General features: G+C 35.0%; 2 protein-coding genes across 2 annotated transcripts; one reads left to right on the top strand and one right to left on the bottom strand.

Moving 5' to 3' along the window:
- Positions 1 to 33201: 33201 nt before the first annotated feature.
- LOC145130576 (NADH-ubiquinone oxidoreductase B8 subunit) lies at positions 33202 to 34870 on the top strand. Its single transcript, XM_079065371.1, has 3 exons — positions 33202 to 33410; positions 33531 to 33637; positions 34573 to 34870. Exons 1-3 carry the CDS (start codon positions 33325 to 33327, stop codon positions 34674 to 34676), a joined length of 297 nt encoding a protein of 98 aa, XP_078921497.1. The 5' UTR covers positions 33202 to 33324; the 3' UTR covers positions 34677 to 34870.
- A 10036-nt stretch (positions 34871 to 44906) lies between these two features.
- Positions 44907 to 53284, bottom strand: LOC145104774 (11-beta-hydroxysteroid dehydrogenase-like 4A). The gene is made up of 6 exons (XM_079041965.1): positions 52974 to 53284; positions 52692 to 52884; positions 49154 to 49239; positions 48550 to 48681; positions 48337 to 48465; positions 44907 to 45305 (listed from the first exon to the last, which is right to left on the bottom strand). Exons 1-6 carry the CDS (start codon positions 53154 to 53156, stop codon positions 45075 to 45077), a joined length of 954 nt encoding a protein of 317 aa, XP_078898091.1. The 5' UTR covers positions 53157 to 53284; the 3' UTR covers positions 44907 to 45074.
- Positions 53285 to 72089: the final 18805 nt, after the last annotated feature.

The following is a 72089-nucleotide window of genomic DNA, read 5'->3' as shown; positions in this document are numbered from 1 at the left end:
TGGAACACCCTGGGGAAGACTCTAAGCCCCAATGAGCCTCTACAATTGACATGGGCAAAGTTTTTGGTGCAGTTCAAACGTAAGTACTGCTCAGCCCAAAACCTGCTCGAGCTAGAGAACCAATTCCTAACTTTGAAGAAAGGAAGCATGTCCATCGATGAATACACCAACAACTTCACAGACAAAATGGAGTTTGCTTTGCGCCTTGTCCCAGACGAGCTGACAAAAGTCGACAAGTACGCAAAGGGACTTCCCTGGGAGTATGTGTTGGATTAGTGTCTAAGTCCATAACTATAATTGGTATGTACTTGACCCGACTCGGCATGGTCCATTTGGGTTGCATGGCATCGGAACATTTGGATAGACCGTTTATGAGGAAAAGACATTTTGTGACATATTAATATATTATAAGTTCTAATATATTAATACGAAATCATGTTATTTAATTAGTATTGATCAAGAATTAATTTGGACTTAATTTAGTGATCAAAAAGAGACTAATTAAATATATGGGGATTGATTGTGTAAATCATTCATTCTTATATATGTGGGCTTATGATCCAAGATTCCTTTATGTTGGGTTTAACCCATGTGGTGATCCATGGATACTCCATGGAGGTTAAAACCCATGGAGCATAAGGAATGGGAAAAGTCATGAGTTACATGGTGTAACCCTAATAGCCACACTATATAAGAACCCCTTTAGTTCAAGAAATTGGCACGAGTGATACATATTTTGAGGGCTAGCCGATTTGAACATGTATGTCTTCTTCTCATGGTTATTCCAAGAGTTCATGATGTTGTGTGAACCATTTGAGGTGTCACACTTGGGGCACTAGGCTCTCAAGCTTCATGGAGTCAAGCAACAACAACAAGGTATGTATTTTATCTATTTTATTATCCTAGTATCAATGTTTTGGTATGCTAGTTAGGATAATACCTTGGATAATCATATTTGTATGTATAATAGAGAAAACATAGATCCAAGGTATTTAGGGTTGCATGTACACTTAGGAGTGTTAGAATGCTCAAAACCCATCAGTGGTATCAGAGCCTAGGCTTGTTTTCAATTAAACTTGATGCAAATTGCTGAAAAATGCTGAAAAAGTCGAATTTCGGGCATTCTGGGCACTGGACTCGCCGAGTCCACTGATGAACTCGCCGAGTCCTTGAAGAAAATCATCCTACTCGACGAGTAGGTTGATACACTCGACGAGTAGGAGCCCCTGACAGCATATCTTCGAGTTTTTTTGGCTAGAAATGGACTAGGAACATTACCATAAGCTGTTTTTGAACCTATAATCCTATTTTTGATGTGGTAATGTTCATACTAATCCAATTTCAAAGATAATTGTCAATAGATTCATGTTTTGTATTAGTTTAGTGATTAGGCTAATTACATGAAAAAGTTTGATTAAATTATCTTGTTCTTATGAGTTGCTTAGATTAATAGAAAAGTTAATTGATTATGTGTTTTCAATCCATTTTAATCTAAGAGTTGATTCTAAAATGTGTTTTTGTAACTTGTCCTCAAGTTATATGAAAAGTCACATTTAAGTTTCATAAAACTCATAAAAGTTGGTAATGGTTACAAAAATGAAGAGTCTTGTCCTCAAGTTATGGAGGTTCAAGAGTCACTTCATTAAGTAATAAAATGTGTAATCTGAATTAATTCCATAAGTTACAAAATAAAGAAAAGTTACATTCTTTTATTAGTTTAAAGTCTTCCATAACTTGTCCTCAAGTTATGGAACTTGAAGAGTTTTTTAATTAAAACTAATTTAAACACATAAGTTTTGGAATTAATTAGTTTTGAATAGTTTCAAAACTTGCCCTCAAGTTTTGGAATTTGAAAAGTTTTCTCTTATGAATACTTTAATTCCAAGTTAGCCCTTAGAATTTTAAAAGTTAAAATTCAAACCCTTATACTATTATTATAATTTTAATTATATAGATATGTATAAGATAAAGTCAATCTTACCGTTAGTAGGCCTCATTCATGAAGCCGGTCTATAAGGGGGGTATAAGGTTACTTCCTATAAAATGGCAGTTTAATGGGTGTCCACTCTCACCCACCGCTTCCTTGACTGGTGGAGGGTCGTTAGCCGAACGGGTAGGAAAGGACTATAATTCTCCCTTCATTAAAAGTATTAATGATAAATACTAAGTAACTAAACACTTGTACATTCCCAATCTTAGTTACTTAGGAAAATGTGAAAAGGTGCTAACCCATGAAATTACACTTTGTACCTTACCAAGTCATTAGTGGAGCGTGTGTGGTTAACCGGCACACTAATAAGGACTAGTAAGAGTGGCAAAGGGTAACTTGACTCTATTATAGATCGGTGGAGCGTGTGTGGTTAACCGGCACATCGATTAGGTGATAAAGTTAAGGGTACCAAGTCAATTTGCATGGTTATTCACACCTTGTTTGTGATCCTCGGCATCCCAGTCACAAACTTGAGAGGGCACAATCGAGATTCAAACATGCCATTGAAAGTTCAATGTATCTCAAAAGATCTACGAGTTTCAAATCCAATTAAAACTTAATTATATTTCGTTTTTCATGGTGGAAATTGGTAAATCGTCATTTACGTACCTTCAACTATTTTATAACTTGGATTACGGCATCCGTCTTCCAGTTATAAATAGGTTGTTGGGTCCTAGCCTTAATATTTCATATTGGGTGTTATATTAAGGACTTTAAATCAACTCTCTTGAATATCTCCCAAAAGATGATCTTCCCAAATCTCTTGAAACAAGCTTTCCTAAATGAAGATGATGTCCCATGGAAATCATACTTCTTTCACCTCCTCCAATTATTCTCCCTAACCCACAAGTTCCTGAAAAGTTTAAGGTCACTCAAGCAAAGGTCTATATGTGATCACATCTTGGAGATGTAGTCAGATATTGACAAGCCGGGAGAGTTGGGTGTCAAAGTCTTGAGAAAGTTGGTGACTCAACTATTTTCTAAGTCACATAGTGAGTTCCTTTGGGACTCCTATGAAACAGACTATGACAAGACCCTTAATGATCTTATCTATTTGCTAAGATCAACTTCCTAAAACTTTATGGACATTGGCAATGATGACATTGGATATCCAGTAAAGCTCTCTCTTCCCAATGGAAAGGGATCGGCCATAGTCAACTCGGTTGACCAAATGGTAAAGAGAACGGCTAAGTCTGAGATAGTCCCATTATCAAGGGTCTATTGCCAAAGAAAGGGGCATTGGTTGCGAAGCTGCCAAATTTACCTAAGGATATTAAAGTCAATAAGTTTGACTCTACTTCGGGTAAAGTCCACTATCTAACTCTGCTAAGTTTCTATTCTGAGATTCTTGATACATGATGTGACTGGGTCACATGTTGATGTTTTAAGAATCAAAGAAAAAGTGAAGAAACTTAAAGAAAGAATATGCTGAATCTGATGGCATAGATGGATTTCTATCGCATAGTTTGAAGATCGGATTCTTGAGCTACTTCTTAAGAGTTATGATATATTGCTTAGTAATAAATAACAACAAAGTTTTCATGTGCTTTTGCATTGTAAGGATAGTTTTCCGCAAAGTTTTAAAATAAAAGAAATTTTTTTTTTGATTTTATTTATTTTAAAATATCCTTACGATGGCATTTGTGAAAACTTTTGTTGCTTATAAGATTCCATTAAGAGCAAGAGTGGAAATATGAATTTGATTCTTTTATTTGTGGTAGTGTCTAAATTTACCAAATAAGGAAAGATTCTCATCACCTAAGTTTCAGTTGGATAGAAACTTGGAATCATGCAAGTTGTATAGCATGATGAATAAGAACTTTCAAGCATTGGAAAAATTAAGACTAACTACTTGTTCACATGGATGTGTGAGTCAAGTAAATGATCGAGTACACATTCTTGTGCACTGATCAAGCCCACCACAAATAATCGTTAAGACTATTCGTCATTATTTACTAAAATTCAGTAAATATGGTTATACTTACAAGCTTAAGTGTAATTCTGAGACATTGGAAAAGGTTTCAATGTATGACAGAGCGAATAAGAAGAATCAACTTAGGCAGAAAGATAAAAGTTTCTCAAATCTGAAAAGATGGGAGAGTACTTTAGTATCATGTTATATAATCATCTTAATGATTAAGAGACCTTATCACAATTCATCCTCTAAGTGCATTCTGGTAGCTAAGAAGAGGAGCTATGAATTGTTGAAGTGGTTAAATCAAGAAGATGATTTATACTTCGTTCCAAAAACAATTCTTAGAGTTATACTCTAAGATTGTAACTTGAGTGACATGTCTTAAAGAAGGTTTAAAACACTTGTCAAATGTAAGAGTAAAAGTTTTCTACTCTTGTACATTTGAAATTGGTAAGTTGTGATGTTTTGGATAAAACAAAGACCAACTAAGGCCAATTGTGTGAAGTGTTTGTCTTGATTAGAATCCACACTATCTATTGAATATCTGACAAGAAAGTCTTATATGTCAAGAGGACAGTGGGAGTCTTAAAGGTCTTGAAAGTCTCAAGAACTAATCAAGAATAAAACCTGAAGTTCTTCACTAGCACACGACTTGAGGTTTATAACCTATCGTGTCGACATGTCTGTGCCTATTCAAGTTGGCTTTGCATAGGAGTTCTGAGAGTTCTCAATTGGTTGCACAGCTACTTGGAAGCAATGACAGGCCCTTGAGCTGCCAAATGGCAAGAATTTAAGATTGCACAAGTTTAATCTATATAAGTGTGGATTTGTCAGTAACCTTGTCTTGTGATTATGGTTTTGACAAAATTCATATGGATAGGAACTCATACACCATAAAATCTAAGTGTCATAAGGTTTCTCTCTGATTCATGAAAATGATGGTGAGGATACACTTTCACTAAGTAGATGTTAGCTAGATAGCAATTGTGATATTTGCATTCTCAAAGTCGTTAGTGGAGCGTGTGTGGTTAACCAGCACACTAACATGGACTTGTGAGAAGTGGTAAAGGTCTAAACAATCGAGACTATGATTACGGAATCCCTTTTCATAGTTCTTAAAATTGTTTAGACACACCTGTGAGCTATCTAAGATAAGGTGTATGATATTGATAAAGTTTTATCAAAGCAATCTAGTATCAGAAATCTGAACTTTGGTAAGAAAGTCAATAAAGTATTGATTTCTAGAAGTCCAGCTGATTTCTGATTACATGTCAAAGCTAGTGGGAGCATGAGTGTTATGCTAATAATCATCATGTTAGTAGGAGCATGATAATTATGATAAAGATTGCAAGTTAGCAATGTTAATTATAGAAAACAAAAGTTTCAATTCGTGAGGCTGCAGGGGTTGAAAAAGTTGTTTTGCTATAATTAAGGGAGAGGAAATTATACTTCATTTCAATTCTAAAAGCTTAGATTGAGGTTTTAAGTCGTATTTAGTCAAGGATATATATATATATATATATATGAATTTCATGTTGGAATGACTCAACATAAGGAAATTCTATATATGGGTCCATTATTTGCATTCTAAAATTCGATTATGATTACGGCATCCCTTTTCATAATCTGAATTATGAGAACTTGGCAAATAGAAATGGAAATGTTATAGCAAAAGACTGGTTTAGTCTTTATGTGAGACATCATGACTCGTGTCCCATATGCTTCGGATATAGGATCGATTACATGTGCTATATTTATCCTTTCTAAAATTTTCCAAATGCCTGGGGCATTAAGAAGGGAAAAGGTCTAGAACTGGATATGACTAAAAGGATTAAGCAATTGTCGAGGACAATCTAAGGTTTACCAAAGATTGGTTGCTCAAGGACAGTTGGAAGTTTAGTGTTAATTCTGGAAGGACCATATTGACATAATCTGTAAGGAGGCAACTCTTGTTCAGAAGTGATAGTCAAAATGGAATATGGAAATGTTTCAAAGTTGGAAATTATTCAATCTGTGTAAGATTAGAAAACTTAATGCAAGAAGGATGTTTCCAAGGAGTTGATCTCCTTGGAATGCTCTGTAATGGTTGTTGTCAAGTCTTTCTGACTCTGTGCATAATCATTACAGGGGGATCAATGCATATAAGTTTAGAATCTAACAGATTTCAGTAAATGGCATGAATTTGGAATTCTTGCATTTGCAGTAAGGATTTGGGACTGTGAAAGAGGATCATTGGAGTTATGTTCAATTGATCTAATTCACAAAGTGAAGATCATAGACAAACATAGTATGCATACTTGGTGTATGGCATGACTAGTGTTTAGAAAACATAGTGTACATGCTTGGAGCATGGGACAACTATTGTTTTAAATTCAAGAATAAAGTTGATAGCTGAAACAATATACAATGAATAATGTGTAATCATATGGTGATAAATAAAAGGTGTTTTATTTATGTTCATAGGTTTTGATACCATATTAGATTCTATTATTATTGTGTTTCATTTTGCATGTTTTGACTTCCAAAATAACTAGGTCGTTCTTCCTGATTGAGTAAGTTATTCAAACTATCCACAGTCGGTCATATGTTGGAAGTAGATATGAATCAAGACTGTCATGGGTTGGCTTGTAGAGGTCTAAGATGTTGGACAAGGGGCTACAACACTCATGAGTGCTCATAAGTTCTGAGTATTGGATTCAACCCGCGCTCATTGGAATCACTTCATGGATTTTATCACGAGTGATCATGAGACGATAATATCTTATATTCTTCAAACCTAGAGATATGAGTTGTTACTATGAGTTGGTTGTACATTGATTGCACGAAAACGCATTCGGTAACTCGGTGTTATAAAACGTGCCTTTGTGTATGATTCAACAAGTAGTAGAACAAGCCATATGAGTCGAAGTTTATCCATTCCTTTTACCTTCGGGATAAAAGCGATATTTGTGGGCCCCTCGATGATTTGATAATGACAAATGGAAGTGCTCGGCCGAGCCAGGACTGATTTGATTTGTTCAATTAGTCAGTCGTCATAAATCGGAAATCGGGAAACAACAAATGGACAGAGAGAATGATTATAATCCATGTCTCAGTCCATATGATATCTAGAATGGAGGAATATATGATCCCTTATCTAATGGACAAGTCATTGACAAAGGTCAGAGTTCATCTACAAGGTCAGAGTTCGACAGCGGCTTTTGAGAGTTACGATTGCCAGTTGGTTCCTGAAGTCATACGCAATAATAGTTTTAGACTTATCCAAGTGGGAGACTGTTGGATTAGTGTCTAAGTCCATAACTATAATTGGTATGTACTTGACCCGACTCGGCATGGTCCATTTGGGTTGCATGGCATCGGAACATTTGGATAGACCGTTTATGAGGAAAAGACATTTTGTGACATATTAATATATTATAAGTTCTAATATATTAATATGAAATCATGTTATTTAATTAGTATTGATCAAGAATTAATTTGGACTTAATTTAGTGATCAAAAAGAGACTAATTAAATATATGGGGATTGATTGTGTAAATCATTCATTCTTATATATGTGGGCTTATGATCCAAGATTCCTTTATGTTGGGTTTAACCCATGTGGTGATCCATGGATACTCCATGGAGGTTAAAACCCATGGAGCATAAGGAATGGGAAAAGTCATGAGTTACATGGTGTAACCCTAATAGCCACACTATATAAGAACCCCTTTAGTTCAAGAAATTGGCACGAGTGATACATATTTTGAGGGCTAGCCGATTTGAACATGTATGTCTTCTTCTCATGGTTATTCCAAGAGTTCATGATGTTGTGTGAACCATTTGAGGTGTCACACTTGGGGCACTAGGCTCTCAAGCTTCATGGAGTCAAGCAACAACAACAAGGTATGTATTTTATCTATTTTATTATCCTAGTATCAATGTTTTGGTATGCTAGTTAGGATAATACCTTGGATAATCATATTTGTATGTATAATAGAGAAAACATAGATCCAAGGTATTTAGGGTTGCATGTACACTTAGGAGTGTTAGAATGCTCAAAACCCATCAGTATGTGGTGCCGGTACGTCAGGCACCTACTCTAGAGGCAGTTATCTGGGCTGCCAAGTCTGTTGAGGAGATGATCAAGGGAAGAGCCGCCAAAAAGACTGAGGTTGGCGAAAAGAGGAAATTCGAAGGATCGGCAAGGCCCGATGAGAAGAAAAAGTCCAATACAAGGAAGTTTAGAGGAGGAGGAAGTGAAGAAAGATGGTGCGAGAAGTGCAAAAAGAAACACTCTGGAAAATGCGGTGAGGAGGTGACTTGTTTCAAGTGCGGGAAGCATGGGCATTATGCCAATGAGTGTACATTCAACAAAAGGGTGTGTTATGGATGTAACAAGGAAGGTCACTTCAAGCAAGACTGCCCGGAGAGAGAAGGGGCTACAAAGCCAAATGTGTCGCCAAAGCCAAAGGCGAGAGCATTTCAAATGATCCTTGACGAAGCAGATGACAATGCAAGGATTCAGGAGTGAAGGCTTGATATCCAAAGATCGAGTTATGAAGTAGCCAAGGGGATAGTATCGTATGACGTAGCCTATTAGAGATATAGTGTAGGGTGAACCTGAACACCTATGTAATCGTTTCAAGGAATAATATAAAACCTTCGTTTTGCTATCTGATGTATTAAGTTGTTGTGTGATTTTATTTTATGGTGACTTGGAAAACTGCGAGACAATACTTGGGACGAGTATGAGTAGGTGTGAATGGTAGTAGAGGCCTATACTACCGGAAGCACAGGACTCGCACTTGGATCAGGGAAAGTCACAAGGTTACCAAGGCGCTAGTAATTGATTATGTTTTATTCATGTATGTCGTTACCATCGTTTCGGTAATGACTAAGAAGATGATTATTATTCCTACCCTAGTGGTCATATCATGTTGAGTCCGACTAAAGATAAGTATGTTACCTAGTTCAGAGAACCAAGTTCGATGTAGCATCTGACCTAAGCCAGAAGATTGAAGTGAAAGATAATCAAAGCGATTGTAATCGTTGTTAAAGTAAGAAACTTGTAGCTAGAAATGCTACATGCTAAAAGGTCATTATATCACATTAGGACATGAAGGAAGGTATATTCCATTCTGGAATTTGACTCTAAGAGACCTGAGTCTAAACGTTGTATCACACGATGGTAGGTCGTTAGAATATGACACATCGGTCCATTGTAGTAATTAGAGAACTTATCTTAAGTTCATTAAGAAGAAGGAGTCTCTAATAAGTATTTAGTTTGTAACTCGAAGGTTACAACATAGTATGAAGAGCGGGTGCAAGATCGAGGACTGTATGTAGTAAGAAGTCCAAGAGATAGATATTCATTCGAAGGAACATAGAAGTTACGATTATTACATAGGATAAAGAGACAACGTACGGAGTCATTATACAGCCCTGTTTCGTTGATGATTCCGGGACGTAATCATCCTAAGGGGGAGATAATTGTAACGCCCGCAGATCCGGGCTAGTCAATTTAGAGACGATGAGCATCAAAAGTGAGTTTTTGATGGAAGATTATTTAGAAGGATTAATCTTAACCAAGTTTTATTATATGCTACAAGGGTTCCGTACATATAAAGAACGCCGAAATCCGAGTTATAACGAAGAAGTTATGGCCCGTCGAAGTTTTACGGCAAAACCGACACGACACCGGGAGACGTAAATAGTGAATTTACGGTAGAGGACTTTTTAGCCTTAGTGATCTAAACAAAATTTTTAGTATATGTTAAACCGAGAACATACAAAAAAAGAACGCCCAAATCTGACTTCGTATGAGGAAGTTATGAATTTTCTAAGATTTGGCATAGTAATGCACGACCCGAAACTCGAATTTTAGTGCGAGCAGTTTTTGGCCTACGCGACCTAAATGAGAGTTGAAGATCTCATTAATAGGAACTCAATGGTAAAAAGACAGACGAAAACGGAGTCTGTATGTAGAAGTTATGAATTTTACGCGGAAATTTAACAGTATAATCTCCTCCTACTGTTAAAATTAAGATTGATTGAGAATTAGCCGACGGAGTCTAAATGAAAGTTTTAGATATTATTTTTACCTACGCGTGGATATAAAGAATGTCGAGAGTAGAGCTCGTATGTTAAAGATATGGACGAAACTTGGTCCCTACTCTTCGAGCGCGATAAATTCGATACAGTTTTGTAAATCTGAGATAGAATGAGAAATAGCTGACGGCGTCTAAATTAAAGTTGTAGTACTCGTAAATACCAACGAGTGGATATAAAGAACGTCAAAAATGGAGTTTGTATGAACGAGTTAAAAATTATAATAGCATATTTACGTATTAAAATAAAGTATAAATCATATATACGTACACACATATATATACAAATGTATATATCATTAGAAAGGTATCGACGATGCGGTTATTATAAGACTAGTGTTGAGTACTTTCGACATTAGTTTAGTACAAATATCGTTAAATCTATTTAAAATAGTATTATGAAGGGGTGTTTAGTCGTTTATATAACTATAAGGTCATAAAGTAATTATGGAGGGTAGTTTTTGTAAATTCAATTACTATAAATAAGAGGCTTGGGCTCTCATATTTCTTGCACCATTCTCTTGATTCAAGAGTCTTTCTCTTCTTATCCCCCGAGAATTTCGGTCCCTCGTGATTCGACTTCTCTTTCTGTAGTTTTAGTATAGTAAGGTGAGCGCTGAAGAGCTGCACGAATCTTTCTTAGAAAGATTCAGCGACGAAGTTCTGCCCCAACGAAGTTCTGCCCCTGCAGAGCCCGACTCCTAGCTAAAACCCCATTGTAAGTTCCGTCGAAGGAAATTATTTTAAAGTAAACGAAGCGTTGTCCGAGTACCGAGTCACCACCTTATCAAGTGAGTGCATAGTTACTTTCATCTTACACATATATATGAATTATTTTATATAAATTACGTGCTATGTGTGCATATTATCTGTATACTTGTTATCTATATTGGATGAACGATTTTATACATGTTTTAAATGATTTAAACTGTATATGTATTTTATATCTATAAAATATGTTGGGTAACATGGGTAGATGAATGATGAGGGATGAAAGCTGATATAGAGGAACATTGGCAGTATGGACATAGTGCCCTATAGGTGAACATTGGCAGCAATGGACCTAGTACCCTATAGATGAGCATTGGCAACGGCGCCACAACCTGTAGATGTTGTTGATCTACGGTAAACATCCTAGCAGCTGCGCTCTAAGGATAGTATCGGCAGCTGCGCCTAATCGAGAACATTATAACCATGACAGTAGCGTTTAAAGGACAATACCGGCAGAAGCGCCTCATAGAGAATGTCACAATTCTGGCAGCTGCGCCTAAGTGATAATATTAGCAGCTGTGCTTGACAACTGTGTCATTGGCAACGATGCACTTCGTGTCGTTTCCTTAGGAATGAATGAACGAGGAGTAGCTGATTCTTAGGGTAAATCCTTAAGAAGATAATGGGGATGAGTAATTGGGTTGATTGTTTGATGTTTAAACATAATAATTATATTATCGTGGGTTGAAAACCCTATGTACTCACCAGGTTTCCCAACCTGACCCACTCAAGCTTATTTGAATCACAGGCGCCGATACGAAGTTACATTACACTGAGAGATTAAAGAGGTGTAGATCACTAGTGTAAATGAATGTAAGTTCTGTTTATGCTTATGTTTCTGTATTGACAATGACATCCCAAATGTTTTAAAATGAATAAAAATACATTTCTTCGGAAATGCTTTGATAACGTATTTATCATGTTTTACTGGGAACAAATTCCGCAACATTTTTATTAAAAGAAGTACTCTGATTTTTGTAAAGCATAAACAAAATCGGTCTTTTCTGGCCGTGAAAAATGGGGATGTTACAACCAACTAACCACAAGGAAGCAATGATAGGCCCTAAGTCAGCCAAGTGGAAAGAGGCAATGGACATCGAGATTAAGTCCATGTATGACAATCAAGTTTGGAATTTGGTTGACAATGTACCATGTCGTAAGACAGTCGGGTGTAAATGGATCTTCAAGAAGAAGACCAACATGGATGGAAAGGTACACACCTTCAAGGCTCGACTGGTTGCAAAGGTCTTCACTCAAACCCCAGGGGTTGACTATGATGAGACCTTCTCACCAGTGGCCAAGATAAAATATATTAGGGTAATGCTAGCCATAGGTGCCTTTCATGACTATGAGATCTGGCAAATCGATGTCAAAACCGCTTTCCTTAATGGGAAACTGGTTGAAAATGTTTACATGAGTCAGCCATAAGGTTTTTCAGATGCAAAGTATCCAAATAAAGTGTGTAAGCTTGAGAAATCCATCTATGGATTGAAACAAGCTTCTTGCATATGGAATATTTGTTTTGACGAGAAGGTCAAAGAGTTTGGCTTCTCTAGAAGTGAAGATGAGTCATGTGTATATGTCAAAGCTAGTGGGAGCATAGTCACATTCCTGGTGTTGTATGTTGATGACATACTTCTTATAGGAAACGACATTCCAACTTTGCAAGAGGTTAAATCTTGGCTGGGAAATTGTTTCGCTATGAAGGATCTAGGAGAGACTGCTTATATTCTAGGGGTAAGGATTTTGAGATACAAGAGTAAAAGGCTAATTGGACTTAGTCAAAGTACATACTTGGAAAAGGTACTAAAACGTTTTAGTATGGAAAATTCCAAGAAAGGAGAACTGCCTATACAGAATAATACCAAACCGAGTAAGACTCAGAGTCTGAGTACCGATGCAGAGATAGCAAAAATGAGTAGAGTTCCATATGCTTCCGCCGTTGGATCTATCATGTATGCTATGACATGTACTCTCCCTGATAGGACTTTTTCTTTGAGCATGGTCAATCATTATTTGGGAAATCTAGGTAGAGCTCATTGGATAGCAGTTAAGAATATTCTCAAGTATCTGTGGAGAACTAAGACTGGGTCCTAGTGCTTGGTAGTAGTGATATGTTGAGAGTAACTGTAACATACACGTTTTGAAATCGTGTTTTAAATAAATAATATTATGAAATATTATGTGATATTGAGTATTGAGTTCTAACAGATAGTTTTTTTTACTAGAAATAAGGTGAAACTATGTTTAGAATCACTCGGAAAATATTGGAAGTCTTATGAGATTCCAATTAAAAGTTAAAATATCGAAATTTAACGAAAATATAAAATTTGAAATAAGTAAAATTTTATTATTGAAAGTTGTAGATAATCTCGTTAGAAACATTTAGGCGAAAACCTCATCGAAATCCGAGTTATAACGAAGAAGTTATGATCAATCGAAGATCCGCGACAAAACCGGCACGATGCCGAATGACGTAAAAAGTGAGTTTTTGATAAACTACTTTTTAGCCTTAGTGGTCTAAATGAAAGTCGTAGTATTCATTAAACCGAGAATTTTGATAAAAAGAACGCCAAAATCTGACTTCGTATGAGGAAGTTATGATTTTTCTAAGTTTCAGCTTAGCAGTAGACAGCTAAAAACTCGAATTTTAGATCGAGTGATTTTTAGCCGACACAACCTAAACGAGAATCGAAGGTCTCGTCATTAGCAGTACAACGGTAAAAATTCTGACGAAAACGGACGTCGGATGAAGAAGTTATGAATTTTTAACGGATTACCAGTCCTGGTCAGTTAAAAATAATAATATAAAAATAAATTCAAAATTTTCCGACGAAGTCTAAACGAAAGTTGTAGAGCATAATTTTCCCTACGCGTGCATATAAAGAACGTCAAAAACGGAGCCCGTATGAGAAAGTTATGGATTTTACAAGATTGGGCACAATTTTCGAGAATTTTCGCATGAATAGTGCCAGCCACGTCACCCTCGCTCTGAGTTGGCCACGTATCCGAAGCAGCTGCGTGGCACGTCCGAGAAGCGACGCGTGTCGCACAGGTGTCCGAAATCGATCACGTGATCCTCGCATGCGTCCCTCGTGCCCGACCCACGTGTCGTTTCCTGATTCGATCGAGGATGCTGGCCCGATCCGAAGCGAGTAGCTGCGTCATCCGACCAATCCGAAGCGCACACCTGTTCCGACCCTCGCATCCGAGCCTCGCCCTTCTGCCGCGTGTCCGAGCTTCGCTGCAACCTGGCCCTTACCTCTTGCTTCGGATCCGAGGCTCGCACCTATATAAGGGGTGCGCGACCTCCCGGGTAAATGTTAGAAATTTGGCAAATTTCACCGCTAAACTTATATTTCTTCTACTTCCACTTCCCCCAATGCCCCGGGATCAATTCCAATGCCCGAAACACGCCCCGAAGTTCCCGAGAAGCCCGAAAAATTTATCTTTTTGGTTTTGAAGCTCTACCTTCGCAGAGCCCGGTTTTCAACGAAGAAAGCTAATTATAGTAACGAAGTGCTGCCCAAATTACTATTTTAACCCCCGGTTATTTCACGGTGAGTTTAATATATAGGAAGAATTGTATGTTATGTGTTATATGTGCTACGTGCTTTTCAGTGTTATTATTCCGGTTTATTTTCCCGTGTTATTTTTATTCGTTATTTTTAATAGCAAAAGAAATACCTTTGACCATGTGATCAGTGAAAGGACTTAGATTCATATTGGTACTGGTATGTAGCCTCTGGCCATGTAGAACATGTCTTCGTAAGAGAATGATTTCTATTCTATGGTATTGGCAGAAGGTTAGACAGGGCTATAAGTCTGAAATCTACCAAAAGGTTAATCTGAAGTTGTATGTCTTCTGTGCCATTTGGGCCAAAGCTTTATTGATGTATATCAAGTATGGAAATTGTTATGTCTCATTGATTGTATATCTTTGAATCAAATCAATGATTGATATGGAAAGTTTGTCACATGATTCACATATGCCTTTGTTGTTCCTTGATCCTCTTTGACTCTGCCATATTGAAGTATATATATGGCATAACGTTATATTGTATCTATTATTGAACTCACTAAGCGTCACCGCTTACCCCTCTCAATGTTTAACTAATTTGCAGGAGATAAGCATCCAATATAGTTATATACTGATAGAAGATTTTTGAATAGTTTGAAACTATTGTATTGATAGAAGATTTTCGAATAGTTTGAAACTATTGTATTTTGCACTCCCATATGTATAAAACTATAGAATCCTGGGAAGTTATGTAATATATATATATATATAACATTTTGAAATAGTTGGTTTGTATCCAGTAGTTTGTAATCACTTTATCAATATAAAATATTGTTTTTATGAATATGCATGTAGCATGTTTCGGAGTAACAATTGTCAAGTATGAAAGTGTGGGTCTTTCAATCATGGTATCAGAGCAGTGGTTTTAGTGAACTAAATTCCACGGATTGGTATTTAGACTTAAACTATTGGAAGTTCAATATATGAACTTAATCATTGTAATTATAGGGATACAAACCATAGGAAATATTTAAGTAAAAGTATTAGGTAAGGATAAACCCTAATATATTCTAAAATACAATGTTACTCCATATTGCAGAGCAATGGCTGAACATGTTAGTAGCCATAACCCCTGAGGTTGGTGGAGGTCCTCAACCTGAGGAAGTGAATACTCCAGTATCTCCTCGTGAGGAGTGACTCTTGGGTAAACTTACCGGTGTTATTCGACAGACTCTCGAAGAACACAAAAAGCATGGTGATAAAGGAAAAGAGAAAGCCACTGGAGAATCTTCAAAAGGGGAGGTGAAGCGTCCCTCGTTCAAAGATTTCAAGAGTAGTGGTGCTACAGAGTTTTCTGGTGTTCTTAATCCCATTGTTCTTCTTACCTGGATCCAGAACACAGAGAAAGTGTTTCGTATTTCTCATGTGGATAATGAAGACAAGGCTAATTATGCGTCCGCAATGCTCATCGGAGAAGCCTTGGTCTGGTGGGAAGCAACATATGAAGCTCTAAACGGGTTTGACCAGGAGAATCTAGCCTGGGAAATGTTCAAAACTCGTTTGCTAGAGAAGTATTATCCTCTAGACATGAGGAGGAGATTGGAGAAGGAATTCCTCGAACTTAAACAGGGAGGAATGACTGTAAATGAGTATGAAACTCAATTTAATCAAAGAGCAAGGTTTGCTACAAAGTATATTCCAACTGAAGACGAGAAGATTCAGTTATTCATGGAGGGACTACAGCATGAAATTCACGATTTCGTTGCCAATCGGGAAGTACTTTCATTCGATAAAGCCGTTGAGTATGCTCGAAGACGTGAGCATGACTTAGAACTACGTGGTGCCACTCTTAATGTTCCGAAGCATCCACGTACTGAAAGAACTGTTCCTGTTCCTTCTTTTCTACAAGCTTAATCCGTTCGAACTGAGCCTGGTAATCAAGTGCAAACTCAAAATGCCTCTTGTGGACGCGGTAGATCACAATCTTTTTCTATTCAATCGCCTTCATGTTGTGTTTGTGGAAGGAATCATCCGGGCCAATGCAAAATAGACAAGGAATCCATTGTCTGTTATGGATGTGGAGAAAAGGGTCATATAAAGCCAGCTTGCCCAAGAAAGGATTTACTTGTTTTGCATGTGGTATTACTGGCCACAAGAAGCGTTTTTGCCCTACTCTTACTAGTCAGATGACGGGAAGTCAAGCTTCTGTTCAACAATCGGCGAGAAGTCAAGCCCCTGTTCAACAATCAAAGGGTACTCCAACTAAAAAGGAGGAGGTGCCAAAAGCTAAGGGCCGTGCATTCTAGATTACCTCAGAGGAGGCACGCGAGGACCCGAATGTTGTGACGGGTACATTTCTTGTCAACTCTAGACCTGCTCACATCATATTTTATTCTGGTGCCTCAGATTCTTTTGTGTCTTATGAATTTGCGCATTCCTTTCAAATTGCTTGCTATGTACTCGCGCAACCATTTCACGTAGATACTGCGGGAAGTATATCATTACTTGCTGATAAAGTCTATAGGGATTGTATTATAGAAATTGAAGGCTATAACTTTCTTGCTAACCTGATCCCTATCTCCTTGCCCAACTTTGATATTATTCTCGGCATGGATTGGTTGTCAAAGAACCACGTCGAACTCTTGTGCTATGAAAAGACAGTACGTATTCCCATTGAAGGGGAGAATCCTATTTATGTCTATGGTGAACAAGGAACCTTAAAAATAATATCTTTCCTCAAAGCTCGTAAATTCATATCGAAAGGGTGTTCTATCTATCTGGCCTACACAGTCGATATCTCAAAAGAGGAGAAGTAAACGGTGAATGATGTTCCCATTGCTAAAGAATATCCAGATGTTTTTCCCGAAGAATTGCCTGGACTCCCTCCGGACAGGCAAGTAGAATTCTGAATTGACCTTGTGCCTGGTGCTGCTCCGATTACAAAGACTCCTTATCGTCTTGCGCCAGCTGAGATGAAAGAAATGATGATCCAACTGCAGGAACTACTTGACAAAGGTTTCATTCGACCGAGTACCTCTCCATGGGGTGCTCCGGTACTGTTTGTCAAGAAGAAAGATGGATCGATGCGGATGTGCATTGATTATCGTGAGCTGAATAAGGTGACTATCAAGAACAAGTACCCACTACCTCGCATCGACGATTTGTTCGATCAACTTCAGGGTGTTAGCTATTTCTCAAAGATTGATCTAAGATCTGGCTATCATCAGTTGAAAGTTCACGAGCAAGATGTACCGAAGACTGCTTTTCGTACTCGATATGGGCATTATGAATTCCTTGTCATGCCGTTTGGTTTAACAAATGCTCCTGCTGTATTCATGGATATGATGAATCGGGTATGCCGCCCAATGCTCGATAAATCTGTCATCATATTCATTGATGATATTCTAATATATTCCAAGTCTGAAGCTGATCATGCCATTCATATTCGTGCGGTATTAGAACTTCTTCGAAAGGAGAAACTATATGCTAAATTTTCGAAATGTGAATTTTGGCTTCGTCAAGTTCAATTTATCGGCCATGTTATTTCTAGTGACGGTGTATCCGTAGATCCTACCAAAATCGAAGCCATTCAAAATTGGGAAGTGCCCCGTAATGCTTCCGAAATTCGTAGTTTCTTGGGTCTCGCAGGATATTACCGGAGATTCATTAAAGACTTTTCTCGTATAGCCGTACCTCTCACGAGTCTTACACGGAAGGAAGTGAAGTTCGAATGGGGTGAAGATCAAGAAAAAGCTTTCTCAACCCTAAAATATCTTTTGACTCATGCTCTAATCTTATCACTCCCAGAAGGTGATGACGATTTCTCCGTATATAGCGATGCTTCAAGATTGGGACTCGGTTGTGTGTTGATGCAACGTGGTAAATGTTGGGTTATGAGCATTCTAACACTCCTAAGTGTACATGCAACCCTAAATACCTTGGATCTATGTTTTCTCTATTATACATACAATTATGAACATCCAAGGTATTATCCTAATCTAGCATACAAAATAATAAATATAACAAGATAGAATACATACCTCTTTGATGTAGAATTTCTTCATGAAGCTTGAGTGCCTAGTGCCCCAAGTGTGACACCTCAAATGGTTCACACAACACCAAATACACTTGGAATAACTTGAGAGAAACTTGAACACTCCTTGAAATCGTCTAGCCCTCACACTCACACATTAGTGCACAATTTCTTGAGCCATGGGATTCTTTTATATGGTGGCTATTAGGGTTACACCATGTAACTCATAGCTTTACCCATTACTTATGCTCCATGGATTTTAACCTCCATGGAGTATCCATGGGTCACCCCATGGACTTAGTCCAACATAAGGAATCTTGGATCACAAGCCCACATATATAAGAATGAATGATTTACACAATCAACCCATATATTTAATTAGTCTCCTTTTGATCACTTAATTAATTCCAAATTAATTCTTGATCAATACTAATTAAATAACCTTATTAATATATTAGAACTTATAATATATTAACCAACCTTAAGTGTTATTTCTCTCATTATAGTCTATCCAAATGCATGATGCCATGCAACCCAAATGGACCATGCCGGGTCGGGTCAAGTCTTACCAATTATAGTTATGGACTTAGACATTAATCCAACAGTAAAGTGATAGCCTATGCCTCAAGACAACTGAAAGATTATGAGAAGAATTATCCCACCCATGATCTCGAACTCGCTGCGGTGGTATTCGCCCTAAAACTCTTGAGACATTATCTTTTTGGTACAAAATGCCAATTGTTTACCGACCACAAAAGTCTCAAGTGTATATTCATTTAGCAAACTATGAATATGAGACAACAACGAGCCATGGAGCTGATCAAAGACTATGACTGTGAAATCCTGTATCATCCTGGAAAGGCTAATGTAGTTGCCGATGCACTTAGCAGAAAGGTTTATCGTAATAGTATGTGTTATGCTATTACTCACACTACAGTAAAGTTCACTATTCTAGATGAACTAGAGAAATGGCAAGTAGAGGCCCTAAAGCCAGAAAATGTGAAGAAAGAAGGGATGGTACATTATACTGATGTTTTTCTTGATGATCCAAGAGGATTGAAGGTATTCAAGAATCGGCTATGGATTCCAAAGATTGGTGGATTAAGAAAGAAGATTTTAGATGAAGCCCATAAATCTAAATTGTCAATACATCCTGGTACAAGTAAAATGTACTATGATGTAAGAGCTGATTATTGGTGGCCTGGATTAACGAGAGACATTGGAAGATATGTACAGGAATGCTTAGTATGCTTACAAGTCAAAGCAGAACACCAAAAGCCTTACGGAACCCCAAAAGTCTTAGTGTTCCTGTATGGAAATGGGAAGAACTGTCCATGGATTTTATTACCAAATTGCCAAAGTCTTATAATATATTAACCAACCTTAAGTGTTATTTCTCTCATTATAGTCTATCCAAATGCATGATGCCATGCAACCCAAATGGACCATGCCGGGTTGGGTCAAGTCTTACCAATTATAGTTATGGACTTAGACATTAATCCAACAGTCTCCCACTTGGATAAGTATAAAACTATTATTGCGTATGACTTCAGGAACTGATCAGCAATCGTAGCTCTCAAAAGCTTCTGTCGAACTCTGACCTTGTCGATGAACTCTGACCTTTGTCAATGACTTGTCCATTAGATAAGGGATCATATATTCCTCCATTCTAGATATCATATGGACTGAGACATGGATTATCAATCATTCTCTCTGTCCATTTGTTGTTTCCCGATTTCCGATTCATGATGACTGACTGATTGAACAAATCAAATCAGTCCTGGCTTGGCCAAGCACTCACATGTATCATCTTTAAATCATCGAGGGGCCCACAGATATCGCTTTTATCCCGAAGGTAAAAGGAATGGATAAACTTCGACTCATATGGCTTGTTCTACTACTTGTTGAATCATACACAAAGGCACGTTTTATAACATCGAGTTACCAATGCGTTTTCGTGCAATCAATGTATAACCAACTCATAGTAACAACTCATATCTCTAGGTTTGAAGAATATAAGATATTATCGTCTCATGATCACTCGTGATAAAATCCATGAAGTGATTCAAATGAGCGCGAGTTTAATCCAATACTCAGAACTTATGAGCACTCATGAGTGTTGTAGCACCACTTTGTCCACCAACTTGGACCTCTACAAACCAACTCATGACAATCTTGATTCATATCTACTTCCAACATATGACCGACTGTGGATGGTTTGAATAACTTAATCATTCAAGAAGAGCGACGTAGTTATTCTGGAAGTCAAAACATGCAAAGTGAAACACAAGAATAAATGAATCAAATATGGTATCAAACCCTATGAATATAAATAAACACTTTTATTTATCACCATACTGATTACTCATTATTCATTGTTTCGGTTTTATCAACTTCATACTTGAATTTAAAACAATAGTTGTCCCAGGCTCCAAGCATGTACACTATGTTTTCTAAACACTAGTCATGCCATACACCATGTATGCATACTATGTTTGTCTATGATCTTTACTTTGTAAAATAGATCAATTGAACATCACTCCAATGATCCTCTTTTCACAGTCCCAAATCCTTACTGCAAATGCAAGAATTCCAAATTCATGCCATTTACTGAAATCTGTTAGATTCTAAACTTATATGCATTGATCCTCTTAATGATTATGCACGAAGTCAGAAAAGACTTGACAACAATCATTACAGAGCATTCCAAAGGAGATCAGCTCCTTGGAAACATCCTTCTTTCATTAAGTTTCCTAATCTTACATAGATTGACTAATTTCTAACTTTGAAACATTTCCATATTCCATTTTGACTATCACTTCTGAACAAGAGTTGCCTCCTTACAGATTATGTCAATATGGCCCTTCTAGAATTAACATTATACTTCCAACTGTCCTTGAGCAACCAATCTTTGGTAAACCTTAGATTGTCCTCGACAATTGCTTAATCATTTTAGTCATATCCAATTCTAGATCTTTTCCCTTCATAATGCCCCAGGCATTTGGAAAATTTTAGAAAGGATGAATATAGCACATGTAATCGATCCTATATCCGAAGCATATGGGACACAATTCATGATGTCTCACATAAAGACTAAACCAGTCTTTTGCTATAATATTTCCATTTCAATTTGCCAAGTTCTCAAAATTCAGATTATGAAAAGGGATGTCGTAATCATAATTAAATTTTAGAACGCAAATAATGGACCCATATATAGAATTTCCTTATGTTGAGCCATTCCAACATGAAATTCATATATATATATATCCTTGATTAAATACGATTAAAATCTCAATCTAAGCTTTTAGAATTGAAATGAATTATAATTTCCTCTCCCTTAATTATAGCAAAACAACTTTTTCAACCCCTGCAACCTCATGAATTGAAACTTTTGTTTTCTATAATTAACATTGCTAACTTGCAACCTTTGTCATAATTATCATGCTCCCACTAACATGATGATTATTAGCATAACACTTATGCTCCCACTAGCTTTGACATGTACTCAGAAATCAGCTGACTTTCTTACCAAAGTTCAGATTTCTGATACTAGATTGTTTTGATAAAACTTTATCAAAATCATACACCTCTCTTAGATAGCTCACATGTGTGTCTAAACAATTTTAGAACTATGAAAAGGGATGCCGTAATCATAGTCTCAATTGTTTAGACCTTTGCCACTTCTCACAAGTCCATGTTAGTGTGCCGGTAAACCACACACGCTCCACTAACGACTTTGAGAATGCAAATATCACAATTGCTATCTAGCTAAAATCTACTTAGTGAAAGTGTTTCCTCACCATCATTTTCATGAATCAGAGAGAAACCTTATGACACTTAGATTTAATAGTGTATGTGTTCTTATCCATGTGAATTTGTCAAAACCATAATCACAAGACAAGGTTAGTGACAAATCCAAACTCATATTGATTAAACTTGTGCAATCTTAAATTCTTGCCATTTGGCAGCTCAGGTGCCTGCCATTGCTTCCAAGTAGTTGTGCAACCAATTGAGAACTCTCAGAACTCCTATGCAAAGCCAACTTGAATAGGCACAAAAATTTCAACACGATAGGTTATAAACCTCAAGTCGTGTGCTAGTGAAGGACTTTAGGTTTTATTCTTGATCAAGTCTTGAAACTTTCAAGAGCTTTAAGACTCCCACTGTCCTCTTGACATATAAGACTCCCTTGTCAAATATACAAGAGATAGTGCGGATTCTTTATCAAGACTAACACTTTACACAATTGGCCTAAGTTGGTCTCTGTTTTATCCAAAACATCACAACTTACCAATTTCAAATGTACAAGAGTAGATAACCTTTTACTCTTACATTTGACTAGTGTTAACAAACCCTCTTTAAGATATGTCACTCAAGTTATAATCTTGGAGTATGACTCTAAGAATTGTTTTGGAATGAAGTATGACTCATCTTTTTGATTTAACCATTTCAACAATTCATGACTCATTTTCTTAGTCATAAGAATGCACTAAGATGACTTTAGAGGACCAATTGTGATATGGTATCTTAATCATTAAGATGATCATAAACATGATACTAAAGTACTCTCCCATCTTTTCAGATTTGAGAAACTTTTATCTTTCTGCCATACTTTGATTCTTCTTATTCGTTCTGTCTCACATTGAAACTTCTCCAATGCTACAGACTTATACTTAAACTTATAAGTATAACCATATTTACTGAACTTAAGTAAATCATGACGAATAGTCTTCTTGATCTTTTGTGGTGGACTTGACCAGTGCACAAGAATGTGTACTCGATCCCTTAGTCCTTTCCTTATTCACATAAGGAATTAGTCTTAATTTTCTAAGCTGAAAGTTCTCATTCATCATACTATACAACTTGCATGATTCCAAGTTTCGGTCCAATTGAACCTTGGGTGATGAGAATCTTTCCTTATTTGGTAATATTAGACACTACCACAACCGAAAGAATCAAATCCATTTTTCCAATATTGCTATCAATGGAATCTTATAAGCAACAACTTTTCACAAATGCCATTGTAAGGATACTTAAAATAAATAAAATCAAAACCTTTTTCTTTTATTTTAAAACTTTGCGGAAAAACTTATCCTTACAATCCATATGAAAACCTTGTTGTTATCTATTCCTAAGCAATATAAATATCATAACTCTTAAGTAATAGCTCAAAATTCTGATCACCGAACCATGCAATTGAAATCCATCTTCGCGATCAGAATCAGCATGTACTTAATAGAGTTAGACAATGGACTTTACCTGAAGTAGAGCCAAACTTATTGACTTTAACATCCTTAGGTAAATTTGGCAGCTTCGTAACCGATGCCCCTTCCTTTGGCAATAGTTACCTATGGACCCTTGATAATGGGACTATCTCAGACTTCGCCTCTCTCTTTACCATTGGGTCAACCGAGTTGACTATGGCCGATCCCTTTCCATTGGGAAGAGAGAGCTTTACTGGATATCCAATGTCATCATTGTCAATGTCCATAGCGTTTTAGGAAGTTGATCTTAGCAAATAGATAAGATCATTAAGGGTATTGTCTTAGTCTGTTTCATAGGATTCCCAAAATAACTCACTATGTGACTTAGAAAGTAGTTGAGCCACCAACTTTCTCAAGACTTTGACACCCAACTCTCCCGGCTTGTCAATATGTGACTACATCTCCAAGATGTGATCACACCTAGACCTTGCCTTGCCAATAGGGCTTGAGTGACCTTAAACTTTTTAGGAACTTGTGGGTTAGGGAGAATAATTGGAGGAGGTGAAAGAAGTATGATATCCATGGGACATCATCTTCATTTAGGAAAGCTTGTTTCAAGAGATTTGGGAAGATCATAAATGTCTAGACCAGACATCTTTTTGGGAGATATTCAAGATAGTTGATTTAAAGTCCTTAATATGACACCCAATATGAAATATTAAGGCTAGGACCCAACAAACTATTTTATAACTTAGAAGAGGGATGTCGTAATCCAAGCTATAAAATATTTGAAGGTAGGTGAATGACGATTCACCAATTTCCACCATGAAAAACGAAATAATTTATTAGGTTTTAATTGGATTTGAAAGTCCTAGATCTTTGAGATTCATTGAACTATTCAAAGGCATGTTTCAATCTCGAGTGTGCCCTTCAGGTTTTGTGACTGGGATGCCGAGGATCACAAAACAAGGTGTGAATAACCATGCAAATATACTTGGTACCCTTAATATTTACCCCTTAATCAGTGTGCCGGTTAACCACACACGCTCCACCGATACTATGATAAATATTAAGTTACCCTTTGCCTACCTTGTTAAGTCCAGGTTAGTGTGCCGGTTAACCACACACGCTCCACTAACGACTTCAGCAAAGTGCAAAGTGTAATTTCATAGGTTAACACCAAATTCACATTTTCCTAAGTAACTAAGATTGGGTATTAATAAGAGTTTAGTTACTTAGTATTTATCATTAATACTTTTAATGAAAGGAGAATTATAGTCCTTGTCCTACCCGTTCGGCTAACGACCCTCCACCAGTCAAGGAAGCGGTGGGTGAGAGTGGACACCCATTAAACTGCCATTTTATAGGCAGTAACCTTATACCCCCCTTATAGACCGGCTTCGTGAATGAGGCCTACTAACGGTAAGACTGACTTTACTCTTATACATATATATAAATATTATTAACTTATAATATTATAAAGTACAAGGGTTGAATTTTAACTTTTAAAATTCTAAGGGCTAACTTGGAATTAAAGTATTCATAAGTGAAAACTTTTCAAATTCCAAAACTTGAGGGCAAGTTTTGAAACTATTCAAAACTAATTAATTCCATAACTTATGAGTTTAAAATAGTTTTAATTAAAAAAAAAAAAAAAAAAAAAAAAAAAAAACTCTTCAAGTTCCATAACTTGAGGACAAGTTATGGAAGACTTTAAACTAATTAATAAAAAAAATAACTTTTTTTTATTGTAACTTATGGAACTAATTAAGGTTACACTTTTTTTTTAATTTAATGAAGAGACTCTTGAACCTCCATAACTTGAGGACAAGTTATGGAGTCATAAAACCATTTAATTAGAACTAGACTCTTCATTTTGTAACCTTTGCCAACTTTTATGAGTTTTATGATTCTTAAATGTGACTTTTCATATAACTTGAGGACAAGTTACAAAAACACACTTTGGAATCAACTCTTAGATTAAAATGGATTGAAAACAACTATTTCACACAACTTTTCTATTAATCTAAGAACCTCATAAGAACAAGATAATTCAAATAATCAATCTTCAAGAAATTAGCATGAACATACAAACTAATACAAATCTTGAAATTATGACAATTATCTTAGAAATTGGATTAGCATGAACATTACCACATCAAAAACAAGTTTATAAGTCCAAAAACATCTTAGGGTAATGTTCCTAGTCCAATTCCAGCCAAAACAATCGAATATATGCATCCAACTCGATTTTTCAGCTATTTTTGCAAGTATAACAAGAAAACAAGCCTAGGCTCTGATACCACTGTTGGGTTATGAGCATTCTAACACTCCTAAGTGTACATGCAACCCTAAATACCTTGGATCTATGTTTTCTCTATTATACATACAATTATGAACATCCAAGGTATTATCCTAATCTAGCATACAAAATAATAAATATAACAAGATAGAATACATACCTCTTTGATGTAGAATTTCTTCATGAAGCTTGAGTGCCTAGTGCCCCAAGTGTGACACCTCAAATGGTTCACACAACACCAAATACACTTGGAATAACTTGAGAGAAACTTGAACACTCCTTGAAATCGTCTAGCCCTCACACTCACACATTAGTGCACAATTTCTTGAGCCATGGGATTCTTTTATATGGTGGCTATTAGGGTTACACCATGTAACTCATAGCTTTACCCATTACTTATGCTCCATGGATTTTAACCTCCATGGAGTATCCATGGGTCACCCCATGGACTTAGTCCAACATAAGGAATCTTGGATCACAAGCCCACATATATAAGAATGAATGATTTACACAATCAACCCATATATTTAATTAGTCTCCTTTTGATCACTTAATTAATTCCAAATTAATTCTTGATCAATACTAATTAAATAACCTTATTAATATATTAGAACTTATAATATATTAACCAACCTTAAGTGTTATTTCTCTCATTATAGTCTATCCAAATGCATGATGCCATGCAACCCAAATGGACCATGCCGGGTCGGGTCAAGTCTTACCAATTATAGTTATGGACTTAGACATTAATCCAACAGTAAAGTGATAGCCTATGCCTCAAGACAACTGAAAGATTATGAGAAGAATTATCCCACCCATGATCTCGAACTCGCTGCGGTGGTATTCGCCCTAAAACTCTTGAGACATTATCTTTTTGGTACAAAATGCCAATTGTTTACCGACCACAAAAGTCTCAAGTGTATATTCATTTAGCAAACTATGAATATGAGACAACAACGAGCCATGGAGCTGATCAAAGACTATGACTGTGAAATCCTGTATCATCCTGGAAAGGCTAATGTAGTTGCCGATGCACTTAGCAGAAAGGTTTATCGTAATAGTATGTGTTATGCTATTACTCACACTACAGTAAAGTTCACTATTCTAGATGAACTAGAGAAATGGCAAGTAGAGGCCCTAAAGCCAGAAAATGTGAAGAAAGAAGGGATGGTACATTATACTGATGTTTTTCTTGATGATCCAAGAGGATTGAAGGTATTCAAGAATCGGCTATGGATTCCAAAGATTGGTGGATTAAGAAAGAAGATTTTAGATGAAGCCCATAAATCTAAATTGTCAATACATCCTGGTACAAGTAAAATGTACTATGATGTAAGAGCTGATTATTGGTGGCCTGGATTAACGAGAGACATTGGAAGATATGTACAGGAATGCTTAGTATGCTTACAAGTCAAAGCAGAACACCAAAAGCCTTACGGAACCCCAAAAGTCTTAGTGTTCCTGTATGGAAATGGGAAGAACTGTCCATGGATTTTATTACCAAATTGCCAAAGACTGCTAGACAGCATGATAGCATTTGGGTAATCGTCGACCGCCTGACTAAAAGCGCTCATTTTCTTGCCATGCTTGAAACGGATCCAATGGAGAAATACGCACAAGTATACTTGGATGAAATTGTTGCAAGACATGGTGTGCCACTAAAGATCATTTCCGATCGTGATACTCGCTTCACTTCTCACTTTTGGGCGAGTATGCAACGTGAATTGGGATCTCAAGTTGCTCTCAGCACATCTTATCATCCCCAGACAGATGGCCAGACGGAGACAACAATCCAAACAATAGAAGATATGCTTCGTGCATGTGTCTTGGAGTTCGGTGGTAACTGGGATAAATACATACCTGTTGTCGAATTCTCGTATAATAACAGTTACCACGCTTCAATCAAAATGCCACCATATGAGGCATTATATGGTCGCAAGTGTCGTACTCCGTTATGTTGGCGTGAAATAGGACAGAAAATCCTTGGAGGCCCTGAAATGATTCAAGACACCACCGACAAGATTCAAATTGTACGAGAAAGAATGAAAGCCGCCCAGGATCGACAAAAGTCCTATACGGAAAAGAGGAGGCGACCAATAGAATTCCAGGTGGGTGATTTCATAATGTTGAAGGTATCCCCATGGAAATGTCTTATGCGATTTGGAAAGAAAGGAAAACTAAGTCCTAGATTTGTTGGTCCTTTCAAAATCCTCCAGAGGATCGGTAAACAAGCATACCGCTTGGAATTGCCTGAAGATTTGACAGGTATTCATGATGTCTTTCATGTGAGTTATCTGCGCAAATGCTTAAGCATGTATGATGAAGCAGTTCCATTATCCGAGGTGAAACTGGATAATAAGTTAACTTATGTAGAAGAGCCGGAAGAAATCGTAAACGAAAGAACGACTAAGCTACGTAATAAAGAAGTAGAGTTGGTGCTTGTCAAGTGGAAACACCATCGAGGCCTGAACTATACTTGGGAGAATAAGAATGAGATAAGAACGAAATATCCCCATTTATTTTAATCGATGTAATTTCGAGGACGAAATTCTCAAAAGGATGAGGTATTTGGAACATACACGTTTTGAAATCGTGTTTTAAGTAAATAATATTATGAAATATTATGTGATATTGAGTATTGAGTTCTAACAGATAGTTTTTTTTACTAGAAATAAGGTGAAACTATGTTTAGAATCACTCGAAAAATATTGGAAGTCTTATGAGATTCCAATTAAAAGTTAAAATATCGAAATTTAACGAAAATATAAAATTTGAAATAAGTAAAACTTTATTATTGAAAGTTGTAGATAATCTCGTTAGAAACATTTAGGCAAAAACCTCATCGAAATCCGAGTTATAACAAAGAAGTTATGACCAATCGAAGATCCGCGACAAAACCGGCACGGTGCCGAATGACGTAAAAAGTGAGTTTTTGATAAACTACTTTTTAGCCTTAGTGGTCTAAATGAAAGTCGTAGTATTCATTAAACCGAGAATTTTGATAAAAAGAACGCCAAAATCTGACTTCGTATGAGGAAGTTATGATTTTTCTAAGTTTCAGCTTAGTAGTAGACAACTAAAAACTCGAATTTTAGATCGAGTGATTTTTAGCCGACACAACCTAAACGAGAATCGAAGGTCTCGTCATTAGCAGTACAACGGTAAAAAGTCTGACGAAAACGGACGTCGGATGAAGAAGTTATGAATTTTTAACGGATTTACCAGTCCCGGTCTGTTAAAAATAATAATATAAAAATAAATTCAAAATTTTCCAACGAAGTCTAAACGAAAGTCGTAGAGCATAACTTTCCCTACGCGTGCATATAAAGAACGTCAAAAACGGAGCCCGTATGAGAAAGTTATGGATTTTACAAGATTGGGCACAATTTTTGAGAATTTTCGCATGAATAGTGCCAACCACGTCACCCTCGCTCTGAGCTGGCCACGTATCCGAAGCAGCTGCGTGGCACGTCCGAGAAGCGACGCTTGTCGCACAGGTGTCCGAAATCGATCACGTGATCCTCGCATGCATCCCTCGTGCCCGACCCGCGTGTCGTTTCCTGATTCGACCGAGGATGCTGGCCCGATCCGAAGCGAGTAGCTGCGTCATCCGACTAATCCGAAGCGTACACCTGTTCCGACCCTCGCATCCGAGCCTCACCCTTCTGCCGCGTGTCCGAGCTTCGCTGCAACCTGGCCCTTTCCCTCTTGCTTCGGATTCGAGGCTCGCACCTATATAAGGGGTGCGAGACCTCCCGGGTAAATGTTAGAAATTTGGCAAATTTCACCCCTAAACTTATATTTCTTCTACTTTCACTTCCCCCAAAGCCCCGGGATTAATTCCAACGCCCGAAACACGCCCCGAAGTTGCCGAGAAGTCCGAAAAATTTATCTTTTCGGTTTTGAAGCTCTACCTTCGCAGAGCCCGGTTTTCAACGAAGAAAGCTAACTATAGTAACGAAGTGCTGCCCAAATTACTATTTTAACCCCCGATTATTTCACGGTGAGTTTAATATATAGGAACAATTGTATGTTATGTGTTATATGTGCTACGTGCTTTTCAGTGTTATTATTCCGGTTTATTTTCCCGTGTTATTTTTATTCGTTATTTTAAATAGGGATTTTAAGTATTGGATTAACCCACGCTCAGAGAATTACTTCATGGAATTTATCACGAGTAATTATGAGACGATAATATCTTATAATCTTAAAACGGAGATATATGAGTTGTGGTTTACAAATCAGTTGTGCATTGATAATATGTAAACGCATTAGTAACTTGTTGTTAAAAAACATATTGCTGTGCATAATTTGATGAGTAGATGGTACATACATATGAGTCAAAGTTTATATGTTCATTTTGCCCTAACGGGAAAAACGATATCTTTGGGCCCCTCAGTGATTTGGTGTTGACTTATAGTGTTGAGCCCGACCATGACTAAATTGACGTGTTCGATTAGTAGTTCTTAGCCATTACAAATCAGAAAGCGGGAATCAAAGTGTTGGACAATGAGATTGATTATGTTCCATGTCTCATATCCGAATGATATATTGTAGAACATGGGATTATATGATCACTTATCATAGGACACATATCTGACTGGGTCAGAGTTCGACAACGACTTTGGAAGCTACAATTTGCTGATTAGTTTAGAAGTTATACTAGCAGTTATAGTTACAGACTTTTCCAAGTGGGAGACTGTTGGATTAGGTGTCTAAGCCCATAACTATAATTGGTATAAACTTGAATTGATAGCAACACAGTCCTTTTAGGTTGCCCTCAAACCTAGCAATTGGACATGATGATTTTTGGAGAGGGAGGTTAATTTATTATTTGATTGATAAATTGAAATAAATAGTTTATTAATATATTATGTAAATAGTATATTAATTAGAAATAGTAATATTTAATTAAAAATTAATCAGAAATTAATTGAAATTAATTTTGGGATTAATAAAATTAATTAAAAGTGCATGGACTAAAAATGCAATTATTAAATAGTTGAGCAAAAGGCTCCAGAACCTTTCATCAAGGGATGGCCGATTTTAAAGGTCATTTGGGAGTCTAGAATTATCCTTGGAGGATAATTAGGAAGCTGAATAATTACAAAACAAATATAATATTATTATATTGGTTTTAGGGTTATCCAGGTTTCCTTATTGCCCTATATAAAGGCCCTTAGACCTTCATATTTTCGGCAAAAAAACCCTTAGAGAGCTTAGGCCGAAAATCCATCCTCCCTCCTCTCTCCTCAACATCCTTCTTGCTAGCTTGGGTGTGAACCACCAGATGCACGACATTTGTGGTGCTTGCTTCCAAATGATCAAAATGTATGTTTTCCTTCTTTCTTTCTAAATTTCGATTATTTGATGTTCATAGTTATAGATTCAATTAGAGAAAACATAGATCTTTATTAGGGTTGCATGGACACTTAAAAGTTTATTTGTTTTGCATAAAACCCATCAACTTCAATTTTTTAATCACCAATTAGGCCATTTCTTCATAGATTTCCTTGTTTACTTACTTGTTTCATTGTGCACCTTGACCACTCACCACTGTCCACCGGAGGAGTTCGCTGAAAAAAGCTGTCGACAACAACAAATCGCCGGCAGAAGGCAAGGCAGCAGTGTTTATTGCGCAAGGGAGTGGATACGACGAAGGACCAGTTGACCAGAACACGTCGATTTGTTGAATTGCTTCTTTCGTTTTGTTTGCAAATTAATAAAATTAGGTTTCTACCTCTTTGTTTCATTAAACTAGTTTATGTATTGGACTTAAAATGTTTGGACCACTTATTTTGGACTATTTTGTATTTGGATTTATAATTTAGAAATAACCTAATTTTTTTTAAGGTAGCCCAATTTTTTTCTGGGGTAACAATGCAACATAAAACAAAAATTTTTGAAAAAATTTACACTACTAGACAAAATTTGAGGGGCATCCCGGGCTGCCCAAACTCCAATGTGGATCTGACTATAGTATGGTGTGAGCGACATGTTCATGCAATTTGTTGTTGTTCATGCAATTTCTTTTTCTCTCCACATTTTCCTTCTTTTAATTTAATGTTGCCCGAAGAACTTGCCATGAACACCACTTCCTAATGCCTACAAAGAATAATAAGTTCGAGTCGGTGTTGAGATGGAGCCTAGGTGGACCAGGCACAATCACGACCACGTTGTTCAACCTAATGGTACTTATTTACTAGTGGTTTTAAGGCTTTAAGTTTGAGAGAGTTTTGGTTAGAGTTATCGAAATAAATAGACCATAATGATAAATGTTAAATAATTCGGGACCAGTTTTCTCCAAAGATGTTCCTATTAGTTCGAAACACAACTACCCATATACACAGTGGTTTTTATTAACGACCTAACCATTTTTTTCTAATTGTACTTAGCATATTATTATTTGGACCCAATCTTCCAAATCGAAGTTAATTCAAGTAATGAAACTAAACCGCATCAGACAAGTCAAATTTTATCAATCAACTTCTATAGACGATTTGAAATTACTTTTTTATGGTTTCACCTCTTTTATCCGATAACTTAACACAAGGCTCCACTGAATATATTAAAGCATTGAAAATCCTCCATTTACAACAAATATTTATCAAAGTATTTATTATAAAAATTTCCATTCAATATAAAAGATTATGACACTTGAATCCACATATAAAATATTTTCTCATTGGTTTTCTAGACATCATAAGGGTCCTAAATACTTTTAGCCTATCCTCTATGCCTTCATCTTCAAGGCCAAAACCCTTATAGCTGTATCAGTAAAAGGCCTATAGGTTATGATTATCAAATGTGTATGTGAAGAAGGTTACATATGCCTACTTACCAAAAACCATGGGCGGAGAATATTATCTTGCTATGGAAACACATTGCTTGTAAATACACTCTTAGCAATGAATTACAATGACAATATGTAAAATAACGAACTAGATTCAAGTAATTGTGGTGAAGTAAAAGAGTTTTGTGCAAGCTTTGATGATTGTCTATGTCCTGATCACTAGATAAACAATGGAGAGGATAACAATGATACGTTAAAGGTAAAAACATGAACCAATGAGATATATATTCCTGGTGTTGTAAATATATATTAGTTGGTGTTGTGGAACAACTAATAGGTCGAGGAAGATTGTGTGAGCGAAATAATTTTTAAAAAATATATTATGATAAAATAGTCCGATATGACTTTGAAATAGACAAAAGCCACAATAAAACTCTACCATTCAAATATTTTTTTTCTTGCAAAAAAAATATATTTATCAAAACACGATTAAAGAAAATGACTACCAAAATGAATCATTTTCTCAAGTTTACTCAACCCTTTATTAATAAGACTCTCTTTATTTATTTATTTTTTAAATTATTGTATTTGATGAACGATAATAAAAGGCAAAAGAAGGGTGTTTCTTCATCGTCGAAGCCACCATTTGGCAAATCGGAAAGCTCTTGCGACGCCACCACTGTTTCCAGTTAAACCGGAGATTGAAAATGGCATGGATCGGACAATTATCCAAGAATCTGAAAGAGCTCCGAGTTCTCTTTTGTCAAACTTCACCTGCCAGTTCTTCCACAAGGTATCATCAAAATAACATCGCTTCCTCGATCTAAGATTTCATGGAATTTCTACTGCATCGTTTTGCTCTTTCGTCTATCCACATCCATTTTACTGAACTTAATTTTGTTAATTGTGACAGGGCGTTTGTTGAGAAGAATTACAAGGAATTGAAGAAAGCAAACCCTAAGTTGCCTATACTGATCCGCGAGTGCAGCGGCACCGAGCCTCAGCTGTGGGCGAGATACGGTGAGAGAATCCCCTTCGTATTACTTCAATAAATTATATATTTGGCTGTTAAGTTTCAACTAAAACGCCTTATTGATATATCTGCTTTCTGCTTCAATTCGAGGATCTATATATATGTCTCAATAGTGGTGTTGATTTTCGACTCCGTTTTCCAGAAAAAATGAGCTATTGAAATACGATAATCAAACAAATTCTATAACTTTTGGGGAAACTTTTGGTAATAGTAACAGAGTAGATTATTAATTAGGACAGGGTTTTCCTTTGTGTAAGTAAATACACATTAGTTGCATTCTGAAGTTTTGAGGTTTGACATCCAAAATCAGATTTCCATTTTGATTTTCCTTAGTTTACATTTTCAACTATTCTGGGTTTTACTTGATCAAACTCAGAAGAGAGAATTCAAAGAAAGTAGATATGAATAGATCTGTTATATACTTTTGTGTTTCTCTCTTCTTCTATCCATGTAAAAGCTGAAAAGAAGCTTTTACTCCCTACAGTTGAAAGCAATCATCTTTTCTTCTTATGCATTGTCCACAATTATTTTCATCCTTTTCGTGAGCATCATATGCACACGAGCAAATCATTGGTTATCTTCTCTAGTTCCCCTTCACATTTATCATCTCAATTAAGCTACATTTTTATTCTTATTTACACACCACAGTTGTTAAAATTTAACACAGACAATGAAATTATCTAGTTGGACTGCAAATGTGCCAATTAAGCTCTTTAAATCTTTGTTACACGTTCTTTAGCAATGTGATTTCAACATGTTGTTTATTATAGCATCCTACTTTTCTTGCTTCTTATTACATCATTTTACTTTGAAAAATCTACCATGTGAAAATTACAAAATTTATATTTATGAATGAACATTTCCAATTTCACTTGTCATGAAAAGATTTTGATTTTGATTTTTTTTTTTGGTGTGTGTACAGATATGGGAGTTGAGAGGGGTATTCGTTTGGAAGGGATGTCGGAGGATCAAATCTCAAAGGCATTGCAGGATCTTGCAAAAGGTGGGGCGTCCCTTAAATCCTAAACCATTTGTCACTCCATATTTTGCTTCTTTTCAAGATGAATAATCCCGATATCAATGGGTGGTGAATGTCATTTTCTTCTGATTTTAGCAACCCTAAAGTGGATTTTGTAATGCAATATCAACATTTCTAAATTGAAAACCGTGAAATTTGTGTGTTGTTTTATTATGGCTTAAAGTTTGGTTGATTGGTATGATGATCCTTGTGTGTTTAAGGCACTCATGAAGTCGTGATCTCCTTTGTGCACTTGTGCTTGTTGTGTTTGTAATTGGGTTGTACAACAAAACATGACATACAACTTTGTAATCTGTTTGACATGATCTGTAGGGGAAAATATGATTATCTTTTCCATTAAATAAAATGGGACATAGACTCACTCTCAATCTCTTATAATGACCTCATCCTTATTATCATCTAACAACAATTCTGCCTAGTCTAGTATGTTATAACAAATAGGTAGTGTTTGGTTAATCGGAGAAAAATAAAATGAAAAAAAGTCCCATTTGTTTGTTACAAATGAATGGAATTGAAAATTCAATCACATTTTTGTGATATCTTTTCCCGAGAATGTTTCCCCTTATTGATCCATTTGATGCAAGGAATGAAATGATACATTTGCAATTAGTAGTTACTTTTATTAAAATAACCTTTAATACTATTGAAAAAAAAAATCACGACTTCAATTAAATTATTTTTTATTTTAGTAAATAACTATTTATTTATTATAACCATATTTGATGATTATTTCTTTTTCGTTTTGTAGACAATTTCTTTTATATGATAAATAACTAAATATTTGTTTTTGACCATTTAACATACACAACATATTTTTTAAATGAATGAAACATGCGAATATGCTATTTATTTAATGGTATACCATTATCTTTATAAAATAACATGCCTTTATTAATCAATTTAGTTCTATGTAATCTTTCTACTTATACATTAAAACAACATATCTGAATGATACGTTTTATTATTTCGAATAAACCAATGTATAATGAAATGTAATCATGCATTCAATTATTGTATAACTCAATTCAATCATAATAAACCAACACACGGTTAAGTCAATGTGAGTTCCAACTTTCAAGCTTTGACAAACTTGTACTGATATTTCAAAAGTAAAAATTGGTATTTTCTAAAAGAATTCGACTCATGACTTTCGGGAATTTGATTTATTAAGGTAACTAAGTATTTCGTATGTTCACATAGGGGTAATATTGTTTTTTTTGTACTCATTTACCCAACTAATTTGTTTCAGCCATTCACAAATAACGAACATTACCGGCTAACGTAGGTTTTGGCTGATGTGGCATCTACGTGGCTTCTACGTTGTAGTACTCATCACCTACGTGGCATTGTATGTATTTGTCATGGTTTACATTATAAGAAGGGTGAGATACGACTACTTATTAAATAAAACCCTAGATCGATCGATGGCATCTTCTTCCTCATCTTTTTCATCCAAACGACAAGACGAATTGCAACCGGATCATCCATGTGATTGCGACTTGCCATCTCGTGTGAAGACATCAAGAACGCCCGACAATCCTGAGAGGAAATTCAGAGTTTGTCAAACTCACCGGTAAATCATTTTTTTTTTTTTGAATTTTTTTTACTTATTCTTCATCCTTCAATTTAACATGTTTTTATAGATTTATTGAAGAATGGAAAAAGTTCAAGTTGTAAATTTTGGCAATGGTTGGATGAGGATGAATGGATGAAAGATGGAAGACGACATTACATGATGAAACCAGAAGAAAGCTGCAATCTTACTTTGAAATTTTTTTACCTTGGAGAATGAAATCAACATATGCAGGATGAATATCGAACAAGAGAAGAACAACAATAAACAAGAATCGGACAAAGTCAATTGGAAATTGTTTACTCATAGACTTGCATTGATTGTGTTGTTTCTCTTGTATGTCAAAATTTTGTTTTAAATTATGTAATTTATGATGCAGTATGACTAAATTATGTATCCTTTCTGATGTTTTGAATGAAAAAGGTTACATTGGATGATTGTAATGGAATTGTACAAACATTGTAATGGAATTATACAAACATTGTAATGGAATTGTGATTAATTTGGAATTATAAAAGATGATAATAAATTATAAACATTACAAATGGCTAAATTATGTATCATTTCTGATGTTTTGAATGAAAAATGTTACATTGGACGATTGGAATGGAATTGTACAAACATTGGAATGGAGTTATACAAACATTATAATGGAATTATGACTACACTTAGTATTATAAAAGATGGTAATAAATTATAAACATTACAAATGGTATTAGAATATAGATGGTAAAAGATTCTAAGGAACATTGATTTCAAAAGATGTGTCAAAAGTTATACATAACACAGTTATACATTCATTACAACCAAAAGATGTGCAAAAATTTAAACACTACACACTTAAACATGCATTTAAGCTATTCCAACTAGATTTCAAAAGATGTGCCAAAAGATTCCAAAGTTAAAAGATGCCAGTCAAAGATGCCAAAATATTAACAACAGTCCAAGAAGCCAAAAGCTATTCCAACTCATACGGATTGCCACCACTGCTTCCCTGTTTCCCCTCCCACTTCTTTCTTATCTTAAGTTTTGTAATTCTTTCTGAAGGTTTCCTTGCCCTCTGTCCCACTACAACTTGAAAAGCTGGCACTTCCTGCATAATCTCTTCCACTTGATCTTGAACTGCAAGTTGGTTATCATCTTCAACTTGAACTTGTACTTCAGCTTGAACTTCAATATCATCTTCAGGTTGAGCTTGAGCTTGTTCCTGAATAACATCATTTACTTGATCTTCAAATTCAACATCATCTTCAGGTTGAGCTTGGGCTTGTTCCTAAATAACATCATCTACTTGATCTTCAAATTCAACATCATCTTCAGGTTGAGCTTGAGCTTGTTCCTGAATAACATCATCTTCAAATTCAACATCAAAAGATTTCACTTTTGTTGGGTCATTTAATGTGTTGTGTCAAATTTACTATGTATGTAATTAGTCTTTATTATTAACGGATTGGCCCTGTCCATCCGTTAGACTATAAATAGTGCATGCATGTATCGTTCTAGGGTTAATCGTTCAATATTGCCTTACATTGTATTTACAGAAAAGTTCTAATTGAACTCTTCTAAGGTATTGATTATAAAGCATTCGGCACACATTCGATCATTGTTCTTATTGTTTTGATTCACTTTACTGTTACTGAATCTATCAATCTAATAGTTATTGTTTCATCAATTGGTATCAGAGCATGAGATTGTGTAACTCATACACAATTCTTCTGTCGAGTTTTATTAGGGTTTTACGTTTTTGGTGGATCTGTTCTTGTCGTCTTCATCATTTTCATCGATTGTAGACGTTGGATCTGGGTCCTTATTTTGCCTTAGACTCGATTATTGTTTTACATATCAGATTTTTGTGAATCAACATCATGCAACCAGAAGATCCTCATACTCTTTCCTTCAATCTGTCTAACAACATCGTATCCACTACCAGAATCCCAATCCTTTTTCCGCAGGATTATGAGGTCTGGGTGTTGCACTTCGAAGATTACGTTCTTGGCCTTGAAGATCATGGCACCTTAATATGGGAAGCCATGACCCAACAGACGTTTACTCACACTGCTACAAGGAGGATCATTAAGACTCAAGCCGAATACAATGATCTTCTTGTTGACGTTAAAGATATTCCTCAAGATGAAAAAGATAAGCTGATAAGTAACGTCAAGGCAATGGGAATAATCAGGTTCGCTCTTCCTCCAGACACGTTTCGTCTGGTAAGTGCTTGTGATACAGCGAAGGAGATATGGGATAGGTTGAAAGAGCTTTACTCAAGCGATGAAGATCTGGAACACTCAGTTCAAAATTACTTCTTTCAGAATTTGGTGCTTTTGTTCAGAAGTCTGATGAAAAGCTTGATCAGATCCTCCTCTGATTTCTGGATTATAGTTTCGTTTTAGATTTGTAGTTACGAACTAAGAACAAACCATTGTGTGTGTATGCATTTGTTGTGTTCGTAGGTCATTGAACAATGCTCATATGTGTGTGTGAGAGAGAGGGTTTTATTTTTTATTTTTTAGTTATTTAAGTAGATAAAGATAAAAAGAAAAATAAAAAATAAATATTTAAAGGTATTACAGTAATTTCAGTTTTCAGAAGGACTAAAACCACATGGAAACATGGCAAAAAGGACCACAAAGCCTAAAAAGTTGAGGTTTGGATTAAACCTCGGAAAAAATGCATACCACAGAGACCATTTTTGCAGTTTGGTGTTATTATTATTATTATTGTTGTTGTTCTTGTTGTTATTGTTATTATAAGACAAAACTGCAAAAATGGCCCCTGTGGTATGCATTTTTCTGAGGTTTACTTCAAACGTCGATTTTTTTGGCTTCATGATCATTTTTGCCATGTTTCTATGTAGAAATGGTCCCTCCAAAAATTGAAATGACTAAATTGCCCTCTTATATATATATATATATATATATATATATATATATATATATATATATATATATATATATATGTGTGTGTGTGTGTGTGTGTGTGTGTGAGTAAATTACACGAATGGTCCCTATGGTTTGGGGTAATTTGCGCGCTTGGTCCTAACTTATTTTTTTAACTCGGAAGGTCCCTACTATTTGTTTTTGTTACGCGCTTGGTCCCTGTCTTACCTAAAAAGAGTATTATTTAAATAGGGAAAATGGTAGGGTAGGTAAGGTGAGGTGAGGGGGGTGGGGTTAGGGTGTGTTTATTTAAATAAATTAAAAAATCAAGGGCAAAAATAGTCTTTTTAGGTAAGACAGGGACCAAACGCGTAACAAAAACAAACTGTAGGACCTTCCGAGTTAAAACAATAAGTTAGGGACCAAACGCGCAAATTATCCTAAACCATAGGGACCATTCGTGTAATTTACTCTCTCTCTCTCTCTCTATATATATATATATATATATATATATGTTTTTTTCTATTTAATTTAATGTTTTATTAATTATAAAATGGGGCCCACATCCTATTACCTCTCTCTCTCTCTCTCTCTCTCTCTCTCTCTCTCTCTCCCTCTCTCTCCATTACTTTGAGACTTGTACAATACATATTCTTATAGCTTCATATCCCCAAAAATATAAATGGTATCAGAGCTGGGGCACGGGTTGATGTGTTCGACGGGGACGTCAAACCCTATAATGGGGGGTGAAGGTGGGTTGCACCTGATCCTACATCGGCTTGGAAGGAGAACGAAACATTTCCTTATAAGGGGTGTGGATACATTCCTTGTCACAACGCGTTTTAAAGCCGTGAGGGCAACAGATCCCATAAGAATTCTGCAGTTAAGCATGCTCGGGCGGGAGTAGTACCAGGATGGGTGACCCCCTGGGAAGTCCTCGTGCCGAGTGGCCCAAAGCGGACAATATTGTGATACGTGCCGGAGGGGGATGTTACACGAGGGATGGTCAACAATGATAGTTCTTGAACAAGCCCAAAAAATCATTTTTTTAACAAACTCAGAAAATCTTCATCTGATTTGATGTATGTGTGTGTGTGTGTGTTGGAGAGGAAACCCATGAAATTCGGCGTCAATGTAAGATCTAAGAAAGGAAACCCAGAAAATCGTCATTTGATTTCATATAATTTCATGTATCTGATTTTGTCATCTAATTTCGTGTATATGTGTGTGTGTGTGTGTTCATATCGGATTTCGTGTGTGTGTGTGTGTGTTTTTGTGTGTGTTCATCTGATTTCGTGTGTGTATGCTCATCAGATTTAGTGTGTGTTCATCTGGTTTTGTGTGTGTATGCGTGTACATTTGATCTGATTTTGTGTGTATTCATCAGATATAATTTTATGTATGTATTCATCAGATAGGGGTGAACTCAAGCAGAAAACTAGATTTTGTGTATGGCTTTTGTTTCTGGGATGATTTTTTTGGTGGAGATGAAGTGGCATAAAAAGTTTAGGTGGAGATTGAGGTGACAGACGGTGGTGGTGACGGAATGTAGTGATGGCAGACAGTGGTCGAACGATGGTGGTGATGGAAAATGTTCTTGAGTGTTTCTCAAACATATATATATATATATATATATATATATATATATATATATATATATATATATATATATATATATATATAGAGCTAGGTTCAAATGTGGATTGACATCTATTGTGCGGACGTGTGGACAATGCTATTCTGTGAGAATGACAAAGAAAATATGTTGTTTGATAATATGAATACGTTCAATCTTATATAATTATTGTAATTATTACGCATTTTTACTAATTAAATCGTCTATAAGGTTATTATAGACTTTTATTAATCATTCTCATTCTGTCAGAATGTTATCAGGATGTTTATTGAGTCGTATTCTGTAAGAATGAAAATAAATGAAAAACGATGCATGATAACAAAAATGAATTAGAATTAGTGAGAATCCATTAAAATAACAATAGTTCTGTGAGATTGAACGTATTCACATTACTAAACAACATATTCTCTTAGTAATTTTCATAAAATAGAATTATCCACACGTCCGCACAATAGTTGTTCATCCACATTATAACCTAACCCTATATATATATATATATATATATATATATATATATATATATATATATATATATATATATTAGAATTAGTGAGAATCCATTAAAATAACAATAGTTCTGTGAGATTGAACGTACTCACATTACTAAACAGCATATTCTCTTAGTAATTTTCATAAAATTGAATTATCCACACGTCCGCACAATAGTTGTTCATCCACATTATAACCTAACCCTATATATATATATATATATATATATATATATATATATATATATATATATATATATATATATATATATATATATATAGAGAGAGAGAGAGAGAGAGAGAGAGAGAGAGAGATGTATTTTTTAATTGTTGTAAAGAAAATTAAAAAACGAAATCAAAAGGGTAAATTCGTCATTTTAAATGTTTTCAAATAATCCAGAACAAATTCACAACAAATGAAACTTTTGGACCAGTGGTGCAACTCCAAAACATTTTGAAAAAATCATCCAATTTTTGAAATACCATAGGGACCAAACTTGCAATTTTTTCTATAATTAATCTTGAGAAAATAAGTAAAATAAAAAACATAGACAATGACAACATATTTTTTTGACAAAACTACAAAAATGGTCCTTATGGTATGCATTTTTTTTTTTCTGAAAAATGGTATAAACCATAAAAGTTTTAGATCGGTGGTCTTTTTGAGCATGTTTGTATGTAGGTTTGGTCTCTCTGAAAATTAAAATGACTAAATTGCCTTATTATATTTATTTTCCATTTTTTCTTTTTATAAGTATTTATATATATTAAATAAAGATAAGGACCCACATGCCCACCCTACCTCTCTCTCTCTCTCTTATATATATATATATATATATATATATATATATATATATATATATATATATATATAGACACACACACACACACACACACAAGAACATATATACACACAAAACACACTCCCTTCCCCTTGTTCTTCCCCCCTTCAACCCAAACCCACCAACTGTTGGATTAGGTGTCTAAGCCCACAACTATAATTGATATATACTTGAATTGATAGTAGCACAATCCTTTTGTGTTGCCCTCAAGACTAGCAACTAGACAAGATGATTTTTGGAGAGAGAGTTTTGATTTATTATTTGATTAATAAATTGAAATAAATGATTTGTTAATATATTATGAAAATAATATATTAATTATAAATATTAATATTTAATTAATATTTAATAAGAAATTAATTGGAATTAATTTTCGGATTAAAGGAATTAATTAAAAGTGCATGGATTGAAGTGCAATTGTTTAATAGTTGAGCAAGAGGCAATCTAGAACTCTCCATTAGGCTTGGACGGTTTCTTGTAGCCTAAGGGGTTGTAGAATAATCCCTGGTGGATAAACATGAAAGTGGATAATTACCCGGTTTAAGATAATCTTGGATTAGGGCTTATCTAGGGTTTCCCGACTGCACTATATATACAACCTCAACCCTAAGAATTTCGGTCATGCTATTCCTTATAGGGTTAGGCCGAAAAATTCTTCATCTCTCCTCTTTCTCAATCATCTTCTTTTGCTAGTGTTAGGTGTGAACCATTAGAGACGTGACATTTGTGACGCTTGCTCTCAAGGCTTCAACAACACAAGGATTTGGATTTTTATTACTATATAACAATCAATTTATGATTTTTATAAACCTATTTGTGTTTTTCGAAAAATATGCTAGTGTTCTAGGGTTTCTATTTTGTTGTTCAAGTTTTATGTTCAGATAGAGAAAACATAGATCAATTTTTAGGGTTGCATGTACACATAGGATTTATATGTTTTGCATAATACTCACACCACTATTCCAACTACCATCGAGCCACTTCCCTTCCAAAAAGAAAAACCCACCAACACTTATCTGATTTGGAATTCGGGAAAAGAGGGAAAGATTGCGATCGATTAGAAAAGAAGGAGGATCGAATTTGGTGCTATTTTTGCTGCCTAACTCGATTAAGAGCAAGTTAGGAACTGGGAAGGATTGCGTTCAGTAAGGAAATAATTAATGGCGATTATCAAAGAGGAGTGAGTTTGGTAGAATGAAAAACATTGTCTTCACAAGATCTCCTTTCATATTTGCTTATATCTTCAGATGAAAATTACATTTTTTTAACTGAGATGGAGATTGTATACACCATATTGTTTTACTCTTTGATGATCATGATACTTCTAATGTATCTAACATGTTGGTTATGAAGAGTCTTGGTGAATAGCCTGATGATTATGAGAAGGTGTTGAGAGGTTAGTTGTGTGTTCTTTGATTTCTTCTTATTTTGATTATGATTAAGTTGAGAATTAGAGATGAAAATGGGTTTGTTTAGAGAGCATTTGTAGATTTTAAAGGGAAAAGTAGCAAGGGAGATGCTAAAATGGGAGGATGTACAGAAGATGAGATACTCTTTGGAATGTTGTTTGTGAAGTGATGAGAATGCAACAAACCTCCGAATAATCTAGTCGGTTTACTTCAACAATCAACAATCAATCTCTGTGTTTACCTTGTTCTTGGTGTATTATAGCATATCAAGGGGAAGCTCAAAGTATATAGAGGTGACCATGAACAAATTTGGAAAAGGGGTTCAATTCTTGAGTTATGGTTGAGAAAAAAATCCATAAATGATTTCCATTTAGTTCTGATTGAAAACCCAACACTATTGAGTTACAAATCGTAAAATGTTTTTAGTGTATGATTTGCAAGTGCGTGTGAAAGAGGGGGGGGGGGGGGGATATTTGAATTTAAAAAAACTTTAAATTAAATAGAAAAAACATAAAAAAAAATATCAGGACAATTTAGTCTTTTTAATTTTTCGAGGGACCAAATACGTAACGAAAGATGTTCAAAATGACCACCAATAATTTTTTTAAGGGTTTGGACGTTTTTCTTAAAAAAATGCATACCACATGGACCATTTTTATAGTTTTGTTTATTTTCCGTGTGTAATAGGTATGGAAATTACAGTAAATTATAAAACAATTATGATCCGAACTGAAAAAAGAAAGATAAAAAGTTAACACGATTTAAGTTTGCTCTGAAAAAATAATTTTTAATACTATTGTTTAATTTAATAATAATAATATCTAATAAAAATATTAAAAAGAAAAAATAACAAAAACACAAAAATACAAATAATTCTAATTTTCCTTGTGACGAGGATGAGACTAACGTTGGGTGAGGGTGAGGTTAGAGGCCCGATTGATTAAATAATTCTTAGAAATAATATAATTAGTTTTAAAAAAAACAATATAATAAAAAATACTAATGGATAGTTTGAAAGAAAAAAAAAAGAAAAACAAAAATCATCGAAACAAAATAAGTAATAAAAAATAGTCTGAATAAAAACATAACATAAATAGTAAGAGTATTCATACGGAAAGGGTTTGGTTGAAACCATCCTTCTTCAAAACAATTTTGACCAGACATCTGTATGCGACATGTTACAAACAAGATGCTTTGTTTTTAAAGATTTTTTGTTGTTTGATAAACTCTGCATCACTTAATCATTAATATTGAATTTCAAACAAGGTTTGAGCACCTTTCTAATTTGTGGGGCCTAAGAAATCTGCGATATTTGTGTATTTTGTGTAAATACACGTTGCAATCATTAAAAACACAATCATAAGTACAAAATTTACCTTAATTTATCATGACCAATATATTATCTCCATACATGCACATATCCATATATGGTTTTTAAAATGTTTTGAAACGAAAATATTACTAATTAATGAGATGTTTAATTTGGATGCTCTCTTATTTGTTTAATGGTTTTCATACCATATACTTGATGAGTATAATCATGTATATGATCCAGGGTTTAAAGTGAACCATTATTGCATGATTTCCACTTTTGTGATGAAGCCTTCTGACGATTCACCAACAGGAGGCGGCGGGCTGCATGCCATATCTCCGGAAAAAACATTACCCACAAAAAGACTGATCGCATCCATGGAGGCTCAGTCAAGTATTCATCTCCACGCCTCACACTGTTCACGATTGCCTTGGCACAATCTCCAACTGGGTATATTGGCACCCATTGTATATTTGCCTGCCAATAAATAATATCATGTTTATTGACATTTGGACGTGTATTTTCAAAATGTTTAGTAGGAGTAGGGCTTCAAAAATAAAATTAGATAATTAGGTAGTTAAAATGCCATTTGGTAAAAAGTCAACTTTTTAATTTAAGAAAGATAACAACATTCATAATGGCAATTTGATGGGATAATAGAAAAAATGACGAAAATTAGAGGGAGAGTATCGCTAAATGAACATTAATGGGAAATATTATAAAACTAGGTGTGAGACTCATGTATTACATGAGTTTATTTAAAACAAAAACTAAATACAAATTCTAAACATTTGAAAAGTTTGTATTTATAAGAAAAATGAGAAAATATTGAATTACAAAAATTAAAGTGTTTTTTTATTTAAATTTAAACAAATAATTTAGATAAATAAATAAAAAAATTAATGAATCTTTAATTTAGTAATTTTGAAATTAGAAGGAAAGTTCATTAATTAAATTGATATGCATTTATTATTGCATTAAAATACTATTTGAAATCTAATAAAATGAAAAAAACCATAAAATGACATGTGGAGTAAAAATTAATTTAAAAAAACCATAAAATTACATGTGGCAAAATAAATGAGAATGTGACATGTGGCAAAAATACCTTTATTTATTAGGGAGGATAACTACATTGCATTAATATAACTTTCTCACTAAACTCTAACCCGATTTTTGCAAAATCAAAATAAAGATAATGTAAACTATTTTACGAAACCTGTAAGGTTAGAAAATAATTTTATTGATTAAATAGTCATGTAAAATGGCTATTTAATGATACTCCACTTAAAATTTTGGTAATGGTTGCTGTAAGGTGGATTTATGCGTTATTACTGAATAAAGTTTATATTTTCTTAAAATTTTGGTTCCGGTTGGTGTGCAAGTAGCATAAGAGTTAAATAGGGTGATGACTAGGATTGAATATGAGTTGAATGGAATGTGGGTGATGACATGGAGTAGAGTTGAATGATAAATGAATGGTTCAATAGAAAGAATAAAGTGGTGATTAGGATTGAATATGTGTTTAGTAGGTTGTGAGTGGTGTTGTATAGATGTTTAATAGATGATGTGTCAATCCATTAAACTCTATAGAATTCAATGGATTATGAATGCCCTAACATGGATTCAAGTTATGCTGACAATATGACATGAACCGCTTCATACCTAGCTATAAGTTAATATTTTTTAAATTGTTTAGATTATCTTATAGTTAGTTTAGGTGAATAAATCAAAAACCTTTTGAAAAGTAAAGAGTATATCACTTTTCACAGAAAAAAAATTAAGACTTATGAAAAGCTATTTTTAAAAGAATTTATTAATTTACCACATATTTTTTTAGATCTATTGACATTTTGAAAAACTAATAAGCTATTTTATAAACAACCCTCAAAACAAAATATCAAGATAATGAATGTTCATAAGTTTTTGGATGTATGTATTCAAAATGATTAGTGTGATTTAAAAAAAAAAGCAATAAGGTGATTGAAGAAGAACCAATTGCTTAAAATTAAAGTCATATATGCAGTTTTCATATATATATATATATATATATATATATATATATATATATATATATATATATATATATATATATATATAGAAAAGTTCAATAGAGAACCATTATTAATCAAGGAACCAATGAACCAATCTAAAGCGTCGGAATTTAAAGCGATCAACGGCAAAATGAAAGGTTGTAAAATTTTATAATGGACGCACATGTACCGGATTATAACAAAACTCACTTCCTTTTTTCATTAAAATTTTTTTTTAGGTCAAGTTTTTTATCGAAAAAAACCCGAATATACTGTTGTTCATGATTTTTCGTCATCTTTCCATAGAGATCCATGATGATATATAAAAAACGGTTTTTTTTTTCGAAAAAAACCCACTTAATTTTCTTAGTTTTTTCAATATTTAAATTTATTTTTATAAAAAAAAAGCTAATTATACCAAAAATATTAATTCACAATATGAAAAATCTCGAACAGTTCAGATTCACATTGTGAATCTGAATTACTATTATGCACACTGTGAATCTGAGAAGGTTCACAAAAAAAAAACCTCGATCAGTGTAGATTCACACTGTGAATCTAAATTATAAATATTTCAAAATTTAACATTCACAATGTGAAAAAGCTCCGATCAGTTCAGATTCACACTGTGAATCTGACTTATTATTATGCACATTGTAAATCTGAGGAGGTTTACAATGTAAATCTGAACTGAAATATCGTTTTTTTTAACATGAATATGAATCTATGTTTAAAAAATACAAAAAATATGAATTTTGATATATTTATTAATATTTTTCTATAAAAAATAGACCTTAACTTTTTTCATCAAAGAAAATGAAGTGAGTTTTTTTCGAAAAAAAAAGTTCGTTTTTTATATATCATCATGGATCTCTATGGAAAGAGAATGAAAAATCGTAAACAACGGTATATTCGGGTTTTTTTTTTTTTTTATTTATAAAAAACATGGCCTAAAAAAAATTTAAACGAAAAAAAGTGGTGAATTTTTTTGTAAAAGGTGGATTTTTTGGTATAATCCGGTGTGTGCGCGTCAAATGTAAAAATGTACATCTATTTCCTTGGCAGTTGATCGTTATGATTTCCGACGCTCAAGATTGATTCCTTGGTTAATTATGGTTCTCTATTGAACCTCACCCTATATATATATATATATATATATATATATATATATATATATATATATATATATATATATATATATATATATATATAGTGTTTGTATGTTTATTTTCATAATTATTATTACGACATCTAAAATCAAATTTCCTTATGACATATTCTTACCCAACTACGTATAAACTAGTAATTAACTTGATTTCATAGTTTCAACGCATATCCTAACACTCTCCGATTATCTATTTTAGTTGTATTGTCGGTTAAAATTTGAACTATTTAATAAATATAAAAATGGACCATGGAATGATCAAATCATCATATGATAATTAACAAATTGATAGACACATAGTATTATTTACCTCATTTAAGAAATCATCATTAGCTAACGGTGTAGTGACTGTCCCAAGAGTTACCATTGTTATCCCGATGTCCGGAGCAAGCTCAACTCGCAGTGTTTCAAAGAAGCTTTGTTGTGCTACCTTACTTGCCTAAAAAATCCATTTTCATAAGAAGATAAATAAAATATTAAAAAAATACACTTTATTAAAAGAAATCTTGAGCTTTATACTTACATTATACACACTCATTGTTGGCACATTAAACCATCCACCGGTAGAGCCGACCACAACTATTCTCCCTTTTCTCTTTTTAAGATGTGGAAGTGCAAAATGTGTGGCATTAACTGATCCCCAAAAGTTTACGTCCTAAGAAATAATAGAAAATGTATAGTCTTTGGGTGTTCATGTTATTATATATTTATTCTTTGATTTAAGTTCTACATGTAAGATATGTAGAGTAATTGACTTTCATTCCAAAAAGCTCTAGAGGAGAATAGGAAAACTACAATATATATATATATATATATATATATATATATATATATATATATATATATATATATATATATATATATATATATATATATATATATATATATATATATGAAATCGGGTCTAGAACAATATCATACTCTAACACGCATGATGAAGTATGTGTTGAGTACCTCAGAGATACTAAAATCCGGCTTTGATGTCAAGTTAGGTTATGTTCGATGATAAATTTTCTTTCTAAAAGAGTCTTTAAAAAATTGAGACTCGAATAACTATATAGAGGTTGATGAAACTTCTTCTAATAGAACACCATGAAATAAACAATTATAATATAGATGACACGTACCATGATTGAAGCATAATCAGTGATGCATCGTTGGTCTTCAAAAAGACCAGGTATTATGATCCCAGCATTGTTTATAAGACAATCCACTGTTGAAAATAGAGTTTTATGTAATTATAATGATCACAGTTCATTTTTAGTAGATCATTCTTATGCTTCTACAAATACAGTGTCATGTTTTAGGACATAAAAAATGAATGAACAAAAGTCAACAAATGCGACCTTATAATTTATAGTAGGTTATTCTTATGCTTCTAGTTGATATGTAAATTTTATTATAACTATTTATTTTACTTTTACAAAATAAGTGAATCATAAGAATTTATTTTTTTAGATGTTTATTTTTGTAAAATCCCCAAAAGACTTTGTCTCAATCATAGTTACACGGAAACGGGATCGTTCCGGTACGTGGAACGAAAACGGGACCGAGGATCGCTAATCTATAAAATTCGGTACGAGGGGGGGTAGTCTTCTCCGGAACGCTATTTCGGTACGTGGAACGGTGTACCATGTAATGTAGTACGATGTAGGATCGATAATCTATAGAAAGTGTTGAGGAACTTCAAAACTTTCTGCATAGCGTAGAATTCCATCTTCATTATCAGAATCAGTCAAGGTAACATCAACTCTCTCTAGAACCAGATTATTTTTACCAAATGCCATCTTTCCAAAAAAGAATCTAAGAAGAATAAAGAACTTAAGGAATGGAGGAGTAGAGGACTGAATGTTTGAAGATGTAGAACAGGATCGTGAATATGAAATAGGGTGATATAAATTAATGGGTCGACGGGGTTATTCTCACCTGCCGATGTTTTTACTTTGTTTAATATGCAATTTTGTCATCGTGCTCCAGAAATTGATGGGTTGTCGTTCCAGAAATTGATGGGTCGACGAATTTAGTAGATTGAAATCGCGTTCCATCCAGTAGCAGGATCGACATTTCAAGCAATTCAGGGTCGGTGGATTTTGCGATTGGGTCGCGATCCAGGAAGCGATTGGATCGCAATTGGTCCCGTTACTGGATCGTCCGATCGGGAACGGAAAACGCTGGGGGAAGCGATCCTAGTAACTATGGTCTCAATATGTAGTGAAAATTCAAGTGATCTTCTCTTTACTATATTAGTGAGAATGCGTTTTTTTAAAAAAATAAGTTTTCTTAAGGGTTCACACTTTAAACTAATGACATATTCGTTTTATAAAATATAAGATAAATTGTTTTTTCTCCAATTTCAAAGAAAAGTTAAGTGGTTTTTCATCATAATATTTCAGTGAGTTTGCAAAAAAAGAATATTGTTGTGAAAGGGTCATATTCTTTTAAAAAAGAATACAAATTTTTATAAAAACTAATAGATGCAAAATTTTGTTCTCCAAATCAAAAATCTTTTAAAGATTTCTTGTAAATTCTATTTTATTAACTTTTCAAAAGAAAATTTCAAAAATAAGATTGTTTAAATATCAAAATTTTATTTTAAAAGATTGTAATTTTGTGAAAAATATAATATTAAAAAATAAAATGATTCAAAATATTTATAATTAAGATAAAATTTAACAAATGGTCCTTTGGTTTTAAATTTTTCTCCAAAACATATCTTATACAACATTTTTTGCATGAATGATCTTTTTGAAGAAAACTTTGCACGCAAATTGTCCTTATCACTAACGTCGGTTAGAGAGATACGTTAGGTCCTTATAAAGGCTATTTTTGAAATTTTCTGAAATTTCGCATAAGGACCTTATATGATTTTTTCTGAAACTTCACATTAGGTCCATTTTGTGAAATTTTTAAAAAGTCTTTTACACTTTGTATCAATTATCATAAATCAAATAAAAAGACAAAAAAAAAAAAAAACTAAAACATAGAAAATATAATATTTATATAAATAAAAAAACAGAACTTATTAATTTTAATCAACATGCAAATATATTTTATTTAATTTATCAATACATTTTGTTATATAAACCTTACCTAAATTTAATCAACATGCAAAATTTCATAAGTATATTTCCACTTTGGTTTTATAATACAAGTATGTTGTCGTCTTTAATTAAAAATAAAATCCATACAATCAATAAATTATATTGACTTTAAAAATATTAATTGAAATATAAAAAAGTAAAATTCAATTTAATCACATGTTATTCAAATTTAACTTTTAACCAAACCAACTAAATCGACTAAATTTAATTTAATTTATTCTATTTCAGTAAATATTTTTAAAGTTAATACAATTCATTGATTGTCCAAATTTTACTTTTAATGGAAGACAACAACAAATTTGTATTATGAAACCAAAGCGGAAGCATACTTTACATTTAACACAATACTACATAATTATATTTTTAAAACAAAGTGACAACATATTATTATTTTTATAATAACATATTTTTTGTAAAATTAAATAGATTTGTATAAGAAAAATAAAGGTAAATCTCTCAAATTATATTACAACAAACGATGATCAACACGTGTATAAAAGAATGTAAATATTTACATAAAATGTCCAGATACAAAAACAAAACGGAAACAAAAACTAAACGATAATAAGGGGACCATTTCCGCCAAAAGGACCCAGGTTCACTATTGCAAAAGGTGGTCATCAATAATATATATATATATATATATATATATATATATATATATATATATATATATATATATATATATATATATATATATATATATATCATGTAAAAACAAAAAAGTAGATAAAATGATATTTTATACTTGAAATAAGTCTAGATAAAATAAATAGAAAAAGAAAATATTTAATTATACATTGTAGTTTAAGTACTTTAAATAAATGTTAGATAATAAAAATTATTTATATATTACATAAAATATATTTGTATGTTGAATAAAATGATGTAATTAAAAAATATTATGATTCAAAATGTTTATGATCATTAAATGTTATATATAATATTATTATGATTCAAAAGATTGATCCCGTCTAAAGATTTCATTTGACACTTTTGCCTATAATAGAATGGACTGGTCGAAAATTGTATTCACTTCTTACTAATTTTTATATTTTTATCAGATCCCCACTTATGAAATTGAAATATAAACAAATTCATTTTAAATGTTTAAATTTCAAGTGATTGTATAATTAATTTTGGATAGTAGTTCCAATCCCTAAATATTTCCACATGGTCGTATTGCTCTAAATGGAGTTCGAAACTACCTAATAAAAGATCAATCATAAAACGTATAAATATATGTTTTGGGGGAGTATTGTAAGAATTATCACTATTTAAGAGTATAAAATAAATTTACCATTAAAACTAAAAATCTAGTTAGATTTTTTTTTAAAACAACAAACTAATTTATTCATAAATTACCATCTATGTCTCAAAAAAAAACTTGGAATGTCATTTTCTTTGATAATAGATTAGTTAGATAAAAAAAAAGCTCTTCTAAAAAGGTCGGCTAATAAATTTTCTTTAAATGACTTTTGGATGCCATAGCTACCATGAGACGTGAGTGCAACAGAATCCTACTTACAGAATCAATGCGAAAGGAATTGATGGCGAAACTCACATTTACCGAAACGGTTAATCGTTTCATTGACAAATCTCTGGCAATCCTGACGCTTCGAAACATCGGCCTTGATAACAATTGCCTCCGCCGCTCCCAGCTCCTTAGCTTTTCTGGCAACTGCCTCTAGCAGTTCCCCTCTTCTCGCAACCAACGCTAAACTCGCTCCATGTTTTGCATACTCATACGCCAAATGCTTCAATAGTGTAAACCCATCATCAATTCATATATTAATTACGGATGTAATTTGAAAGGAAAAAAGTCATATGTATTTGTATAGGTTACCTCGCCGATACCAGAAGAAGCTCCTGTAATAAGCACAACTTTTCCGGTGAGGTTTTCTTGGTATACAGATCGGGTGCAAAACTTCAAGATGCGGAGCAATGAAAGTACAGGCAAGATGAAGATGAAAGAGATGATCGATATAATAACAGAAACAATGTTTAGGAATATGTGAAACAGATCCATCTCTTCAATTCAGGGCCACTAGTAAACTGAAAGCTGGTCGTAGTTTCCAGATTATAACTGGAAAAATGAAACATACATATATGATTGGCGGGAGAATTTTTCTAAGTTAAAGATATGTTGACAAGCAAATTACGTACCAAAAGATAGTAGACCAAGAACTTGTTAGCCTGTTAATATATAAGCTGCGGAACCATTGATTGGAAAATTTAACGTGGGTAAGTTACATATGTATTACGATAACATTTCCTTTTTAAGACTTAAGAGCATTAACTTGAGGTTTTTTTTTTTTTTTTTTTGGATACTGATTAATTAACCACAAATTGATATATCTAAAGAAAATGACCCACTTTATGGTAAATTGGCAAAATAACCTAGTGGTCCACAACGGATCACTCCGGATTCAAGTCTGACCCGACCCTTTAAGAAATGGGTTCTCGATGATTAACTAGACCCCTACTTAATGGAATTCTGGAATGCACACCGAGACACACATCATCTCGGACTTGTTTGACGAAGTAAAAAAAGGGCATGTGATCCTTACGATATTAAGATTTTATGTGTATGTTCTTACTTTCTTTAGTTGTTTATGTGTTTTTTATGGAGTATTAACTGCAAAAACATAGTAGTAGAATGTTAAGAACATATAGAGAATTCATTATTAATTTGTATCCAAAGTTTTAGAAAGCTACTTATTTGTTGTTAGTGACCCTGTAACTTAGAAAACTAGTTTAGGATCTTGTTCGTTGACATTAGTTGTCCTTTTGAGTTCTCCATAATGAAGTAACACATTTTGGAATGCGAAGAACATTACGAAATACAAAGAACAGTCTAGAATGTGAAGAACATTATGGTCCGGAATGCCTATAACAATTTGGAATGATGTACCTAATAAAAATTTATTTTTGAAATTAATTAACTTGCTCAATATTTAGCATGACGACTCTTTTGAGGCTTCTTTTATGTCGTGTAAATCTATCATTGATGTCAATATCATTGCCAAATTACATCACCTACCGACATGCAATGATATCTTCTAAACGTTATGCTTTGGTAGGTGGATCGATATTCATGCGGACGTGGAAGGGAATCAATTGTTTATGCATAATATGTTTTGCAAAGAAGTTGTTACAAACCTACGAAAAAATAGACACAATGTCTTTTGAGTTCAACTAGGAGTATGATTTCACCTTTGGGAGGAAGGAATTTGTGTTCATGTCGGGTTCTAGTTTGGTGTGTAACGACCCAAATTCATAAGTAAAAATTTCATTTTTAAGTTCATCAATCCCAAACATCATATATTTCAAAGTCATCCAAAATACAACTATCACAAAACATCAGAGTAAAAGAGATCATAAATGCAGAAATCATGATGGGGAGAATGTTGTGTCATCACGCCGGGCCCTTCCCTTTTGTATCAGAGGTACCTGAAACCAAAAACATATTTGTAAGGACAAAGCTTAGTGAACTTCCTCAAAATACAACATACATCATACACATAATATAATGATGCGTGGCTGTGTCAGGTCCGTATCAACCCCCGGGTCCATATCAACCCCAAATAACAGCAAATAGCGGTGTCGGGTCTGTATCAACCCCGAGTCCATAATGACTCCGAGCCCAAATTGGATCCATGCATATATCATACAATCACATCAGTAATAATCATACAATATCATACATTCTACACATACAAGACAGTGTGCCGACCTTGGTGCCTTTGACCCACTAATGTGGTAAGAAGACTCACCTCTAACTGAAGATAATTGAATTGCACACTCGAGCTGCTGCTAACACGACTCCTCACACTAATCATAACCCAATGATAACCCTAATTAATGATCGTGATTGATCCATAAACGAAGGTCTAATTCATTCTTTATCTATCTAAAGGCAAAAGACCATTTTGCCCTTCCTATCCATGACCTAACTAGTCAAGGCCCCATAACCCCTAGGGACCAAGGACAAAAAATGGCCCAAAAGGGTTTTCTGAGTGTACGCCCATCATACTCCCTGCTACGCCCTGTGTACAGATCGATTCACGAAGGAGGGTTACATGGCATCAGCCCACTACAGCCCAACATACAGAGCATTATGCCCAACGTAATACCCTAACGTCCAAACTCTAACTAATTGTCTTCATGCATTAAGACTTCACATCGTCCAAACTCTAACTAATGGTCTTCATGCATTAAGACTTCACATCCAAAATTCAGATCCAAGCCTAATAAAACATCTAAAGCCATAGAATTGCAATCTTTATGCCTTTGCATGGCTACAAGGATCCCAACACCAAAACTTTAACTCATTCAACCATCTAAAACTCCATAACTCTTGCATGGAAGAATACCAAGTTCCAAGCTTGCATTTTTATGACACTAAACACTCTAAAATGTCTGAAAGGACAACTCAAAAGCTCTGGAGTATTCAATACTCACAAAGAACAAGATTTTGGGACAAAAAAACATATACCTAAGCTTAAACAAGATCTATCATAGGAATCATCAAGAATTGAACTTTATACCTCCTGAAGATGCACAAAGACGAGAATAATTTGGATCCAAAGGCTTGAGAGCAATACCACCACTTCAAAGGCTTTCCTTCACCACCAAGAATACCAAAATATCACTAAAAAGCTTCAAATCTCGCACACAAGGATCAGGGTTTCTGTAACGACGTAATTTTTTCAACCAAAATTTTCATTTTTAGAACATATAAAACTCATATATTAAATTTCATGAAAATTGTAAGTGTCTTAATGTCAACATAAATCCACAACAAAAGTCAATTCCCAGAATCCTCAATGTAATCTCGAATAGATGTGTACAATTACGCCGGTGCCTTCCCGCGGTCCTCAGAAGTACCTGAAACACAAAACACATAACACATAACACGGTAAGCATAAAGCTTAGTGAGTTTCCCAAAATACCACACACAAATAATTAGCCACTCGAGGCTATAGCTCTGGAAGACCCTCCGGTCAATGTGTCTCAGTGGCACCCTCTAGTCCCACCGTTCGTTGGACCCTCTGGTCCGGTCTAAGTGAGGACCCTCCGGCCTCATAGTTCGTGGACCCTCCGGTCCGGTCTAAATATCACATAATATAGCATAGATACCATACAAAAAAAATGCATAACTCAAGTAAACACATACGACCCTCTGGTCACACATAAACACCGCTCTAGGTAATGTATAGTGAGAATACTCACCTCGAAGCAAGCAAGCTAATACACCTCGTACACGAATCACCGATCTAGCATCCGCCTAATACATGTGGTGATTATCTCTAATTAGACCACAATTCTAATAAATTCATATTTGTAAGGGTCGAATTGTTGTAATTAGTCGAAGTATGTTTTGTACTCTTCGAATATTTTGTAATGTATTTTACTAGGGCACTTTTATTCGAAGCTTTAGTGTCTATGCCTTAGTATATTTTTTGTACGCTTTCAGTTCCCTATAAATAGGGTTATTTACTAGAGTTAGATAAGAACTTTTACAGACTTGTCTCTTGTACTCTGTAAAGAATTCGAAAGCGTAATAGAGCATAACAGATCATATTTACATTCCGTGTTCAAATCTCGCACTCTTACTTGAATTCATACTCTGATTAATTCATTACTCGATTCTTTGATTCATCAATTGGTATCAGAGCAGGAATCATATCTCTGATATGATTTTCACGCTGTTCAAAAAGTTTTTGAATCAACTCTTTGATTCAAAAGTTTCCGCACTTTTTTGAAAGTGAAAAATTGTCAAGATCTTAGTCTGTGATTCGATTCTGCATTTGAATTGTTGAATCGAGTGTTATTCTCATCAATTCGATTTGATTCATCTAGTTTGTTTTCAAATTCTCAAATCTTTTCAAACTTCTCAAAATCTTCTTCCGTACAACAATGGCGAGTTTCAATCTCAATTCGATGACCTCGTTTTCTCATCTGCTAGGTTCATCAACCAAAATTCCAATGCTAATCCCTGAATACTATGATCAGTGGGCTGATCGGATGCAGGATTATCTGAATGGTCTTGATGAAGAATTATGGACATGTATCACTGGAAGTATCAATGTTCCAGTGAATGTTCAACCAATCGGATCTTCTTCCACAAATTTTGGTGTTGATAATCAAGGTGATCGTCTGAAGAAATTGGAGAAAAGGTATATGAGGGAATTACGAGGTGCTTTACCTCCAGTTGTGTACAATTACGTTAGGAGTTGTACAACTGCAAAGGAAATCTGGAACAATCTGAAAGATAAATTTCAAGGAAGTGAGAAGACAAAAATCAATTCAGTTAAACAGTGTTTGGTTGAGTTGAAAGACTTCAAACAAAAAGAAGGAGAAACAATTAAAGTTTACTATGATCGTCTGAATGAGCTAATCTATCGATGCAATCGCTATGGAATTACCAGGATTTCAATGGAATTCAATCTCATCTTTGTAATGGGGCTTCGAAAAGAATGGAGAACTGTGAGTATGATGGTGAAGAATCAGCAAAGTTTTGATACATCAACTCTCAATGATTTATACAATCAGTTGAAAACACACGAAGTTGAAGTAAATGAAATTGCTGAGGAATCAAAGTTGAATTTGGGAGGTCCATTAGCTCTTGTGTTAAAGATTTCGGAGAAAGAAGCTGAGAATGGTGATTCTGAGGAAGAAGAAGGATTCATCATGAATTCGGATGATGAAGCAATAGCATTTTACTCGAATAATCGTGTCAAGAAATTTTTCAAAAAGCCGTTCAATTCGAAGACTAAACTTGCTGAGGTGAAAGGAATTTCTGTGAGTAAAAATGTTGTTGAGGAGAAAAAGAAAGTTGAGAAGCAAGATTCGAAGATAGCTGAAGGAAAGGGTGAGAAGAAGTTGAAAGGTGATGCTGGAATAGATTGTCATTATTGCAACGGTGCGAATCATCTTGCAAATGACTGTATGCTTCGAAAGAAGGATGAGAGGAAGAATAAAGTCAAGGATGAGGCATACTATGCAGAGAAGCTTGAGGTGGTTCGTGCTAAAGCCAAGAATTTATCATTGGTTGCAAAGGGTGAGCATGAGGATGAAGAAGGAACATATCAAATCTGGTCATCTGGATCAGATGATGAAGAAATGCGAAATCCGACACATGGGGCATTGTATGCGAAAATGGAGGAAAACTCAGAGGATGAGGAATTCGAAGTGAGGGGACGATGCTTCGTATCCAAAGCTGCTGACAAATCTCCAATGACTACAAAGGTACGTAAAATTCTCGAATCTTTTAATATTCCTACTCATTCTTATGATTCTGAACTAATATCTTTTGATGAGACGGTTACTTATTTTGATTCAATTGTTGTGTCTGCTAGTAATGAGGCCAACAAATTGTCCATGGAGTTGTTAGAGACCAAAAAGAGATTAGACTCGAAAATAAGCAAAATTGAATGTATGGAATTACAAATAACAAACATTATGTGTGATAGAGATTCTTTAACGAGTGAAGTTAAACTTTTACTAGCACAAAGAAACATTTACTGTAATTCTGCGAAAAGACTATATGGCAAATTAACTGATTTACATCATTCAAGTGACATAAGTAAAGAGCAACATAGAAAATTACTACCTTTTCTAGCATTCGAAAGAGCTAAGGTAGATAATATTTCGTATGATTGTGAGCAGATAATAGCTGATTTTGACAAAGTTCCTGATGATAGATATAAATATGGAATTGTCAAAATTGATGAATGTCTTGATACGAAAGAATTAGTTAACATAGTGAATGATACTTTGACTAAATCTGAACAAATTCAAATTTTGAAAAAGACTGAGAATTCAACATCTGATTCTCAATCTAATTTTGCTGATATTGAAGATAATTCTGACAATATTAGTGAAATTAGTGAACTAGAAGATGTTGATTGTTCTCAGTTGTCTGTTGTTAATGTTGATTTAACATCTAAAGGGAAAGAAAAAGTTAAGGATTTGATGGTTGAAAATGAAACTAATATACCCTCAACTTCGAAAGTTTGTGATATGAACTTCGTGGATCTCAAAGACAGCCAAACTGATGATAGTGATGGTGACGATGAAGAGAAAATTTCGAAGGAAAAGAAATTTACAAAAGAAGAAGAAACTCCTCGAATGGTGGTTGATCAAGTGTATGGTGATACACAAAAGTTCGAAAAAGTTATGAATGAAAAAGGAGAACACTATCTTGAAACGAATACAGTGGTTTATCCAAATTTCAAATGTACAGATGATGTCATTTTTCCAAATCAAGTTTTCGTAACTACTGGAAATGTTGAGAATATAAAACCCGAATTAAAGAAGTTAGTTGAGGAGGATAATTCAAAAACAACTGAAGAAGGTTTTTTCTCAAATCAAAGCACAGTTGAAAACAACTTAACTAAGAATTCGTATGAATTCCAACGTCAAAAACCAAAAAGACAATGGGTTGAAAAATCAAAAATAGAAAAAGTGTTTTCAAATCAAGTTGAAAAGGAAAATGAAAAGGTTGTCAAACTCAATTCTAAGGAATTTAAAGATCAAATTGAAAATTTTTCGAAGGAACACAACATTTCAAAAAGACAAGCAAGAAAGAAAATATTTTGGCAAAAAATATTGAGTCTCAAAAGATGTTTGAATCACAATCAACCAAAAGTGTTTTCAAAGCTAAAAATTTCTCTTTTTCAACAAAACCTCAACAATCATCTCATACAAATCATTCAAGCTCTGAAGTGAATAAACACACAAGGTTTTCGAAAGTTACATCAACTAATAAATCAAGAGCATTTTCAAATAAATCTAAATCAAATCAACAATTCTTTCAACGTCAACATTTTAAATCAGCTGTTGATTCATCATACGCTCAATCATTTTTATCAAATCCAAAAGTTGATTTTGTTCCTCAAAAGCCAAATTTTCCTAATCATACGAAGAAAGAAACAATGAAAACTTCACGGGAAAAAGGAATGACTTCAAGGAAAAACATTGATCATTGGCTTGAAGGCAAAGGAAAGATGTATCAGTCAAATAAATATTCAAAGGAGCAAATTCACGATGCATATGAAAAATATGTGAATACTTCATCAAATGGCAGTTCATCTTCTAAGGATTCGAACATTTCAGTCAAAGCTTGGAAACCAGTAATAAAAGCAAAGAATGTTCATTCACAAACTCAGAATTCGAAGGGTAATGTCAGTGAACATTCGAAACCATCAAAAACTTATGTTTTGGTTCCTTTAAATGAAGAAGTAAACTTAATTGATAGTTTCAAAACCAAAGTTTGTGATTGGGTTAAAAGTTCTTCATTACATTCGAAATTGAAATCTAATTTCCAAGGACCCAAAAATCCTTGGGTACCTAAAATTTTCAATTGAATGTAGGTACTATGTGATGAGCAATATGATAACAAATGGTACATCGATAGTGGTTGCTCTCGTCACATGACTGGGAAGAAGGAGAATTTACGAGATTTTCGAAGTCTCAAAAATGCTGGAGTAGTGAAGTTTGGGAACAATCAAAAATGCCAAGTCAAAGGATATGGGAAGATCACGAATGGACAATTCACAGTGAATCGTGTTGCATATGTTGAAGGTCTTCAACATAACTTGATAAGTGTTTCTCAACTTGTTGTGGGCACTGGCAATCAAGTTCTTTTTAACGAAGAAGGAAGTGTAATTTCGAATGTCAACACAAAAGAAGTATTACTGAAATCCAAAAGGAAAGGTGACATGTTCACTTTGGATATCAATCCGATAGTAGGGAAACCTGCTATATGTCTTCTTTCGAAAGCAACAACAGACTTAAGTTGGTTATGGCATCGAAGACTTTCTCATCTCAATTTTCGAAACATCAATAAACTTGTGGTACAAGATCTGGTAAGAGGTTTACCTGTACTTAAATTTGACAATGATTCTTTATGTGCAGCTTGTGAAGTTGGCAAGCAACATAAACAAGGTCATCCAATTACAATAGATTCAAAAATTGTTGCACCTCTGGAGCTTTTACATATTGATTTGTGTGGACCTTCGACTGTTTCAACTCTCAACAAGAAACGGTATATTTTAGTTATTGTTGATGGTTTTTCCAGATTTACGTGGGTTTATTTTCCCAGGTTTAAATCCGAAGTTGCACAAATCATGATCGATTTTATCAAAAAGATGGAAACAACATTGAAGAAAATTGTTCGAAAAATTAAGAGTGATCATGGAACTGAATTTAAGAGCAATATTCTTGATTCGTTTTTGGTGGACAAAGGAATTTCGCATAATTTTTCATCACCATACACACCACAACAAAATGGTGTTGTTGAACAAAGAAATAGGTCTCTATGCGAAGCGGCAAGGACTATGTTGGCATATGCGAATCTTCCACAATACCTTTGGGCTGAAGCTGTATCAACTGCATGTTTCACTCAAAACAGATCGTTCATTCATCGTCGTTTTAACATTACACCATATGAAATTCTCAACAATTAAAAACCTAACGTCAAATTTTTCCATGTTTTCGGATGCAGATGCTTCATTATGAATCTCAAGGATCATCTTACGAAATTTCAAGCTAAAGTTGATGAAGGGATTTTCTTGGGATATTCGCATAATTCAGTCGCATATCGTGTGTTGAACAAAAGAACACGAAAAGTTGAAGAAACTTTTAATCTTACATTTGATGATTACTACATTAAACAAACAACATCACTGTTTGAAAATCATCCTATTCTGAAAGACATACAAGATGAATCTGAATCCTCACAAACCTTAGATATTGATTATGATTTAATATTTGGAATTTCATATCATACGGTTGATGCTGAAATAAATGCAAATGACAATCATCTCTCTGAACAAACAAAGCTTATTGATGATTCAACATCGAATTCTTCAGAGAAAGGCGAAAGTATGCAAAATAATCCAGTAGAGGGGGAGCACTTGGATTCGAATACATTCAATAACGGAGAACATTCTTTCGAGGGGGAGAAAGAAAGATTGAATTCTGATGTTGAGGGGGAGCATTTAGAGAATATTGAAAATAATACTGATTTAGATGATGTTTGTTCGATTGTAGGCTCAGAACACGATGATATATACGAAGATGCACCTTTGGATTTTGATCCAGCATATCCACCAATGGAAAAATGGACAAGAGATCATCCGAAGGATCAAGTAATTGGGAATCCACAAGAGGGAGTCTTAACAAGAGCTCAAATTCGTGCAAAGAATGAGGTATTGAATACTCATCAAGAATTTTGCATGTTCAATGTTTTCATCTCTAAAATTGAACCAAAAACAGTTTAGATTGCAATGGAACACTCAGATTGGGTTGTTGCAATGCAATCTGAATTGTCTGAATTCGAACGAAACAAGGTTTGGAGATTAATTCCTAAGCCTGAAAATGTTTCGATTGTCAGGTTAAAATGGATTTACAAAAATAAAACCGACAAAGATGGAAATATTGTTCGAAACAAAGCCAGACTTGTTGTCAAAGGATATTCACAACAAGAAGGAATCGACTATGAAGAAACTTTTGCCCCTGTAGCAAGACTCGAGGCGGTTCGTATATTTCTGGCTTATGCAGCTCACAAGGACTTTGATGTTTATCAAATGGACGTGAAGTGTGCATTTCTAAATGGAGAGCTCGAAGAAACAGTATACGTGGAACAACCCCCAGGTTTCATTAACGAAGAATTTCCAAATCATGTTTATATTTTAGATAAGGCAGTTTATGGTTTGAAACAAGCACCACGAGCATGGTATGCAACTTTTACTTCATTCTTGAAACAATCTAAACAAGGATCAGTTGATCCTACATTATTTCGAAAGAAAGTGGGGAATCATCTAATGCTTGTTCAAATTTATGTTGATGATATTATTTTTGGCTCAACTGACCCTGCTTTGTCTAGAGAATTCGAAGATTTGATGAAGAGTAAGTTCGAAATGAGCATGATGGGAAAAATCAATAATTTTCTTGGTTTGAATATTCGTCAAAGCAGAGAAGGAATTTTTATCAATCAAGAAAAATATACGAAGAATCTGCTGGAAAAGTTTGGATTGACGAATAGCACGAAGTTACGAGTTCCAATGGCAACTGGCATAAAATTAACACCTTCGTTAGATAAACCTGCAGTTGACCTAACTCTTTACAGAAGCATGATTGGTTCATTACTTTATCTTACTGCAAGTAGACCTGATATCATGTTTTCTGTGTGTAATTGTGCAAGGTATCAGTCAAATCCACGAGAACCACATCTCACTGCTGTGAAGAATATATTTCGTTATCTTAAAGGAACAATTTCGTTAGGATTGTGGTATTCTTCGAACACTGGGTTCTTTGTACAAGCATATTCGGATGCAGACTTGGGTGGTTGGAATCTTGATCGAAAAAGCATAAGTGGTGGATGTCAATTTCTCGATGGCAAATTGGTGAGCTGGCAGTCGAAAAAGCAAACATGCGTATCAATCTCAACAGCCGAAGCAGAATATGTGGCTGCTGCTGCTTGCACTTCACAGATAATATGGATCCAAAGTCAATTGCGTGATTATGCAATAAATATGAAAAAGATTCCATTATATTGTGATTCTCAAAGTGCTATAAGAATTTGTCATAATCCTGTGCAGCATTCGAAGACTAAACATATAGCTCTTCGTTATCATTTTATCAAGGATCACATGGAGGATGGGAATATTGAAGTACATTTCGTGAAAACAACTGATCAGCTAGCTGATATTTTCACGAAACCTTTAGATGAAAAATCCCTTGTAAGAATTATAGAGGGACTTGGAATGATCGATGGAAATTCTGTTCCATGCGAAAAAGAAGAATGATGCACGATAAGGAATGAATCAGAGGCGCTTAATAAAAGACAAGGCAAAGTCATTCAGCATTCAGCTGTTACTGTTCATAGTCAACGCTTCGACCCCTTCGAATTCGCACATTTGTTACTTATTTTAAGGGTTGATTCAGCTGTTACTGTTCATAGTCAACGCTTCGACCTCTTCGAATTCGCACATTTGTTACTTATTTTAAGGGTTGATTCAGCTGTTACTGTTCATAGTCAACGCTTCGACCTCTTCGAATTCGTACATTTGTTACTTAAAAGAGGATGATAAAATTTCGCATCTTTACAACAAGTATTCTTTATTTTCGAAAAATCAAAAATCCAAAAAGATTTTATTTAGTTTTGTAATTCAATTTTCGAAAATTCAAAACTCCAAAAAGATTTTAGTTTGTTTTGTCTCAATTTTTGAAAATTCAAAAATTCAAAAAGATTTTAGTTTGTTTTGTCTTTATTTTCGAAAAATCAAAACAACAAAAATATTTTGATTCTTATTTCTTTTTAGTATGTTGTTGTAGATTATCATGCAGATTCAGAGGGAATTAAGATTGCAGTACTAGGGTAAGGTACATTTTTCGTATGAATTGATAAATTTTTCATCATTCGAACTAGTTAGGTTGTCCCTAGAAGCATGCTGCTGCATGTTGACCAAAGCCTCCATGACTCAATGTGTGTGTACGAAAGCCTTAATGAAATTATTCATACGAAGATTTCTTCCCAATCAGGCTTATATTCACATTAGTCTCTGAGCTACCTTACTCTTCTCAAAATGAGTTAAGAGTTTACTGTTTGGTCCAAACATAACAGAGGTACTTTTCGTGTCTTAAATCAATCTTTTTCATCCATAAAGTTCTTACACGATCACACACGAAGACATATGTCCGAGAGGTCTCTGATCAAACCCATCGAGACTTAGATATATCAAAACTCTGTGTTTATGATCTGACATCATGAGACCGTGATGAAAGTGAAACCCAATTTTCATTATCTTTTTTAAGGAATTGACGGGGAACTAAGTTCCAGATTTTCACGAAACTTTTGTTTCTGTACCAAAATTTGAAACTTCAAATCATATTCATTTCGAATGCGTGGTCTTGATCAAACATTCGAAACAAACGATGTTTGTTACCCAACAAGATCCAGAACACAATTTTTTTTCTTGAATATGATTTCCGTGTGAGTTTCATTCGAATATCCTAGTTATTTCAAAATTTTTCAACGTCAACTTGTCACTGACTACACTGGTCAAACAAGTAATTTCTGTTACAATTTCTCACCTTATGTTTAGGTTGACATGTAACGAAATTTTTTGAACTACCCACGAAGCATTATAAAAGAAGCCTTTCGATACTTATCAACAAGTATTCGATTGTAATTCACGGGAACCCACACAAGCTATTGATCATTTCTCTTAATGATTAATGAAGTAATCTTTGCCCGGGATTGAATTTGCTTTTGTGTCAATAGTTTGACATCACACTATCCCATATTTTTCTTATATTTGTTTCACGTCTCTATTCTTTGGAACACAACACTCACGAAATCCTTGAGGTTCTGAGTAATACCAACTCAGACTGATGATTTCGAACTTCTGGCGCATGACTTCGCTTTTCATCCCAAAAGTGAAAGAGCCTTGCTTCCATTCGAAGGGTTCTGACGGTTACAATACTCTTGGTGATCACAAGACAGGCTGTTTTTAAATGACGTATGGTATTCTGTCCGGTTTTCAAGGTGATGTGACAATTACTTTTTGACGCATGGCTACTTTTCAGCAGTAATGGTCCGACTTTCAAGGTGCCACGTCGGATTTCATTAAATACACATCCCGCTTCAAATTCAAACTTCAGGGTTACATATAAAAGGGGATTCAAGGGTTCATTGTCCGTTTACGCGATCAAAAAGCAAATTTCCCAAAATTCTCTGTTCATCATCTTCTTCAAACCCTAACAATGGCGACTTCTGCTCATGTTGATTCTCATACAACTAAAGATGCCTCTTCATTACCAATAATGAAGATTCAAGCAACAAACTACTACTTGGAGGGTGAAGTTTCTCAGTATCCGGAAGAATTAAAGATGCTCATAGTTGCTTTGAAGAACTCGGTTTTGGCTAAAGCGATGTTCAACTCTTTCTCTGTTCCATTGTCCTGGCTTTCTCAAGCAGGATCGACTGCAACATACAACAAAGCATCTGATACGATTACATTTCATCTGGTGAACGATAAAAAGGTCAGGCTAACCAAGAAACTATTTTGTCAAATTCTTGATATTCCGAATTCGCCTCCATATGTTTCATTTACTTTTCCACAAATCGTTCACATGTTCAATGAGATGGGATATCAGCCACCATTGTCCAAGATTACTGATTTTAAGAAATCTGGACTTCCAAGAATCTGGAATTTCTTATTTGGAATTTTTCTAAGATGTTTGACTGGGCGATCCGCTGGTCTTGATAAAGGAAGGATGGAAGTTTATGCCATGGTTGCTGGCATATATTATGATATTCAAGTGGACTATTCTACTCAATTATGGAAGGAATTTCAAAAGGGTGTAGAACATACGAATGCCATTCATGGCATTTCGTGTGCAAGATATTGGAGCTTGATCTTGCAACATTTCTACAATAAGGAAGGTATTTTAGTACCCATTGATGAAGAAAGAGCAGTTTTTCAACCATACCACTATCCGAAGGATGTCACAGACAGTGCTGAAAATTTTCCATCAGTTGCTCGTATTCCCGATGCAATGCTTAAAAGGGTCGATCCTTCGAATTCAGTTTTAGTGGCATATTTGCAGACTATTGATTCTACAATTGAAACTGGCGTACTATTGGATAGAGAAGATACGAAATCCAAGAAGACGAAGAAGAATGCAACTGAGTCAAAATCTCCCAAGAAGAAGCCTGAAACTGTTGAAGTATCTGTTGCTGAGACTCAAGTGGTTGAGTCCATTCTTGAGGAAACACAAGAAAATGTTATTATTCCTTCGAAGACTGGAATGTTTCGAAGAATTAAAATGAAGTCTTCCCATAAACGCAAGTCTCCCACACAACAAATGATTCGAAAGCCTCAAATCACTCATCAAGGCGTTTTAATTAGGGAAGTGCTAGCACCTGTTTCTCCTGTGTCAAAGAAACGAAGGGCTGAAGATATGGCAAAACGTTTGTCGAAGAAGAAGAAGAAGAAGAAGAAGAAGACTCGCAAACTTGTGATTTCTATTGAGTCAACCGAAGATGAAGGTGAAAGAATTCCAGAAACTCCAGAGTTTACTCTTATTACAGAAAGTTCTACTCCTGAGAAGACAGTCGTCATACCACTCGAAGTTTCGATTGCCAAATCAGTTCCTGAGGAGGTTCGAACTTCAGGCATCCCTGCACACGTATCTGATACTGATGCAAATGTCAATATGGGTGAAGGAGGTTCGAAAAATGAAGCTAAAGGTCCATCTACTTCTGCTCCTTTTGCAAGTATTGTTTCCTTACCATTATCTTCTACTCCTCTTACTTCAACAACAGATTCCCTAACATTCGAACACATTCTTGATCAACCCTTTACTTCTATTTTTTCTTCTCAATCTACTGAGCCACCCAAACCAAATTCACCTGTTGAAGAAACTGTTTGTATGGAGACAGAGACTGATAATGAGGGGTTTGGCGGAATGTTTGAAGATTTGGAGTTTCATGACGAAGAAGAGCAGTTTCCAGATCACATGCTGATGACCATGAAGCAGTTTAAGATTTTAAATCAAAAGTTGAATTCTGTCATTCAATCTCAAGCAGATCTCGGGGTTGGTTCGTCTGTTTCAAGTATTGAAGTTGATTCGTTGCTAAAGGTGTTTGAATCCAGAATCATAAGTAAAGTATCGGGGATGATTAAAGATTCTGAATCTCAAGTCTTGGAGAAGATTGATCATAATGATCAAAAAAATGAACTTCAGATCAATTCTCAAAATTCGAAATTTACTGGTGATCTGAGAGAGTTGAAGAATGTTGCAAAGGAAAGACACGTTCTTTTTATTCAAGATGTGAAGAAAGTACGAGAGGATGTCAACTTGCAAATTCACGAACTTCGTGAAGATATGAAAAGAGAAATAGCAACTGTTCAACATGACTATGCATCATTGCATCAAAAGGTTGATATCATTTGTGACGCAGTCACTCGATTTGTTAAGTTGTATGAAAATTTGAGTCCTCAAACTACTCAACTTTCAACATCCGAAAGTGCAAGCTTTGAGGAGAAGCTTAAATTGCTTAAGGAGTTAAAGGAGATTTCTGATAGGCCAATGTCTTCTTCATTGATTACTCCTGAATTTTTATCTCAGAAGTTTATACAATTCGAAGCCATTCTCAACAAACAACTCGCTCCTCTCTTTCGCATATCAAGCCTTCTTCCAACAACAAATGCCCCGCCTGTTTTCACAGGGGTGCAAGGGGGAGAAAGAAAATCTACTGAGTCGAAGGCTAGTGGTGAGGATGCGAAAGTTGTGGGAAAAGTTTTTTCTTCAAAAATCCCAACAACAAAACCAATAATTGTTTCTGCTGAAATGGTTACTTCAACAGTCGTAACAACAATACCAATTGCAAGACCAATTTCGAAAGGAATTGTGATTGGTAAATCTTCGGAGACTGGTGGGAGTGGTTCGAATCCAAAAGAAATAATTGATAATCCAGCCTTGAAAGATAAAGGGAAATCAATTCTTGTGGAAAAATTGAAAGAAGAAAAGAAGGCTGACGCAGAAGCTGAAATTGAAAAACTGAGGATTATCCAAAGCATTATGACTCAACGAGCTAGTGATCCGAAGGAAATGGATAAAGGTGATCCAGCCAAACATTATAATTACGAAACAATTGAGGCCAAGGTTGCGTTCAATCACATGTATACATTCGAAAAGAAACCAAAGCAGAGCTATTTGGTCACAAACACTGATGCAAGCCAGCTGGATTTTCCCATAAACGAAATGATGTTTATCATGCCTCAGTTCAAAGAAGAAGGGAATTTTAAAAATAAAGATGAAGGTACACACATGAAAATTCGTTTTCATGCTGTTCTTGGAAAAGCCCCTGAGGAAGTATGGTCATTGATTAAAATCAAGAAAGTGATCAGTATGAAGAAGGATGTGATTTTCGAAAACACAGTGCAAAATGTTAAGTATGTGGTTGCCAGGGCAAATGGAAAGATTTGCGAATTTACGATTGCTGATTTTCCTTTGATGAACTTGTATGATCTCATACAAGTTTCATTGCTCTTAAAAGATAAATCATTTTCATTCCTTCAAAACACTGAACCGGATGAATTCAAGCTTGGAGTTGCTCACATCAAGATTTTTATTGAAAATTATTATGAGTGCTTGGCACTAACAGATGTGGAGTTAGCTACTACCAAGGGAATGGAAATAAAAGCACCTATGGCTCCTACGAAGACTCAGGTTGAATTGAAAAAGTATGCTGATGGTGAAATTTGCCTGAAGCCTTTTGGAATTGTCTTCGCAGGAAAAGACAAAGCTGGAAAGTCTAAATGGTTCTTATTTCAAGCAAGTGAAGTCGAGAGATATTCTACATCTCAATATACGAACTTGATTGTTCGTATGAATCATTGCAAGAAGAATGATGAAGGTGATAAGAAAGAGCTGAAGAAGATTATCTCCTGGTACACGGAGATTCGAAGAGTATTACTATATTCCATCACGCTTCTTACAAATTGAAGACTTCGACTATGATTACAAAGGGGGAGATTGTAAGGGTCAAATTGTTGTAATTAGTCGAAGTATGTTTTGTACTCTTCGAATATTTTGTAATGTATTATACTAGGGCACTTTTATTCGAAGCTTTAGTGTCTATGCGTTTGTATATTTTTTGTACGCTTTCAGTTCCCTATAAATAGGGTAATTTACTAGAGTTAGATAAGAACTTTTATAGACTTGTCTCTTGTACTCTGTAAAGAATTCGAAAGCGTAATAGAGCATAACAGATCATATTTACATTCCGTGTTCAAATCTCGCACTCTTACTTGAATTCATACTCTGATTCATTCATTACTCGATTCTTTGATTCATCAATATTAACCCCTTTTAACTTTTGGTAAGGGTAAAAGATCATTTTACCCCTCCTAGATCTCAGTTATTCACATTTGGTCAAGACTCTAAAAGTCAACCGAAGTCAAACTTGAGTCAACAGTCCATGTTGACCCAACTCGACGAGTGCAACAGGAGGACTCGTCGAGTCCCCTCGTTCCCTTGGAGGCCTTAAGAAAACCAACTCTACTCGTCAAGTTGACCCGTTAACTCGACGAGTTACAGCATGCTCAGACTTATCAGAATAAACCCTAAGCGACTCGTCGAGTCTGCTCATGGACTCGGCGAGTTCATCCAGTCCATACTCCTATTCAGACGTTTTAGGGCAGAACTACCACTCCAAATACTATATCTAGACTCTCTAGGCTCGAATGTCACGTAAAGCTTCGATCTTTACGTTCATGCATGGCATAGTTGCTCCATAATGCCATTACAAGCTCCAAGAAAGGTTAAATGCACATGAGCTTGCCCCTAGCTCAATAAAGCCCGAATCTTTGGACTATCAAGGCCTTCTCTAGTCCAGATATGAGGTTCTAACCTCAAACCATGCTCAAATAACTCAAGAACACAATATGATTTGGGAGAAAACCATAAAAGCTCCCAAAAATGAGATCTAACGAATATGTGGCCAAGATGAGAGCTTTTTACCTCTGTATAGTAGCTAATAACAGAAGAATGCAAGATCCACGGCCTTCCCTCGGTTAGATCCACCAAGCTTTTCCAATCCTTCCTCCAAAATGCACAAGAATGCTTAAAATGGTCTCTCTCTCTATACAACGAAAGGGGCAGGTTAGGGTTTCTCACTGTGAAGTGTGGCCGCACAAGGAGGCTATAAGTGCCTTTAAATAGGTACCAAACCCGGGAATTTAGGGTTTCTCATTCCAGAGCCTACTCGGCAAGTAGCCTCTCGGACTCGTCGAGTAGGTCATTAAACCCCTGTGACCATGCGCGACTTGACTCGACGAGTCATAACATCAACTCGTCGAGTCGCACTATGAACTTCAAAAATAAATAATCAAAATGATGTACCTGGGATTCCGGATGTTACAAATCTCCCCCACTAGAATCAGACTTTGCCCTTGAATTCATGCTCCGCAAATAATTCTGAATGCTACTCCCGCATCTCTGACTCCGGCTCCCAGGTCAACTCGGACCCCCTCCGATGTTGCCACTGGACTTGGACCAGGAGCACTTCCTTGTTCCTCAGAACTTTCACCTTTCGATCCAAAATCGTGATAGGCCTTTCAATATAGTTATGGCTCGCATCCACCTGTATGTCCTCTAGCGGTACCACTGCCGACTCATCGTCCACACACTTCCTCAACTGAGACACGTGGAAGGTGTTATGGACCTGGCTCAACTTCACAGGAAACTCCAACTGGTATGCCACCTGCCCACTCTGGCAGTCACTTTGAAAGGACCGATGTACCGGGGTCCCAGCTTGCCCCGTTTCCTGAATCGGATCACCCCTTTCCAAGGGGATACCTTCAGGAGTACAAAATCTCCGACCTGAAACTCTAGCTCGGATCGTCGCCTGTCCGCATAACTCTTCTGGCGGCTTTGTGCCGTCAGTAATCTATGTCTGACTTGCTGAATCTGCTCGGTCGTTTTCAGCACTATCTCCATGCCACCCATCACTCTCTGTCCCACTCCCCCCCAGCAAATGGGAGTCCGACACCTTCTCCCATACAGAAGCTCAAAGGGAGGCATAGCAATACTCGAATGATAGCTATTGTTGTAAGAAAACTCAACCAGCGGTATGTAGGTGTCCCAACTTCCCCCGAAGTCCATGACACACGCACGCAACATGTCCTCAAGCGTCTGAATCGTCCGATCGCTCTGCCCATTGGTTTGTGGGTGATACGCGGTATTGAAATGCAAGCGCATGCCCAACTCCTCATGAAACTTCTTCCAAAACCTGGAAGTAAAACGCACGTCCCGATCTGACACTATCGAGACCGGCACCCCATGACGTGCTATCACTTCTCTCACATAGATCTCAACCAATCTCTCCACAGAAGAGCTCTCACTAATAGCAAGAAAGTGAGCACTCTTCGTCAATCGG

This window comes from Lactuca virosa, chromosome 1 (assembly GCF_052849685.1).
Source record: "Lactuca virosa cultivar CGN04683 chromosome 1, Lactuca_virosa_CGN04683_v6, whole genome shotgun sequence".
Taxonomy (NCBI): domain Eukaryota; kingdom Viridiplantae; phylum Streptophyta; class Magnoliopsida; order Asterales; family Asteraceae; genus Lactuca; species Lactuca virosa.
Note: the sequence above shows the minus strand (reverse complement) of the source record. Positions and strands in the feature narration are given on the sequence as shown.

Bases quoted from the DNA above. Each gene is read 5' to 3' on its own strand.
- LOC145104774 (XM_079041965.1), bottom strand. From the start codon at position 53,156: ATGGATCTGTTTCACATATTCCTAAACATTGTTTCTGTTATTATATCG. The intron at 49,240-52,691 runs GTGAGTTTCGCC...TATTTTCAACAG, and splicing joins GATTAACCGTTTCGGTAAAT to TGGATTGTCTTATAAACAAT. The intron at 48,466-48,549 runs GTAAGTATAAAG...TGGATTTTTTAG, and splicing joins CAACAATGAGTGTGTATAAT to GCAAGTAAGGTAGCACAACA.
- LOC145130576 (XM_079065371.1), top strand. From the start codon at position 33,325: ATGGCATGGATCGGACAATTATCCAAGAATCTGAAAGAGCTCCGAGTT. The intron at 33,411-33,530 runs GTATCATCAAAA...TAATTGTGACAG, and splicing joins CCTGCCAGTTCTTCCACAAG to GGCGTTTGTTGAGAAGAATT. The intron at 33,638-34,572 runs GTGAGAGAATCC...GTGTGTGTACAG, and splicing joins TCAGCTGTGGGCGAGATACG to ATATGGGAGTTGAGAGGGGT.